The sequence below is a fragment of the Macrotis lagotis genome, chromosome 1, assembly GCF_037893015.1.
Source record: "Macrotis lagotis isolate mMagLag1 chromosome 1, bilby.v1.9.chrom.fasta, whole genome shotgun sequence".
In the NCBI taxonomy this organism is placed as follows: Eukaryota; Metazoa; Chordata; class Mammalia; order Peramelemorphia; family Peramelidae; genus Macrotis; species Macrotis lagotis.
This window is the reverse complement of record NC_133658.1, coordinates 431,510,552-431,582,640: the sequence shown is the minus strand read 5'-3', so window position 1 is coordinate 431,582,640 and position 72,089 is coordinate 431,510,552. Positions and strand designations below refer to the sequence as shown.

The 72,089-nt window shown below is 37.4% G+C and overlaps 2 protein-coding genes across 10 annotated transcripts; one reads left to right on the top strand and one right to left on the bottom strand.

Moving 5' to 3' along the window:
* Positions 1 to 15,517: 15,517 nt before the first annotated feature.
* Positions 15,518 to 44,347, bottom strand: COA8 (cytochrome c oxidase assembly factor 8). Its single transcript, XM_074213186.1, has 5 exons — positions 43,955 to 44,347; positions 33,681 to 33,878; positions 32,288 to 32,351; positions 23,350 to 23,440; positions 15,518 to 19,135 (listed from the first exon to the last, which is right to left on the bottom strand). The coding sequence occupies exons 1-5, from the start codon at positions 44,096 to 44,098 to the stop codon at positions 19,033 to 19,035; spliced, it is 600 nt and encodes a 199-aa protein (XP_074069287.1). The 5' UTR covers positions 44,099 to 44,347; the 3' UTR covers positions 15,518 to 19,032.
* Positions 43,856 to 58,972, top strand: BAG5 (BAG cochaperone 5). Of its 9 annotated transcripts, XR_012473875.1 has the most exons (7): positions 43,856 to 44,354; positions 44,488 to 44,577; positions 47,249 to 48,630; positions 52,465 to 52,830; positions 53,994 to 54,266; positions 57,869 to 57,990; positions 58,304 to 58,972. XR_012473875.1 is itself a non-coding variant. In XM_074213181.1 (4 exons), the coding sequence occupies exons 1-3, from the start codon at positions 44,152 to 44,154 to the stop codon at positions 48,618 to 48,620; spliced, it is 1,665 nt and encodes a 554-aa protein (XP_074069282.1). In that variant the 5' UTR covers positions 43,856 to 44,151; the 3' UTR covers positions 48,621 to 48,630; positions 52,465 to 53,979. The 9 variants fall into 9 exon arrangements, 6 of the variants coding, with proteins under 6 accessions (XP_074069282.1, XP_074069281.1, XP_074069283.1 ...); XR_012473877.1 differs by lacking the exon at positions 57,869 to 57,990 and having other exon boundaries at positions 58,304 to 58,965; XR_012473876.1 differs by lacking the exon at positions 52,465 to 52,830 and having other exon boundaries at positions 58,304 to 58,959.
* The last annotated feature ends 13,117 nt before the right edge of the window (positions 58,973 to 72,089 follow it).

Genomic DNA, 72,089 nt, shown 5'->3' with positions numbered 1-72,089 from the left:
ACAGTATAAGCTGCTGGTCTAAAGCTACTTGTCACCAAACTGATTTCTAGCTTTTTCCCCAGGAGCTCTTATCAAATAGAGTTATTCACTATGTAATTTATGTTCTTAAGTTTATCAAACACTGGATTATTAAGTTTCTGATTTTGCTTATCCAGTTCTCTTCCATTCCACATGCTTTTCTATTTTAAATCTCTACTAAATGATTTTGAGACAGCTAAGTGGCTCAGGGGTAGCACACTGGGCTTGAAATCAGGAAGACCTGAATTCAAATCTTCCCTAGCTGTGTAAACTTGAGCATATCACTTAAACTCTGTTTGCCTTAATCCACTGAAGGAGGAAATGGCAAACCACTCCAGTATGGGGGGCAGGAAATGTAATTAGGGGGCACATCTTACTGTTATGGTGAGCATGTATAAAACTGTATTAGGTAATAGCGAGGAAAGGAGACATCTTTGCTTTCCATAACTATATTTACTAGGTATGCTTCTCATATTTCCCCACTGAAAATAATACTTTTAGGTGGAGCCAAGATGGCGGCATGAAGGTAGCATTTCCCAAGAATTCCAACTCCCCAAACCCTGCCAAAAAACAAAGGATGGCTCTAGCCAAAATTTAGAGGGGCAGAACCCACAGAAAGACTGAGTGATACATTGGATAACTTAGAAGTTCCTAGGGAAAGGTGTGTTTCACCAGGACTAGGGTTTGGATAAAAAGCTGCAGAGCAGCCCAGCGCAGCCCAGAGATCACTAGCAACAGCTTGAAGGGGCAGTGAGAGAACTCTGCTGCACCTGGGTGAGTGTGGAGTGAGAAGCAACGGCCGCAGAATCTGCAGTGAGAATCGGGAGAAAGCAGCTTGTACCCCCACAGATGTAAGGGAAGTCTGCAGAGATTTCTCTGCTCTCCCTGTGGTAGGACTATGCTGTTTGCCTACACTTACATATTGCAGTTTGGGCTCCCATACTAAATAACCAACCTAGATCTCTCCTTATAGCCCTAGGGCAGAAGGTAGTGCTGTGGTCATCTACATATCAAAGCACAGGCTAGAGAGCATAAGACCTTGGAGGAATAAAGGTCTCAGTGGGGTATCCCCCCCAAAAAAACCAACCCCAAAGCCTTGGAAGTGCTGTAAATTTAGTCTTGGGCCGAGGAAATGAATAAACAACAGAAAAAGAAGAATCTGACCATAGAGAATTACTTTAGTCCCAGGGAATATCAAAACACATACTCAGATGATGACAAAACCAAAGATTCTGTATCCAAAACCTCCAAGAGAAATAGAAAATAGGCTCAGACTATGGATGAGCTCAAAAAAAGACTTGGAAAAGCAATTAAGGGAGATGGAGGAAAAATTGGGAGGAGAAATGAGAGTAATGCAGAAAAATCATGAAAACCAAATCAAAAGCTTGGTGAAAGGTATACAAAAAATACTGAAGAAAATAATGTGTTGGGGGGTGGCTAGGCGGCACAGTGGATAGAACACTGGCCCTGGAGTCAGGAGTACCTGAGTTCAAATCCGGCCTCAAACACTTAATAATTATCTAGCTGTGTGGCCTTGGGCAAGCCACTTAACCCCACTGCCTTGCAAAAATCTGAAAAAAAAAAAGAAAATAATATGTTAAAGACCAGTTTAGGCCTAATGGAAAAAGCAAAACAAAAAGCAAATGAGGAGAAGAATGCCTTAAAAAGCAGAACTGACCAGCTGAAAAAGGAGATAAAAAAGCTCTCTGAAGAAAATAACTCCTTCAAATGCAAAATGGAACTAAAGCTGATGACTTTGCAAAAAAAATAAGGAAGAAATAAAACTCTGCCAAAAAAGCCAAAAAATTAGAAGAAAATGTGAAAGTTCTCATTGGAAAAACAACCGACCTCAAAAACATATCCAAAAGAAATAATTTAAAAATTCTTGGGCTATCTGAAAGCCACAACCAGAACAGCCTAGACTTCATTTTTCAAGAAATAATACTGTAAAATTGCCCAGTGATCCTAGAAGCTGAGGGTGAGATAGAAATTGAGAGAATTCACCAGTCACCCCCTGAAAGGGATCCCAAAAGAAAAATTTCCAGGAAAATTATAGCCAAATTCCAAAACTCCCAAATCAAAGAGAAAATTCTAAAACTTGCCAGAAACAAACAATTCAACTTCCAAGGTTCCATAGTCAAGATTACACAGGATCTAGCAGCATCTAGCATTAATCTACATCATAGGGATTGGAATATGATATTCTGGAAGGCAAAAGATCTTGGTTTACAACTGAGAATCAACTACCCAGTAAAACTGAACATCCTTTTTCAGGGGAAAAGATGGACTTTCAATGAAACAGGGGACTTGCAAACTTCCCTATTGAGTCAACCAGAGCTGAACAGAAAGTTTGCCAAGTACAAGACTCTGGTGAACCATAGAGGTAGTGGAACAGAAGGACTAACTACAAGGAACTTCATGATGTTGAACTGTTTGTATTCCGGCATGGGAAGAAGATATTGATAACTCATATAAACTTTCTCATTTATAAGAGCTGTTAGGAGCATATATTGATAGGACATAGGAAGGAGCAGAATATAAAGGTATGATGTGGTAAAGGAATGGAGTCAATGGGTGAAGGGGGAAAGTACTGGGAGGAAGGAAAAGGAGATGAAGAAGAAGCTGAGAGATTTCACATAAGAGTCAAGAAAAAAGCTTTTTCAATGGAGTGGGGGGGCAAGGGGAATGAGTGAACCTTCATTCTCATCAGAAATGGCGCAGGGAGAAAATGACATGCACACTTAATAGGGTGAGAAAATCTATCTTATCCTGGAGAAGGATGGGAGGAAAGGGAGGGATGAGGGGGAATTGGGGGGGAGGGAAGGGGGAATAGGTGATAGAAGAGAGGGAAGAACAGGGGAGAGGGTACTCAGGTGCAACACACTTTTGGACTGGGCCAGGATGAAAGGAGAGAGAGAATAGAATAAATGAGAGTGGGGAGAAATAGAGTGGAGGTACAGCTAGTAATAGCAACTGAGGGAAAAATATTGAAGCAACTTCTCTGGTGGACTTATGATAAAGAAAGCAGCTCACCCCAGAGACAGAGCAACTGGAATCTGAACACAGACTGAAGTACAATTTTTTTCCTCTCTCTCTCTCTCTTTCTCTCTCTCTCTCTCTCTCTCTCTCTCTCTCTCTCTCTCTCTCTCTCTATATATATATATATATATATATATATATATATATATTTGAGGTTTCTCATCTTCTTGGGAGGAGGGGGTTTATGTTTATTCTTATGTTTACTCTTATAACATTCAATTTACATCAATGTATGGCATGGAAACAATGTAGAGACTGTCAGACAGCCTTCTGTGGTGGGGAGGGAAGGGTGGAGGGAAGGAAAATTGTAGGATTCAGAGCCATGAAGAAAATGATGTGTATATATTACTATTGTATATAATTAGAAAACAAATAAAATGTTAAAATGAGAAAAAAAGAAAAAATAATACTTTTAATTTTAGACATATTTTCATTATATCAAAAAATGATTCCTTTTTGATTATACTTTTTATGTGTTTTAACATGTATTAGAGTTGTACTTTGCTAATTCAAGAGTTCAGTTTCTTTTTTATTATCTCTATGCTTCTCAAGAAGTAGAACTTCTAGAGGACCCACTCTGAACTCCTCCTTCTATTCTATTTCTAGATCACTACCTGATAAATACTTAACAATCAGTTTACTGGGGCCAGGGCCAGGGCCAGGGTCAGGACCGGGGTGGGGGGGGGGAGGAGAAAACGTTTCCTTGACACACTTTTAGTTTAGTCTACGTTATTCACATTTTTCTCTATCACTTTCTTACATCTAAACAATTTATAAAAATGATTTTGCTGAATTTTTTTGGGGGGGTGTGAATGCTGCCACTAAAAATGTAATAAGCAAGCTCTCTCAAGCTAATCTAAGTCTAGCTTTACTACCTATTATCTCTTTTGCTGATAAGCATTTTTAGAAATATCATTTCATGATGGAAGCAATGCTGAAAAGAAGTGTCCTGGGATGGGTATAGCTCTGAGTCCTACCTCCAATCTTTCACAGGATCAACCTCTCTTCCTAAGGTCAGGTTTCCTACATTATGCCTGGTTCCCTATATTCACTACCCTTGTAGGTATTGGCTTACCTTGTAGACTCATATCTTCTCTCCAGGGGTGGAATTTTTTCCTTGGAGGTACAACTCTTTGAGAAGATGGTCTTCTAACATGTAAATTCCTATCATCTCCCTCCCAGCTCATAATAAGACCTAATGTTTCTTTTTTTAAAATTATTCATTTTAGTTAAAGGTTTTGAACAGGCAGTTTTCAGATGAAGAAATTAAAACTATCTATAATCATATGAAAAAATGCTCCAAATAATTATTGATTTGAGAAATGCAAATTAAAACAACTTTGAAATATCCTCTTACACCTATCAGATTGGCTAATATGACAAAAAGGGAAAATGATCAATGTTGGAGAGGATGTGGGAAAACTGGGACACTAATGCACTATTAGTGGAATTGTGAAGTGATTCAACTTTTCAAAAGAGCCATTTAGAACTAACAAAGAACAATAACTGCATACCATTTGATCTAGCAATACCACTATTAAATCTATATCCCAAAGAGAACACAAAAAGGGAAAAAGGCCCACATGTGCAAAAATATTTATAGAGTTAATTTGTAGTGGCAAAAAAAATGGAAAGTAAGGGGATATCTATCAATTGGAAATAGCTGAACAAGTTATGGTGTATGAATGGAATCCTATTCTCTAAGAAATCATGAGTGGCTAGGCTTCAGAAAAGCCAGGAAATACTTGCATGTTAAGTGAAGTGAGAAGAACAAGGAGAACATGGTACACATTAATAGCAACATTGTGAGATGGATCAATTAGGATGGATGCAACCCCTCTAAGCAATTCAGTGATCAAAGCAATCCTGAAAGATGTTATGGAAAATTACATCTTTACAAAACCTCCATTTGTGCTATCTCTCCTATAAAAGATATCCATTCGCTTATGAGGGATCATGGGATTTAGTTCATAGGATACTAATCCATCTCTTCTTCAATCCCTTCTCCTGATTATGTTCTTAAATCTTTAAGGTCTTATTAGGTCTCAGTTTTCAGTTAGTTGAAGGGCAAATGTATGTTTTATCAATTAGTTCCACTATAGTCCAGTGCTTTAATCTGAGTTTACTGCCATTTCAAAGTTTTCTTAATTTAATCATAGCAATTGAACATCTGTAAATAGAAACACTCATACCCTTGGAAAATTTAACTGGGCAGATAGAAGGTGGAGAGGACAGTCCACCCAGGTCAATGCAGTCATAATTGGAGAGGCAATGGCTCATTTCCCAGAAATTCCAATGAAAGTCTTCATGGACGTAAAGTCATGAAAATCTTTGAAACTTCAACTATATTTACGATATTCAGGCTATTTGGAATCTTCTAAGTAGACTTGTTAGTATATAATTATGCTTCCATGATCCTATTTGTTATGGATATGGATTTCCTTGTTCATGTGCATATACATATATATCTGCATTTGTTGGCTTATGACAAAAGTTGTTGTGAAGGAATTGACCTAGAAAATAATGAAATCTATATCCATAACAATAGGATCATAGAAACATAATTACATAATAACAAGCCCACCAAGAAGACTGAGTTATACTTTCATGGTGATAATATTACATTGATTTCCCCAGATTGATTCTCACTAGGATATTTCCAGAAACTGAGTGCTCTAATTGTATTTTTGACAATGTAACTATAACTGATTTCAAGTAAGATTTCTGAATTCTGAAAAGTTATATGGTTTCTCAAAGTATGTTTTTAGTATTCTAGCAATTGTATCGATCCAACATAAATTGGAGCTGTCTAGGAGAACTTGTTACAAAGCCATTCTATAAGTATTTTTAATTTAGGTTTCTAGGTAGTTGTTGACTCATTTCAGTCATATCTGACTCTTCATAACCTCATTTGGAGTATTTTTGACAAAATTATTAGAATGGTTTGCTATGTCCTTCTACTGCTCATTTTACAGATGAGCAAACAGGAAAAAAAGGGTCACACGAAATTGCCAAGGGCCACACAACTAGTATTTGAGGCTAGATTTTAACTCTCCCTGACTTCAGTTCCTGGCACTCTATCCACTGTGCTAACTCCTTAACTTCTTGAGCAACTGTAAATTGGAAATAATAAGACCCACTTTAGAGAACCAAATGACATAATAAATGAAAAGAGTTTTGCAAACCTAAAAACTATTATTATTAACCTATTTGGAAGGTTCTTGCAGTATGTCCATTCTCTTCCAAAGGTTATTGTTCTTATCTTGTTCTTTGATTCTGGAGATTTTGCTTCAAGTTTTTAGTATTGCTTATATTGGGCCTCTTTTCCTTATTCATTTCCTCAAGTTTTTCTCTTTTTTACCTGGGTGAGTTTTCCTGTGAGGTTTTCTTTCCTTTTCCTCTTTCTTGGTGGTTATTCTTTTACTTCATTTGGTACATTTATTATTTTTTTGAGAGGTCCAAGGCAGCTGGTACTTCCTTTCCAAGCCATTTTTAACTAAAATAAACATCTCGAAGACTGAAGGGTAAGGTCCAGTGTTACCAGGAAATAAAGAATTCTTCGAACACAAGCCCTACCCACTCAGTATAAGTAACCTAGATTAGCCATTTTAGGATGACAAAATTGAGAAAAAAGATTCATTTAGATATTCTCTTGAGTATATACAAGATTAAAATAGACCTAAATATTTCAAAGAATTCGTAATTTCATCACTGTCAGTGCTCTCCAATGTTATGGATCACAACCAAAGCTACAATATGAACACATAATAGCCTATATATGGGTTTCTTTGTATGTACAAAGAATGTACAAAGCTTTATATATATATATATATGTATATATATATATATATACATATATATATATATATTAGAAGGTTTCTTTTAAACCACAGATTTTTTTTTAAATTATTTATTTTGAATTTTACAATTTTTCCCCTAATCTTGCTTCCCCCTCCACAAACCCACAGAAGGCAGTTTGCTAGTCTTTATAGTGTTTCCATAGTATATATTGATCTAAGTTGAATGTGATGTGAGAGAGAAATCATATCCTTAAGGAAAAAATATACAGTATGAGAGAAAAATTACATAACATAATTTTTTTTTAAATTAAAGGTAATAGTCTTTGGTCTTTGTTCAAACTCCATAATTCTTTCTCTGGATACAGATGGTATTCTCCATCACAGATATTCCAAAATTATGCCTGATTGTTGCACTGATGGAATGAGCCAAGTACATTAAGGTTGATCATCACCCCCATGTTGCTGTTAGGGTGTACAATATTCTTTCAGTTCTGCTCATCTGACTCAGCATCAGTTCATGAAAATTCTTCCAGGCTTCCCTGAATTCCCATGCCTCTTGGTTTCTAATAGAACAATAGTGTTCCATTACATACATATCCCACAGTTTGCTAAGCCATTCCCCAACTGAAGGACATTTACTTGATTTCCAATTCTTTGCCACCACAAACAGGGCTGCTATGAATATTTTTGTACAAGTGATGTTTTTACCCTTTTTCATAATCTCTTCAGGGTATAGACCTAGTAGTGGTATTGCTGGATCAAAGGGCATGCACATTTTGGTTGCCCTTTAGGCTTAATTCCAAATTGCTCTCTAGAAAGGTTGGATGAGTTCAGAGCTCCTACAACAACATATTACTATCTCAGATTTCCCACATCCCTTCCAACATTGACCATTGTCTTTTCTGGTCATATTAGCCAGCCTCAGAGGTGCTTTAATTTGCATTTCTCTAATAATGATAGTGATTTAGAGCAATTTTTCATATGACTATATTCCTCATCTGTAAATTGCCTTTACATATCCTTTGACCATTTGTTAATTGGAGAATGGCTTGTTTTTAAAAAAAAATATGACTCAGTTTTCTGTATATTTTAGGAATGAGCCCTTTGTCAGAATCATTAGTTGTAAAAATTGTTTCCCAATTTACTATATTTCTTTTGATCTTGGTCCCAGTGGTTTTGTCTGTGCAAAAGCTTTTTAATTTAATGTAGTCAAAATTATCTAGTTTGTTTTTAATGATGCTCTCTATCTCTTCCTTGGTCATAAACTCCTTCCCTTTCCATAGGTAAACTATTCCTTGATCTCCTAGTTTGCTTATATTGTTTTTTATGTCTAGATCCTGTATCCATTTTGATCTTATCTTGGTATAGGGTGTGAAGTGTTGGTCTAATCCAAGTTTCTGTCATACTAACTTCCAATTTTCCCAACAGTTTTTATTGGAGAGTCTTTATCCCAATAGCTGGACTCTTTGGGTTTATCAAACAGCAGATTGCTATAATCATCTCCTGCTTTAGCACCTAGTCTATTCCACTAGTACACCACTCTATTTCTTAGCCAATACCAAACAGTTTTGATGATTGATACTTTACAATATAATTTACTATAATCATTTCCTGCCATTGTACCTAGTCTATTCTACTGACCCACCACTATATTTCATAGCCAATACCAGATAGTTTTGATGACTGATACTTTATAATATAATTTTAGATCTAATAAGGCTAAGCACCTTCTTTTGCACTTTTTTTCATTAAATCCCTGGAAATTCTTGACTTTTTATTTCTCCATATGAATTACTTACAATTTTTCTAACTCATTAAAGTAATGTTGGAATTTTGATTGGTAGGGTACAAAATAAGTAGTTCAATTTTGGTAGAATTGTCATTTTTATTATATTAGTTCGACCTATCCATGAGCAGTTGATATTTTCCCAGTCATTTAAATCTGATTTTATTTGTGTGAGAAGTGTTTTGTAATTGTTTTCAAAACGTTTCTGAGTCTTCCTTGGAAGGTAGACTCCCAAGTATTTTATATTGTCTGAAGTTATTTTGAATGGGATTTCTCTTTCAAGCTCTTTCTGTTACATCTTGCTAGTCATATATAGAAATGTTGAGGACTTATGAGGGTTTATTTTATATCCTGCAACTTTGCTAAAGTTGCTAATTATTTCTAGTAGTTTATTAGATGATTTCTTGGGATTCGCTAGGGATACTATCATGTCATCTGCAGAGTGAGAGTTTTGTCTCTTCCTTCCCAATTCTAATTCCTTCAATTTATTTTTCTTCTCTTATTGCTGAGGCTAACATTTCTAATATGATATTGAATAGTAGTGGTGATAATGGGCATCCTTGTTTCAACCCTGATCTTATTGGGAATGCCTCTAGACTATCTCCATTGCATATAATGCTCGTTGATGGTGTCAGATAGATACCACTTATTATTCTAAGGAACAGTCCATTTATTCCTACTCTAATGTTTTTAGTAGGAAGGAGTGTTGTATTTTGACAAAAGCTTTTTCAGCATCTATTGATATAATCATATGATTTTGATAGGTTTGTTATTGATATAATTAATTATACTGACAGTTTTCCTAATATTGAACCAATCCTGCATTCCTGTATTATTGTATTATCCTAGTGATAACTTGTAATCGTTTTGCTAAGATTTTATTTAAGATTTTTGCATCAGGGAGATAGGTCTATGATTTTCTTTCTCTGTTTTAACTTTTCCTGGTTTAGCTATCAGCGCCATTTTAGTATCATAAAAAGAGTTAGGCATAATTCTGTCTTCACCTATTTTTCCAAAGAGTTTATATAGAATTGGAACCAATTGCTCCTTAAATGTTGTATAGAATTCACTTGTGAATCCAACTGATCCTGGAGATTTTTGCTTAGGGAGTTCAATAGTAGCTTGTTGAATTTCTTTTTCTGAGATAATGGTTATTTAGGTATTTAATTACCTCTTCATTCAACCTGGGGAACTTATATTTTTGTAAATATTTGTCCATTTCACTTAGATTGTCAAATTATTGGCACAGAGTTGGGCAAAATAATTCTGAATTATTACTTTGATTTCCTCCTCATTGGTGGTGAGTTCATTATGATACTTCCAATTTGGTTTTCTTCTTTCTTATTTTTAATAAATTGACCAGGGGTTTATTGATTTTATTGGATTTTCATAAAACCAACTCTTGGTTTTATTTATTAGTTCAATAGTTTTCTTACTTTTGATTTTACTAATTTCTCCTTTAATTTTTAGAATTTCTAATTTGGTATTTAATTGAGGGTTTTTAATTTGTTCTTTCTCTAATTTTTTTAGTTGCATGTTTAGTTCATTGATTTCCACTTAAACTACAGACTTTTTGCAATAGTGTATTGGAGGGGGGCAGCTAAGTGGTGCAATGGATAGAGAACTGGCCTTAGAGTCTGGAGGACCTGAGTTCAAATGAGGCCTTAGTTACTTAATACTTAGCTATGTGATCTTGGGCAAGCCACTTAATCAAACCCATTGTCTTGCAAAAAACAAACAAAAAAAAAAGAGTGTATTGGAGACTCATAGTTTGATTACTTTATGGCATTTGAAGAATTAACAAATACCAAAAACTGTTGTCTAAATGTTTCATATAAATGTAACATGAAAAACATTAATGACAAAATAATAAATGATAAAACCCAAATAAATTTAAAGCAAAGTAGTTAACAGAGTTCCACCACTGATGTCTGGTTTGAGTGCCCGCTTCAGTGAGGTGCTGAAACAACCCTGGGGGTTTGAAGGATAGTAAAGCCAAGCTGCAAAGATTTTGAGTGTGGGACTAGCCACATGCTACATGTTAGTGAACAATGAGGAGTAACCTAGCCAAAATGGGATAGGTTTATAACCAGAGAAATGGTCAGAAAGGAGTGATTTGGCAGGGCCATATCAAAACTAAGATTTAGAGTAATTGCAATTTGAAGTTCTGGTATCATAGATCTTTTCAAGCACTGAAAATATTGAGTATAAGGAGCTACTGTTGCTGTATTTGTGTCTTAATGTAATGTATCTCAATATGAGACTCAGACCATTTTTAAAGCTTTTGGAATCTTTTAGTGAAATTGTGAATTTTAAAAAAAATCTCAATGTGAATGACAATTTGCAGCACTCCTTTTGAGCTAAATTACTCATTATTTCTAAAACAGGGGCTCTACACACACACACACACACACACACACACACACACACACACACAATTACACAAAACAAAAAACTAATTTTGTGAAGAGACTGAAATAAGATGACTTTGTGCTGTAAGAATAATTCTGTTACCTTCCTGTGTAAGGGAAGGCAAGTCCCTCAAACCCTCTAGGTCTTCAAAATAAGTGAGTTTGATTAGATGATTTATAAGACAGTATATACAATATTTGGCCTGGAGTCAGGAAGACCAGATTTAAAATCCAGCCTCAGATGATTCCTAGTAGTGTGACCCTGTGCAAGTCATTAAAAACTTGTTTGCCTCAGTTTCTTCAACTTTAAATGAGGATAATAAGAACACCTAGGATCAAACGAGATAAAATATAAAGTGCTTGGTACCTATTAGGCACTTATACTTATTCCCTTCCTCTCTTTTGTAGTTCTAAATCTTGGGTTCCTAAAATTAGGACAATCACTGAACTTCAGGGGGAATCACCTGGGGTAGAGAGAGACAGGCTTGAAAAGGAATCAAATTTCCTTTTTTTTTTTTTAGGTTTTTGCAAGGCAATGGGATTAAGTGACTTGCCCAAGGCCACACAGCTAGGTAATTATTAAGTGTCTGAGGCTGGATTTGAACTCAGGTACTCCTGACTCCAGGGCCAGTGCTTTATCCACTGAGCCACCTAGCTGCCCCCAGAATCAAAGTTTCTAAGGAAAGATAAGGGCAGAAACAGAAGTTGGAAACCAGAAGCTTAAGAGAGGAATCCAAGTCAAAGTCTATAAAGAGATCCAAGAAACAGAATAAAGGAAGTTGGTGAAATGACACTGTCTGAGAGTCCACCCAGGCCAAAGAAAGATCCAGGAGCACATTGACAATCATTAGGAATTCGTTACATCATCTTCAAAATGAGGGGTTTGAATGAGATCATCCCTGAGGTTCCTTTCAGCTTTAGTTCTAAAATCCTATGATCCTGATCAGCTTATAAACTGAGGTGGTGAGGTAATGGAAAGCTTGCTTAGGGGTCCAAAACAGTTGAATCAAATTCCTTTAGAAATATATAAGGAAAACAGGACTGTTATGAAGGTCCAAACCCACAGAGGTAAAGTTGCTAAAACCTATCACATTTTTGTGAGAAACTAACTAACTGTTGTCAAGTGATGGAATATTTTCTTCTACAAGGAAATCCCCCAGATGGAAAGGGTAGGGTGATATATAGATCCTCCAAAATTTGGCACAGTGCTCTTCACACAGTAAGCACTTGTATGCTGAATGGAAGGTTATCGGTTGCATATCTGATGATATCTATCATGATACAAGGATCCAGATAAGGATTTTTCATTGGAAGAAGTCCCTAGGACATTATAAATATGACCATATGTCCATGACATAGGGTAATTGCATCATAAGGAATAGACCATTACTGGTATGAGATTTCTGAGGAGGGGGAAATCACATGAAGAGATATTATAATAGCAGTATCTGGGAGATCTGTTAAGTTTCTGAGACCCATGAAGCAAGAAGAAATAGCTACTGAGAGAGGAGTTGAGTCAGAGATAACTGATGTCAGGAGACACAGTCTTTAAGCAAGAATGCCTACACTGAAGGCATTTATTCCACTCTGATTCCTGAGAGAGGGAGAAATATCTATTCTCTTAATACTAATGGGGACACTGATTCCCATCCTGGAGGAATTTGGGAATGAATTTGTATTCATTGGGAGTGGGTGTTAAGGTATAATTTCACATTTTCCTTTGCAATTATTTTAGTCCTGATTAAATATTTTCCTTTAATATGTATATTCATGACTGGTATAAACTAAAGGTCTCCAAATAAATTGAGATAAAAAATCAAGTCAACTGAAGGATACATCTTCTAACATATTTCAAATAGAAGCCTGTGGTTCTTGGGAGTCCAGGTCGAGTGGAGCAAAAACAGTATTGGTGAGACAGTGAAGTACAGTGCATTTGTAAATAAGACTTGGATTGAAATCCTGATTCTGCTTTATTACCTGTATGACCTTGGACAAATTCCTTCACGTCTCTGGCCATCATCAGTATAATGGGGAAGAGGGTGAAAAGAACATTCATCTTAAAGTTCCTTCCAGTTCTTAATTTTGTGATCCTAACTCTAATACATTGTTGGTGGAGTTGTGAACTCATTCAACCTTTCTGGAGAGCAATTTGGAACTATGCCCAAAGGGTAACAAAAATGTGCATACCCTTTGACCCAGAAATACCACTACTGGGTCTATACCCTGAAGAGATGATGAAGGGTAAAGACATCAGTTGTACAAAAATATTCATAGCAGCCCTGTTTGTGGTGGCAAAGAATTGGAAATCAAATAAATGTCCTTCAATTGGGGAATGGCTTAGCAATGTGGTTTTTGTATGTCATGGAACACTATTGTTCTATTAGAAACCAGGAGGGATGGGAATTCAGGGAAGCCTGGAGGGATTTGCATGAACTGATGCTGAGTGAGATGAGCAGAACCAGAAAAACACTGTACACCCTAACAGCAACATGGGGGTGACGATCAACCTTGATGAACTCACTCATTCCATCAGTGCAACAATCAGGGACAATTTGGGGCTGTCTGCAATGGAGAATACCATCTGTATCCAGAGAAAGAACTGTGGAGTTTGAACAAAGACCAAGGACTATTAATTTTAATTCAGGAAAAGAAAATTGATATCTTATTATCTGATCATGTTATCTCTTATACTTTGTTTCTTCCTTAAGGATATGATTTCTGTCCTATCACATTCAATTTGGATCAATGTATACCATGGAAACAATGTAAAGACTGGCAAATTGCCTTCTGTGGGGGGGTGGGAGGGAAGTAAGATTAGGGGGAAAATTGTAAAAGTCAAAATAAATAAAATCTTTATAATTCAAAAGAAAATTTGTGATCCTAAGAAGCATATGTAAAGTGCTGTGGAAACTTTAAATGCATTGTATAAAGGTGAACTATCATTGTACACAGATCCTAATTGAATCCAACTGTGTGCCTTCCATTGGATTGGACCCTTGAGAAGAGTCATCAAAATATATTTTTTTTAGGTTTTTTTTTTGCAAGGAAAATGGGGTTAAGTGGCTTTCCCAAGGCCACACAGCTAGGTAATTATTAAGTGTCTGAGACCGGATTTGAACCCAGGTACTCCTGACTCCAAGGCTGGTGCCACCTAGCCACCCCATCAAAATATATTTAATATGAGGGTATATTCAGAAAGGTCCTTGTCCTTTGGGGTCATTAAAGAGAAAAGGAACAAGTGAAACCATCTTTAAATGAGCTTCTGTTGTCTCAGAATTTGCCAGAACATTACAGTATATAAATCACTGCCTTTTGCTGGGGTCTGGGAAACTAGCTTTCTACAGAACTCTACAGGGAATAGAATCATAACATTCTATGACTGTATCTTCTATAGGTGGATTTTTCCAACATGGTGCTCACTTGGATAAAAAAGAATTTAAATGGTCTAATTATTAGATTTTTGTTTTTGGAGATGGCTTGGATTGCCCAGAAGTAGTAAGTCACACTTTAGTTTTTGCTACTGTAATAACAGGCTCTGTAATAATTTCTGAGAATACAGAGCTTTGTCATTAACAAGGCCCTTCATGGTTTACAGAAGACTTTAAACAGAACTGTAGCTGGAGAAACAGTGGCCTGGAACACTGGAGATATATATTCTGCTCAGACTCTGCCACTAAACACTAGGTTTCCTAGACCAGGTGCCTTTTCCTCTCTCTCAGATTCTTTCCCACATCTGTCAAATGAAGGGTTGAAAACAGAGTATTAGATTACTTCACAAGGACATGTGACAAAAGGGGACAACTCATGTGTAGGTTCTTTCAGTGGACAGTCTATGACTTTCTGGGGAAGTTACAGTCCTTTTCAGCTTGATCCTCACTCAGGCACTAGAACTCTAAGGTCTCTTCAAGTTTCAACCTGCTGGGGGCAGCTAGGTGGTGTAGTGGATAAAGCACCAGCCCTGGAGTCAGGAGTACCTGGGTTCAAATCTGGTCTCAGACACTTAATAATTACCTAGCTGTGTGGCCTTGGGCAAGCCACTTAACCCCATAACCCTATCTGCCTTGCAAAAAACCTTAAAAAAAAAAAGTTTGAACCTGCTGGTTGCTGCGCCCCCCCCCCCCCAAACATTTGAGTTTTCACTCTAGGATTAAACTGTCATATTCACTATAGTTCAATACCTGCATTTCCTTGTTGTTACAAAAATGAAAGTGAAGTGAATACCTATTAAAAAATGCCAAAATTTTTTTTAAATGGAAAATACAGAATTTTTAATTTATTTTTTTAAAAGCCCAAATTATAGAACATTTCCATCAAATAGAAATATGTGGGAAAAGCCAAAATGGAAAATATAACATTTGTGACCACTAACAAATATTTAGAACTTCAAGTACTGATACAACCAAAGTAAAATCCAAAAATCTGAAGATGGTTACTTATGAAGCTACAAAAAATTGAGAGGAAGATTTAATTTTTTTATTTTTTATTTTTTTAGGTTTTTGCAAGGCAATGAGGTTAAGTGACTTGCCCAAGGCCACACAGCTAGGTAATTATTAAGTGTCTGAGGCCGGATTTGAACTCAGGTACTCCTGACTTCAGGGCTGGTACTTTATACACTGCTCCACCTAGCTGCCCATGGAAGATTTTTTTTTTAAGTGAAATGATACAATTTTTGGTGAACATATATAGACATCAGAGTCAATTTAAAATGACTGAAATTATTTGCTTCAGTTTCTCTGGGACATCAAGTGACATTAAAATGATTACTTAGCTTAAATATTTAAAATTCAGGAAAAGATCAAAACCCAAGTACCTCTTCATTTCCTATCAATTCCATCAGCACAGTAATAAACAGTATTGGCACTAACGAATCAAGTTAACATTTGACATTAAGATATAATCATTAATTTTTAAAAGATGATCTGATCAATTTTGATTTCAGTAATCATACTTATATATTCAATTACTAAAAGCATCCTGCCAACAAAAGCTCTATAAACTGAAAAAGATATTGGGAGAAGTATGCTGGAATATGGATCTTTTACCTAACATCTAGAAAGAAGTGACCTTCCCAAGGTCATACAAGAATAAAAAGTCACAGCCAGAATTAAAATTTTCCTAATTCTTAGTTTTCTGCTTTCTCCACTATATCGTACGGCTTTTCTTCAACACCAGATGTCCTCAACACTGATGACAAAGGCATATAAATTCAGCAGAAGTTAAGCCAAAGTTTAAAAGTGAATAGATCTGCAAGGAGCTCTCTGACAATAAAGTCTCCAGAATCCTTAGCCAGGATAGTCTTGATAGTTTAGTTTCAATCTATTGTGAAATTGTGGATATTTTTTTCTTTTGTGAATATAAGTCAGATGTCTTGAATTTTTGAACACATGTTCTATAATTCAATTTTCTTCTTGAGAGGAATACAATATTTTATATGAAAATTTTTGAGTCAGTTCCAGAGTACTGGAACTCTTCATTCTTACTTTCCAGGGGTCCATGCTAATAGCCCAATGACTCTTAATCAGTAGCAGTGCTTGTCAGTGTTGGTTCGTCCCCTCACCAAAGGAAGGGTTTAAGCCAATAGGATAAAATAAGATTCTTTTACTAGGTCAACATGCATATTGCTTACACAGCAGCATGGAGATCACAGGTTATTAAGCAAACGTAATGGATTTAAAGTGCCTCATTGAGGCATGCAGGTGACCCTGTCTTCAAATTTCAATATTAGTGAAAGAGAAGTCCTGACAGGTCTTAATAGGCTGGAATGGTTTCAACAAGAAGTAACAGATCTATTTGTCTACTTATAATTCAGAAAGGTTCATCAAACAGCAGTTGGATTAAATGACTATAAGGTAAAGAATTTTTCAGCCACACCAATTCTCCAATACCAAACTAAGGCATATAAAAGATTGTGATCTCCATTGCTGGGGGGGGGGGGGGGTGTCACATGACAAAATCACATATCCTTGAAATATTTAATGTAGAAGGGATTAAGACAAATAAAATCCCTAATGGGAAGCAGCAAAATCAAGATAGAAAAATAGAAAAATATTGGCTTATGCATCTGGATACTTGGTCATCCTGGCTGTACCACCTGGCTTGACCTTAAATTGGACTAGATCTCTAAGGTCCCTTTCAGCTCTGACACTCTAATGAATATAGATTGAACTAAAGCTTTTTTAAAAAAATGTGATTTAAAAGTAAAGTAACCATTTTTATTTTCTCTGCCTAAAAATATTTAACTCCTAAATTAAAAAATGCAAGTAAAACAAAAAGAACCCTCCCCAAAACCATTTCTTAGTCTTAAAATGTAAGCCTTAGCAGAAAACAAAAATCCAATGTCCTTACAACTCTCAAGATATGAATCATCTGTTAACCATTCTTTTCATATTTCCCCAGCTAAAAAACACTCCTTTTTCCACTGTCCTTCATATATATACCCTATTCCTTCATCCCTGTCAACCATTTGGAATTCAACAACTACTAATTCTTCAGTGCGAACAAATCTGTGTGTTCTAAAGGACTTCATGTCACCTCTTATATTTAACATTTACCTCAAAAATATCTTTCCTTTCTTAAAATTTACTTGTCCCTTTCTGGACCCTAGAGTAAAAAGACCAATGGGATATAATCACAGTGAGATGTCATTTACTAAAAGAGCTGGCAAATTCAAATACTCTGCTGGTTGGGCTACTTAAGGGACTTCAAAAGACCTGCAATTGCTATAGAATGGTGACAAGAATTATTGTAGTAAGAAAAGTTAAGATCCTCTGCAATGTGCTTATAATTCTGAAGAGAATGGGGCTGATTACTGTAGTCTTTTATTAGAAGGTTTAGTGCAAAGTGTAAATTTAAAGCAATGTAACTATTTTTAAATAACAGACCAGGATTTATATATCTGAATGTGTTGCCCCTTTTCAAAGTAATCATCCTTAGAGAGAGGCACACTCAAGGTTATAATTTTGCCCCTGTTCAAAACACAGAAGCTCAGAGTTGAAAGGGATTTTAAAAGGAATTTTAGAAACCTCTTATGGGTCACTTAGGGCGAATTTAACCAGCTCCAGAAGAAAACCACTCATTATTTTTAGAATCACAGTGTGTTTTGAACCCCAAACTGTACCAACCAGCAGTATCACCTACTTCATTTGCTCTCAATATTTTAAAAATTCCAATCCCTCTTTAAGAATAAAGATCTATTATAAATGAGAATGTTCAAAAGACTAGGAGGTTACCTTTAGATAAGAATTCCAGAAATATTTAAACAACAGTAATAATTTCATTTGGAAGTATACATTTTTGTACACTGTTAAAACAAAACCACAACTTTTTACTTACAGTATACTCATACTTCAAACCTTTGTTTCAAAGGATAACCATTTCAAAATAAGTACAAAATATTTCTCTAAAACTCTGACAACCAATATGATGTCTGATCAGCAAGTGGCTATATCTACATTGGGGACAGTTAATGTTAGGATGGTTTAATTACCTCAGATTATAAGTGATTACACAATAAAGGGAACCCCATCATTTGAAAAGTGTATCTTAGGCAAGTATGGCACAAAGAATTACAGAGTTGGAATCTTATCTTGGAACATGCAGACCAAAACTACCAATTCGGGAATTAATGTGACCATAATACTTAATTCCCTCAGGAAAAGACATGTGGAGCAAAAGCAAGCTAAGACCTGTGTGTTCTCTTGGCCACACCTTTGTCCTGAAATACTCTTCCAAAATGTGTTCAGTTCATGAAAATTACATTAACTACTCAGGTGATTGTGGGAGGGAAGACAAAAGTGACCTACAAACAGAAAAATTTCTGAAAGTTTTTTTGTTACTTTAAAAAAAAATTTTTTTTTATCATCCTCATAAATTGAGTTTGTCAGTCTCTTATGTTCGAGGTAAACAGGATGTCAGTTAGACCAGTGTCTGAATCTGATGGTCAATACAGGAGTTGGTGAAGGCAGATGGAGGTATACTTCTAGTTGTTCTTCAACTGTTTGAATCCAAGTTTCCTCCAAATCTTCTCTAAGGCCACTCTTCCCATGAACAAGGTGATAGTAAAATTGCGTTTGTACCAGTCTCTAGATTTCATCACAAGAAAAAGAACAAGAAACATTATATATTACATATAACAGTAATTTAGGATTAGTATTCTAAGCATTAGAGAAAAAACTCAGAACCAAAACTAAAAAGAACTCAGCTATCCTCTTTTGCTAATTACAATCTCCTTTTACTAAACTGCCCAAAACATTGAATATTTATTACAACTTAATAGGAGAAAGATAATAAAAAATATTTATCATTAATGAGGCCCTTTTTAATCATCTAACATTAGAAAAAATAATTATAGGGAATCACAGAATCTCATAGCTGGAAGTAGCTGCTCTAGAATCCCTAAAAGAATATCCAGCTTCACAGACAAAACCACTGTAACCAAGATCAAAAGAAATGCAGTAAATTGGGAAACAATCTTTATAACTAATGTTTCTGACAAAGGACTCATTTCTAAAATATACAGAGAACTGAGTCACATTTAAAAAAAAAGCCATTCCCCAACTGACAAATAGTCAAAGGATATGCAAAGGCAACTTACAGGTGAGATCAAAGCAGTCCACAGTCATATGAAAAATTGCTGCAAATCATTACTTATTAGAGAAATGCAAATTAAAGCATCTCTGAGATAACACCTCACACCTCTCAGACTGGCCAATATGACCAGAAGGAACATTGTTGAAAGGGATGTGGGAAATCTGGGACACTATTACATTGTTGGTGGAGCTGTGAACTCATTCAACCTTTCTGGAGAGAAATTTGGAACTACACCCAAAGGGCAACAAAAATGTGCATACCCTTTGATCCAGTCTATACCCTGAAGAGATCATGAGGGTAAACACATCACTTGCACAAAAATATTCATAGCAGCCCTGTTTGTGGTGGCAAAGAATTGGAAATCCAGTAAATATCCTTCAATTGGGGAATGACTTAGCAAACTGTGGTTTACGTTTGTCATGGAACACTCTTGTTTTATTAGAAACCAGGAGGGATGGGAAGTCAGGGAAGCCTGGAGGGATTTGCATGAACTGATGCTGAGTGAGATGAGCAGAACCAGAAAAACACTGTACACCCTAACAGCAACATGGGGATGATGATCAACCTTGATGGACTCGCTCATTCCATCAGTGCAACAACCAGGGACAATTTGGGGCTGTCTGCAATGGAGAATACCATCTGTATCCAGAGAAAGAACTGTGGAGTTTGAACAAAGACCAAGGACTATTAGCTTTAATTTAGGAAAAAAACTGATATCTTATTGTCTGATCTTGCTATCTCTTATACTTTATGTTTCTTCCTTAAGGATATGATTTCTCTCTCATCACATTCAATTTGGATCAATGTATACCATGGAAACAATGTAAAGACTGGCAAAATGCCTTCTGCGGGGGGTGGGGGAGAGAAGTAAAATTAGGGGGAAAATTGTAAAACTCAATAAATAAAATCTTTATCATTAAAAAAAAAGAATGTCCATTTCTAGGTGAACACCTCCAATAATGAGGGCTACTTGCGGGGACACTATTTCTTTTTTTTTCTTTTCTTTTTTTTTGGGGGGGGGGTTTTGCAAGGCAAATGGGGTTAAGTGGCTTGCCCAAGGCCACACAGCTAGGCAATTATTAAGTGTCTGAGACTGGATTTGAACCCAGGTACTCCTGACTCCAGGGCCGATGCTTTATCCACTAGGCCACCTAGCTACCCCTACACTATTTCTTACTATGAAGGAAAGATCTTTTAGCCTTTCTTGACTCAGATGCTATCCTGTTGACCATATGAAGTTTGCAGTGCATTAAAGACCCATAACTTTGTCCAATGAACTGTCTGTTTAGCTCTGTATTCTCCATCTTATGCTTCTGCAGTTGATTTTTAAAAAATCCACTTTTAGGGGTGACTAGGTGAACACAGTGGATAGTTAGTACACCAGCCCTGGAGTCAGGAGGACTTGAGTTCAAATCCAGCCTCAGACACTCAATAATTGCCTAGTTGTGTGACCTTGGGCAACTCATTTAACTCCATAACCATGAATAAATAAAAATTTTTAAAAAGCTATTTTTACATTTCATATTTTTCTAACTTTTGCATTTATCTTTATTAAATTTCATTTTATTAGACTTGGTCATTATTCTTCTGAAAACTTTATTAGCTTTCAAAATGAAGCAGGTCCAACAATCCTTGTTTATGCTGATGATGTAAGCTGCATTCCTGACTTGGGTTTCTAGGAAAAAAAGAAACATTGTGGCCCTCTGGAGAAATTCGATGGATTTTCTATACACTTTAGAAAGCTTTCTCAGGGGAAAAAAAGATTCTGGAAGATGAATGACAAGGGGTATGCTGAATAGGCAATGTAGTGCTTGGATAAGCTGGTTGGTGGGGTGGGGGCTGGGGGGCTGCACTATGTGCATCCATAATGCCTGATCCTGGCACCCTATTTACAGAAGCAGCACATTTCATGCTCAAAGGGAAAAAAGACAGGCTCTGCCTCCTCCCCAACAATGGTCAGAAAAGTAATTAAGATTCATTTACCACTGAGGCTGACCTGAGAAAGATTACAGAAATCCTCTGTTCTCATTTACTAGTTCTCAACTTTTTGAGTTCTTCTTTCATTTTAATTGTTTCCCTAAAAGTAATCTTTGAATTGCCTAAATACAAACACTACTAATTCAGTACAAGAACAATCATAGTCTTATTTGCTTAAATAAGACTCAGGAACATGGTGAAATTTGCATTTATCATTACTATAGTCAGTTTCCAGTTCAACTGGTAATGTTCATGCAAAATCCATAACACAAGGCAGGGGTCCCATATTCTGAAAGCTGAGCTACTCAGAGCCAGAATGCTAATAAGTATGTAGGTCATGCCATCACTTTCAGCCAAATGAGCTGATGAGTGAACACAAGACTTCTGTTCTGGAACAGCTTCAGAGTACTTTATCAGCACTTGGGACAGAAGGAGGAAATAATAAATAAGGGCTCAAATACAAAGCAAAGAGATGGTAAACAGATGATGTGATACAACACATTATAAAGCCTTTCATAGTTACTCTGAAAACTTCACAACCACCCATCACACATGGGAACAGTATTTAAATTTCTATCACTTCAGGGGAGGGCCTGGGAACCAACCACAACTTTTAACATTATTTCTATGGAAAAATGTGCTCTGAATTCTAAACAATTGATATGTAAACTTTTGGAATATGGAGTAGTGAAAAGAGCATGGGGTTGAGAAATTGGAAACTTGGGCTCTGCCAGTCACTTAACTATGTGACCCTGGGCAAGAAATTCTCTCTCTAGGGTTTCAATTTTTTCCTCTATAGAATGAAGGATTGGAGAACATGGACTCTAAGGATTCACTTGTTGTGATATTCTATGATCTAAGGTCCCTGCCAGTTTTAACATTCTGAAATTCTGTAAATTTATTTGTGTATGACCATACAAAGGAAAAGCAGTGATTTAATGAATATCAGAATGAAAAGACACTAAGAATTTTGTCTAGGTTTATTTGGAATAAGTCTATCACACATGAGACTATCGTATATGGACTTGTACATCATTTTCATCAGCAGATCTTAAAAAATATAAAATGTGAAATTTTGCAATTGTAGCTAAGACTCCATTGCTAATGTTCCCTCTCGCTTCATGTACATGAGTCATAAGTAGACAGCAGTACAACTTTATTAATAAACTACAGAGACTATGGCCCTGGAGTCAGGAGGACCTGAGTTCAAATCCGGTCTCAGACAATAATTACCTAGCTGCTACGGACTCAAATCAGAAGTTACAGATAGAAATTAAGTACAAAAGCTATCTGTGTGATTAAAAACCTAACCATTTAGAAACACATTTTTGGAATTTTGTATGGTAAAAAATTAAAATATTATTTTCAAGTGAAATCAGAAACAAATCCTGGCTTTGGTCAAGTCACTTCCCATGTAAGGGCCTCTATTTCCTTATTTAAAAGGAATACTCTTAAGATGTTTTCTCATATTTCTCAACCATTAAATAGATTATGAAGGCAAAAAAAAAAAGAAAAAAGAGAACATTAATTAAGAAAGTCAAAGTAAGAATGTTTAAACTGATCATTTCATTTAAAAATTCTAAGAAGTAGGTTGGCAATAGGAATACATGCCTTTTGCATAAAGATGAGATTATTAAGTATAAATAAATTTTAAAAATTATTTTAATTAATTATAAACCATTTGATTTAGTATTCCTCAGTTGCTTTAGAATAAAAAGCAAACACCTACCTGTTATAGTATAAATGCTTCTGAAAATTTTTACTTAAGAATTCCTTGTAAAAATCAGCCATTTCCTCTGCATTTAACGTTATTTTTTTACCTGAAAGTGAATTTAGACATAAAAAAAATAGTACAGATTTAGGGGAAAAAGAGATTTTGCTACTTAATCTGGTGTGTAGAGTTTAGTTTTGCTTTAAGTCATTTAAAGAAAATTGAGAAAAATGTATAACTTCTGATTTATATCTTTCACATAAACATTTTTATTTTTTAAAGACTATGAAATAAGAAATGCAATACCATTATGAGAAAGTAGAGTCACTAGATGAGACTCTTCCCTCCTAGTCTGAATTTGTACATATAATACAGGTTTTTTTTGTATTTTATTAGAAATAACTGATTTTGTCCAAGTACCTCATCAAAACAACGTTTTTTTGGGGGCAAGGCAATGGGGTTAAGTGACTTGCCCAAGGTCACACAGCTAGTTAATTATTAAGTGTCTAAGGACAGATTTGAACTCAGATCCTCCTGAATCCAGGCTGGTGCTCTGTCCACTGTATTACCTAGCTGCCCCAGTTTTTACATTTTTAACCAAAGTTTATTTTATTTAAAAATGCAAAAATCATTCTTAGTTCATGGGTCACAACAAGAGACAGATTTAGGTTGTAGTTTCCCAACCCCTTATCAAAACTCACATAAAAGGTTCTAAAGATAATAATTAAAATGACTATATACTTTTCTATCTTTGATATCTTTTTATTATATCTATCCTCTAGAACTTTACAGAGGCCAAGTGCTGTTGCTGGATAAGGACTTTATTGGTTTGTTTGTGAGGGAGTGGGGGGGGGAGAGAGAGAGAGAGAGAGAGAGAGAGAGAGAGAGAGAGAGAGAGAGAGAGTATATTGAGCTAGTATAGTGAGAAATGACAAGCATAATAAAACTTAAAAAATTACGCCTAGAAAAGTGAATTGGAATTACATCCTGTAAAGTCCAAAATAACAGACAACTTGCATTTTATCTTAAGAGAACATAGGGAGATTTGTTTGGGTTGATTACTTTGATAGGATTTACAGTCAAGATGGCTGCTGGAATGGACATACCTACTCCAGCAAAAACAAAAAAAAAACAACACAAAAAACCCCCCTAAAAATTGCACTAGATCAAATAACCAATGAGAAATTATAGCTTTCTATTCTAGAACTTTACAAAAAGTTGGCCAGTAGCCCATGAGCAACAGAAAGAAGGCTAGTGGCAAGTTGGCACCAGTTCCTACATAAGTAAACAAGTTAGGAATTTCCTAGTCAGATAAAGAGATTGTCCCAAAACACCTATAGATTTCATGGCCCTGTATCTTGAGATATCAAAAATAGAGCATTCTTCAGAGAAAGCTCCATGGAAATTGAAAACATTGTGGACCCTGACCACTTGGAATGTCTGTGACCTGGCAGTTTTCAGCTCAGGCCAGCCCAAGTGCAGGTGGTGAGAAGTCTCTAGTATTCTGTCCTACCAAAGGGCCCTAAAGATTCAGAGCTCTGAACAGAATCCAGGTGACCTAGGCTGACACCAAGCAGCAACCCAAACTGAATCAGGGATCTCTAAACAAAGCCTAATTTCAGAAACTTAGGCTGGAGAGATGAGTAACCTCAAGAAGATAAAGATCACTATACAGATATGACCTGTATGAAAATCCAGAAAAAGAGACTGAGGAGTGGTGAAAAAGACAGGAGAACCAGGAAAGAGCAATGTAACAAAAACCTAGAGAAAAGAGGTTACCAAGGGTAAAAGGATGACTGACAATGTTAAAGGTTGCAAAAACAGTCAAGAAAGAAGACTGGGAAAAGGCCAATAGATTTGGCAATTAAGAGATAACTTTGAAGAAAGCAGTTTCAGTTGAAAAATGAACTTAGAAGTCAGCCTGCAAAGAGCAAAAGAAGGAAGTAGAGGCATCGAGTGCAGATAATCTTTTCAAGGAATTTAGCCACAAAAGTGCGAAAAGATATGCGAAAACAGCTAGCAGTCGTGGACAGATGAAGTAATGGTGTTTTTGAATAAGGGAGAGAAGCATACATCTTTGTTGGAATTAGGGGAAAAAGCCTGAGAGAGAGACTGAAGAATGAAATCACCTATGCAGGCAGAGGGGTTAGCTGAGAGGACATGGGCCACCTCTTCCTGGGAGACAGATTTTTAAGGAAAAGACAGTGACCAAAGGCATCTGAATGATTTGAGATCTGGGGAGCAGTGAGAGCTCATGGTGAATGGTCTTATTTTTTCAGTGCAATATGACACAAAATTGTCAGCTGAGAGAGTAAGAGGAGGGGAAGCTAGGGATGAAAAGATTTAGAAAAGCTGTTGCAGTGAGTTCTTTGTCACTGACAACTTATAGGACCTAATGTATGAAATCACTAATAACAAGATGCAAACACAGCAATTCTGAAGTTTCATCTGATAGCCATCTGAGAAAGAAGTAAAAAGACAAAATGGTAAATGCTAGAGAAGCGGTGGGAAAACAGGAATAATAATGCATTTGAGGTAGTTATGAATTGGTTAAAACTGAAAAACAATTTGAAATTATATTGTTTATATAAACCCTTTGACCCAGCAATCTCACTCCTAAGAGGGAAAAGATCTCATGCACACAAAAAGATTTGTAGCAGTATTTTCTGTAGAGGTAAAGAAGTGGAACTCAAAGTAGATTTCTCTACCAATTGGGGAACAGCTGATCGAACTGTGGTAAATCATTGTGTAATAAATGACACATATAGGAAGAATTTGAAAAAACTTGGGAAGATAAAGATTGAAGAAGAATAAAGTAAGCAGAACCAACAAAATAATTTACATGACAACTAAAATAAAGGAAAATGACATCGAAAGACTTCAGAACTCTGATCAATGCAGCAGCCAATCATGACTTCAAAAATCTGATGATGAAGACTTTGGACTAGAGATGTAGAATGAGGCAACTATATTTAGCTATTTAACTTATATACTTAAAATGTATTTGGAGGAAATAGTGGGAAATGATAGTAACATTTAAAAAAAAGAGCACCAACAAAAAATAATTTTAAAAAAGCCAGAAAAACATCAGAACTCTCATCTATGTGGTACCCTTGCATTCAGAAGATTCAAATATGCTTATCTCCTATCAACAGAGGTGGTAACCTATACCAAGAGAAGATCAAAATGGATACAATATTTAGACATAAAAAACAATATTATAAGCAAATTAGGAGATCAAGGAATAGTTTAACCTGTCAGATCTATGGAAAGGGAAGCAGTTTATGATCAAAGTAGAGATGGAGAACATTATTAAAAACAAACTAGGAGGGGCAGAGCCAAGATGGCATCATGAAGGCAGCATTTCCCGGGAACTCCTTCCCCCCAACCTCCAAAAGAAGAAAGAATGGCTCTAACCAAAATTTAGAGGGGCAGAACCCACAGAAAGACTGAGTGATACACTCTCCCAGTCCAAAATAACTTTAGAAGTTCCACGGGAAAGGTGTGTTTCACCAGGACCGGGGGTTGGGGAAAAAACTGCAGCTGCAGTGCAGTGCAGCCCAGCCAGCCAGAGATTACTGGCAACAGTTTGAAGGGGCCGTGAGAGAACTCTGCTCCACCAGAATGAGTGTGGAGTGAGAAGCTGCAGAATCTGTAGCAAGAATCTGGTGTGCCCCCTATACCACCACAGATGGTAAGGGAAATTTGCAGAGATTTCTCTGCTCTCCCTGGGGTAGGACTCTGCTGTTTGCTTACACTCACATATTGCAGTGTGAGCTGCCATACTGAATAACCAAGCTGAATCTCTCCTTATAGCCCCAAGGCAGAGGGAAGTGGGGGGGGGCATCTACATATCAAAGAACAGGCAAGAGAGCATAAGGAGGAATAAAGGTTCCAGTGGGGTGTCCTCCCCACCAAAAAACAACCCCAAAACCTTGGAAGTGCTGTAAATTAGTCTTGGGCTGAAGAAACGAGTAAAAAATAGAAAAGGAATAATCTCATCATAGAGAATTCCTTTAGTCCCAGGCAAGATCAAAACACATACTCAGATGATGACAAAAGCAAAGCTTCCATATCCAAAACCTCCAAGGGAAATAGAAAATGGGCTCAGACTATGGATGAGCTCAAAAAAGACAATTAAGGGAGGTGGAGGAAAAAGTGGGAGGAGAAATGAGAGTGATGCAGAAAAACCATGAAAACCAAATCAAAAGCTTGGTGAAAGATATACAAAAAAAAAATATGTTAAAAACCAGTTTAAGCCTAATGGAAAAAAGCAAAACAAAAGGCAAATGAGAGAAGAATGCCTAAAGAGCAGAATTGGCCAGCTGGAAAAGGAGATAAAAAAGTTCTCTGAAGAAAATAACTGCTTCAAATGCAAAATGGAACTAAAGGAAGCTGATGACTTTATAAGAAATCAGGAAGAAATAAAACTTCCAAAAAAATAAAAAGCCAAAAGTTAGAAGAAAATGTGAAATATCTCATTGGAAAAATAACCGACCTCAAAAACAGATCCAGAAGAAATAATTTAAAAATTATTGGACTACCTGAAAGTCATGACCAGGAAAAGAGCCTAGACTTTATTTTTCAAGAAATAATATAGTGGCAGCTAGGTGGTGCAGACGATAGAGCACCAGCCCTGGAGTCAGGAGTACCTGAGTTCAAATCTGACCTCAGATACTTAATAATTACCTAGCTGTGTGGCCTTGGGCAAGCCACTTAACCCCATTTGCCTTTCAAATACCTAAAAAAAAAAAAAGAAAAAAGAAAAAAAAAGAATACAGCAAAATTGCCCTGAGAGCCTAGAAACAGAGGGTAAAATAGAAATCAAGAGAATTCACCAGTCACCTCCTGAAAGAGATCCCAAAAGAAAAACTTCCAGGAAAATTATAGCCAAATTCCAAAACTCTCAAATCAAAGAAAAAATTCTAAAAACTGCCAGGAAACAAACAATTGAACTTCCAAGGCTCCCTAGTCAGGATTACACAGGATCTGGCAGCATCTACTTTAAGGGCTCACAGGGATTGGACTATGATATTCCGAAAGACAAAAGATCATGGTTTACAACTGAGAATCAACTACCCAGCAAAACTACCCTCTTTCAGGGAAAAAAAATGGACTTTCAATGAAACAGGGGACTTTCAAACTTTCCTACTGAAACAACCAGAACTGAAAAGAAAGTTTGATCTCCAAGTACAGGACTCTGGTGAACCATAGAGGGAGTGGAAGAGAAGGACTAACTATGAGGAACTTGATGATGTTGAACTGTTTGTATTCCTGCATGGGAAGAAGATATTGATAACTCATAAGAACTTTCTCACTTATAAGAGCTGTTAGAAGGAGCATATATTGATAGGACATAGGAAGGAGCAGAATATAATGGTATGATGTGGTAAAGAGATGGAGTCAATGGGTGATAAAAGAAAGTACTGGGAGTAAGGAAAAGGAAATGAAGAAGCAGCTAAGAAATTTCATAAGAGTCAAGAAAGAGAGTCAAGAAGAGCCAAGGAAAAAGCTTTTTCAATGGAGTGGAAAGGAGGAAGGCAAGGGGGAATGAGTGACCCTTCATTCTCATCAGAAATGGCTCAGGGAGGAAATGACATACACACTTAATCGGGTGAGGAAATATATCTTGCCCTGGAGAAGGATGGGAGGAAAGGGGCACGATGAGGGGGAATAGGGGGAGGGAAAGGGGGAATAGGTGACAGAGGAGAGGAAAGATTGAGGGAGAGGGTACTCAAGATTCAACACACTTTTGGACAGGGCCAGGATGAAAGGAGAGAGAGAGAATAGAATAAATGAGAGTGGGGAGAAATAGAGTGGAGGTACAGCTAGTAAAAGCAACTGTGGGAAAAATATTGAAGCAACTTCTCTGGTGGACTTATGATAAAGAAAGCAATTCACCCCAGAGACAGAGCCATTGGAATATGAACACAGACTGAAGTACAATTTTCTCTCTCTCTCTCTCTCTCTCTCTCTATTCTTGAGGTTTCGCATCTTCTTGGGGGGGGTTATGTTTATTCTTATGTTTAGTCATACAACACATTCAATTTAAATCAATGTATAGCATGGAAACAATGTACAGGCTATCAGACAGCATTCGGGGGGGGAGGGAGGGGGGAAATTGGAGAATTTAGAACCTTGCAAAAAATGATGGGTATATATTACTATTGTATATAATTGGAAAACAAAAAAAAGTTAAAATATTAAAAAAAACACTAGATAATTTCAATTACATTAAATTAAAAACCTTTTGCACAGTCAAAACCACTATAATCAAGACCAAAAGAAATATAGTAAATTGGGAAACAATTTTTACAACTAATACTCCTGACAAAGGACTCATTTCTAAAATATACAGCAAACTGAGTCAAATTTTTAAAAAAGCAAGCCATTCCAACTGACAAATGGTCAAAGGATATGCAAAGGCAATTTACAGCTGAGGAAATCAAAGTAATCCATAGTTATATGAAAAATTGCTCCAAATCACTTACTTATTAGAGAAATGCAAATTAAATGCAAGAGGTACCACCTGGCCAATATGACCAGAAAGGACAATGAACAATGTTAGAAAGGATGTGGGAAAGCTGGGATACTAATACATTGTTGGTGGAGCTGTGAACTCATCCAACCTTTCTGGAGAGCAATTTGGAATTACTCTCAAAGGGCAACAAAAATGTGCATACCCTTTGATCCAGCACACTACTGGGTCTATACCCTGAAGAGATGATGAAAAAGGGTAAAAACATCTTTTGTACAAAAATATTCATAGCAGTCCTGTTTGTGGTGGCAAAGAATTGGAAACTGAGTGAATGTCCATCAATTGGGGAAGGGCTTAATAAACTGTGGTATATATATGTGATGGACCACTATTGTTCTATTATTAGAAACCAGGAGGGATGGGAATTCAGGGAAGCCTGGAAGGATATGCATGAACTGCATCAGTTCATGAGCAGATGATCAGTTCATTGGTTCATGAGTGAGATGAGCAGAACTAGAAGAACATTGTATACCCTACCAGCAACATGGGGGTGATGATCAACCTTGATGGACTCGCTCATTCCACCAGGGCAAAAATCAGATACAATTTTGGGGTGTCTGTGATAGAGAATACCATCTGTATCCAGAGAAAGAATTGTGGAGTTTAAACAAAGACTATTACCTTGACAAAGATTATTACCTTTAATTTAAAAAAAAACCATTATCTTATTATGTAATTTTGCTATCTCTTATACTTTTTTTTCTTAAGGACATGTTTTCTCTTTCATCACATTCAACTTAGATCAATGTATACCATGGAAATAATGTAAAGACTAACACTGCCTTCTGAGGGGGTGGGGGGAGGGAAGCAAGATTAGGGGGAAAAAATGTAAAATTCATAATAAATAAATAAATTTAAAAAAAAACAAGCTGAGGTGGTGGATTTCCAGGGCCGAATGAGACATATGTTGGTTTGTTTTGCTTAGTTGGTATGTTTTGCTCAGTTGTACTTCATTGATCATGGCTGAGAAACAGGGAGTATCAATGAAAATTTACAGCGATGTCTATTAAGGTATCATTAAACATTAAAAATAAAAAATAAAATAAAGGGTATAGCACTTTCAACAGAAAAACTTTGAGCAAGGGGGCAACTAGGTGATGCAGCAAATACAGTACTGGTCGTCAGGAGGACCTGAGTTCAAATCTAACCTCAGTCACATACTAATTACCTAGCTGTGTGACCCTGGGCAAGTCACTTAATCCCATTGCCTTGCAAAAGCCTAAAAAAAAACCCCCAACACTTTGGGCAAGTCACACTGACTTCAGTCTCTTCAGCTGTAAAAAATGTGGGTGTTAGATTAATTGGTCTTTGAAGTGCTTTTTGATTCCAAATCTATGAGCATCACAATTATGTTTATGTGACTGTGAATTGTGAAAGACCCTTGTCTCAGGTTTCAAGACTGTGGATGATCTAACAATCTAACAGTTTAGACCTATGAAAATGCCTATTACTTTTAATCAAAGTTGACCTGAATACATGAAATGACCTAAAAGAGTTTAGTTAGGCAATATGTGATCAGAAAACATCATGTATTGAGAGAAAAGAATAGCCTATTGCTCTAACATCACCATAATGTTAAAATAACTTTAAGAAAGACCTCCAGGAATATCATCTGTATCCAGAGAAAGAGCTGTGGAGTTTGAACAAAGACCAAGGACTATTAACTTTAATTTAGGGAAAAAACCTGATATCTTATTGTCTGATCTTGTTATCTCTTATACTTTATGTTTCTTCCTTAAGTATGATTTCTCTCTCATCACATACAATTTGCATCAATGTATACCATGGAAACTATGTAAAGAATGGCAAATTACCTTCTGTAGGGGGGTGGGGGAGGGAAGTAAGATTAGGGGAAAAATTGTAAAACTCAAAATAAATAAAATCTTCATAACTGAAAAAAAAGATTCCTTCCAAGAGAAAGAAAGAAAGAAAGAAAGAAAGAAAGAAAGAAAGACAGACAGACAGACAGACAGACAGACAGACAGACAGACAAAAAGACCTCCAGGATGTTGAGTTTATGGGAAGACAATGTCAAAAGTTACACAGAAAATTTGGATAGATTACATTCTGAATCATCTGAAGGAAAGGCATAGAAATTTTTAAGCATCCTTGTAAGCATCCTAAAAGTGCCCTCCTAAAAATGGAAATCACAAATAAATTGCATATTAGTACTATTTTGAACTTGGGAGTTAGGAAAATCTGCATTTAAATCTTACCTCATTTACTAACTGGGGGACCCTGGGCAAGTCAATTGACTTCTTGAGGCCTTAGTAAATTAGAAATAATAGCTATAGCACTTAGCTAAGAGGACTGTTTTAAGGATCCCGGTGTGTTGTTAAGAGGTTTTGCAAACTTTAAAACAAAATACATTATTATTAAAATGACATCCTTAGAATAGAAAAAAGACTGTGAACTAACCTGTTTCATCTTTCAATCCCAGACCTCTAGCTTTTAATCTTGAGTGAATAAATTCTTCTTTTTCCTAAAAGATGATGATCGTCATTTTTTGAAATTGTAGGACATTTGTCTTGAAAAAATCATTTTAATACTAACTCTAATTTTTCTTTCTAGACATACTTCCCTCTACTTACTTTTATGCACTGTTACTGGGTCAGGTGTGCCAGCACCTGAGGGTCATACTCCAGGTGGGCCTAGAGTTAAAACCAGAATGGATGACTAATCATTCTCCTCTGTTCTCCTATTCTCACCTACCTCACACCATTGAACAAATCATCCCTCATACTAAAGGTCCTTCCTCCTTATCTCCTCCTGGTGAAATCCTACTCTTTTACCTCAAGATGCTGCTTGGATACAACTCTATTATCTTGAAAAAAGGAATTCTTTCCTTCCCAATCTCTCTCTGGTTCTTCTGTCCCATGCATTTATCACATTCTAACTTACAGTATAATTACTGATGTATATGTCCTATTCTTTTACTATATACTTTTAAGATCTTTAATATCAGATTTCAGTTTTTTCATTTTTTTTTGTATCCAGAGTGTTTAACATAGGGTAAATGTCTATGAACAGCATGACACCAGCCCAAAGCTAAGTCTGTATCTGGCAGTATCATTCACTACCTTCTATTTTCATAATTGCATTTCTTGTATAAATATTAATTTGTACTTGGTAATATGATGTAGATATTTGGAAATCTTCAAATAATTACCATACTGGGTTGCTAATTACTGGTTATTACTCATGTCATCCTGTCCTAATTCTTTTTCCCCCATCTTTTCATTCTTTGTTTCATTTTTCATGCCCCCAAAGAGAATATAGCACTCAGAAATCTAAGAATTTCCTGTTTATCTCCTTTTATATTACTAAAACTCATTCAGTTTCATAAGCATTTATTAATAGGGATAGGGAACACGGGAAATTCTAAAATGAACTTCTGTTGTATAAAACTTATAAACTCACAGAATAGGATAAAAAAATACATATTTTAACAGTTCACCAGAATGGATACAAATATCACACACACACACACACACACACACACACACACACACACACACACACACCACAAGTTTAAATATGAAAATTTATATTTCTTTTTAATTGTGTATAAAATGTTTTGGTAAGAAATTTAAAATATTAGAAATGGATTCATTTACACTAAAACAATATATATAATGTGTGCATACAATTTCAAGACTATAATACAGTAATAATGCCACTTTTCAAACTTTTTACACAGTGAAATGAGATTTTAAAAATGTAATCTACCAGTAATCAAAGAAACAAAAGTATATTTAGCACCACCAAGTGGTCAACGACCTAACTTTATTTTGTTAAAATTTAGGCTCACCTTACTAAACATCTGATTCTGGTTTGCCCAATATTGTTGGTTCCATTCTTGTGTTTCTTGTCTTAATTTCCTAAGCTGCTGTTCCAAAGGAGATTCATTTTCAGGGATGTAAAATTTGATTGGTCGAAGGTTTGAATATCTATCTGGGGGTCCAATCCAATCATTGCAAGATTTTCTGGGTGGACAGAATCGTGACACCTTTAAGAAAAAGAAAAAGAAAATTAATACACAACTATAGTATATCAACAATGATTTAAGTTTAACAAACAAACTGGGTTCATCAAACTCCCTCATTAATTTTCTTCTTCAGCCTTAGTGGACATAAGCAAGGTGCAGAATACTACTTATAACTGTCTATAGGCAAGGAGTGGCATAAAAGATATTATTTAGAACATATATGACTATAAAAAGGAACAAATTGGTCATATACAAGGTCATATAAGAAGATGAGGATCTGAAATGGTACACAGTTACTCACTAAATATTAAAAGAGCAAAAGGAAGTTATTCAGAACACTGGGTAAATCCTCTATGAAAGTACAGATAAGAACTGCACAAAGTGGGGCAGCTAGGTGGCACAGTAGATAAAGCACCAGCCCTAGAGTCAGGAGTACCTGAGTGCAAATCCAGTCTCAGACACTTAGTAATTACCTAGCTGTGTGGCCTTGGGCAAGCCACTTAACCCCATTACCTTGCAAAAACTTAAAAAAAAAAGAATTGCATAAAGAAAAGACATAAGGAATACACACACAAATGAAATTATGAAGCTGAATTTTATTTTAAAGCATAGATAAGAGCTGCATAGAATGAGATGACATGGTAGAAGTAGAACTAACATGAAGAAATAATCATCACTGTCATTATCATCATAACTTTTATATAACATCTGCTTTGTGCTTTACAATCATTATCTCATTTGATCAAGACAGCTCCGGGAGTTAAGTACCATTTCTCTTCCCATTTTAGAGTTGAGGAAACTGAGGCTGATAAGAGATTAAATGACTTGCTCAGCATCACACAGATAGGAAGTATGTAAAACTGGATTTGAACTCAATTTTTCCAGCCTCCATGCAAGGCACTCCATTCACTCTGCCATCTAGTGGCCCTGGATGAAATTGCTGATTCATCAAACTACCAATTAGGAGAAAAAGTAGAGCAACAGAGAAAAAGTAAGCATGTATGAGACAACTCCCTCTTGGTTTCTCAACTATTCAATCAATTTCCAAATTTTCCTTGTTTTTTCCCCCTCGACAGCACCTCTCTCATCTGACAGATTCTCCATATCGACACAACTACCCTAGTTTGTCACTTAACACTTCTAACAAGTTATGGTATCTTGAATAGCTGCTCCAAGTTCCTTTACATTCCAATCAATCTCTCACAAAACTGTCTTTATCACCATCACTTCCAAATCTTCAATAATTTCCACTGGCTTTTATAATCTCTATACACAAATATGGACAAAAGTTATAGAGAAGCTCATTTTTCTCCAACAAAGATAAACAACAATAAAGAGTGTCTAAGGGAAGAATTCTTTAAAAGGCAGCTGACTAAAGAATAGGAGGGGAAGGTAGCAAGCAGGAATAGAATAGAGGAATGAGGAGGGGTTGTTTCAGAATATGAGTGAAAAGATATACATAAACCAAATATATATATATATATATATATATATATATATATATATATATATATATATAGACACACACACACACACACACACATACATACACACACACATATATATGAATGTTTGTATCTTATATCTAGGTGGGATTACATGCAGAGACATATAAAATCTCTATGGGTGTGTATGTGAATATATATGTATAAATGTACATATATGTCTATGTATCTGTGTGTCTATATGTGGCTGGTTGGTTGATTCTTGTCCTTCATTATCAAAAAAAGACCAAAAATGACATCATTATGTTTAAGACAAATTGCAGTGAGTCTGACTGTGGGTGATCAGACCAATCCAAGCTCGGAATGCTCTACTACAGGTTGGGCACAAATGGTCCATGTGAACACCTGGGGTGGGTCCTCTAAATTTATGGATATCACGTTTCCTTTGAGCTTCTTCAATTCTGCTTTCCTCATAGAGTGCAGCCCCCTCACTGATGAGGGCATGCCATGCTGGGTTGGTCCTGTGCCAGTGTCTACCATGCTGTACAATCAATTCTAAAGTTCTTCAATGAGGCCTTCAGGGTGTCTTAATATCACTTCTTCTGACCCTCTTGTAAGTGCTTGCCCTGTGTGAGCTCTCCATAAAATAGGGTGTTTTTTTTGGCAAGCATACATTTGGCATTCTAACAATGTATGCAGCCCATTGTAGTTGCACTCTCTGTAGTAATGTGGGAATGTTGAGGCAGTTTAGCTCAAGAAAGGACTTCAGTGTCTGTTATCTTCTCCCGCCAGGTGATCTTCAGAATCTTCCTAAGTCAATTTAAATGGAAGACATTCAATTTCCAGACATGGTACTGGTAGACTGTCCAGGTTTCACAGGCATATAGCAGTGAGATCAGCACAAGGGCTCTGAAGACCTTCAGTTTGACAGTCTAATATCTCTTCTAATACTTTTGAAGTCTCCCAAATACTGAGCTATCTCTGTCAATTCCTGTGTCAACCTTGTTGTTGATGTTGGAAAGGACACTGTCAAGGTAAGTGAACTTGTCCACAGTCCTCAAAACTTCATTTGCAATAATTGATGGTTAAACACACGATGTTGAGGGGCTGGATGATAGAGCCCTGTGTTTTCTTGTATTCTTTGTTAAATAAAATTGGCACAAGCAGCAGAGAAATGATCCATATTTTGTTGCATCTCAGCTTCTGATGCTGCATTGAGGGCACATTCATCTGCAAACAGAAGATCATGCACCAACACTCTCTCTACTTTGGGTTTGGCTTGAAGCCTTTTCAAGTTGAAGAATTTGCCATCAGTGCTGTAGCTGACCTTGAGGTCATGTTCATCCTCAGTGAAGGCATTTGATAACTTGACTGAAAACATGCTAAAAACATGGGAGCAAGGACACACCCTTGTTTTACTCCATTGGTGACTGGGAAATCTTGAGAGCACCGTCCACCATCCAGAACCTGGGCATGCATGCTATCATGGAACTGACGTATAATACTAATGAACTTCAGGCAACCAAATTTTGACATAATTTTCCATAAATCCTCACGACTGACAGTATCAAAGGCCTTGGTCATATCTACAATGTTGTATACAGACCTCTGCTCTGTTCCTAGCATTTTTCCTGGAGTTGTTGGGCAGCAAACACCATATTCACTATTCCTTGACTCTTTCTGAAGCCACACTGGCTCTCAGGGAGGTGACCATCTTCTAGGTGAAGGATCAGCTTATTGAGCATTCTGCTGGTCATTACCAGCAATGTCCTGTGATTATCACAGGACAATCTATTCCCTTTATCTTTATAGAGATGGACAATGGAGGCATCCTTGAATTCTTGGGAGATTCTTCATGCCATAGAAGCTGGGAAATTTCAGTCAGTTTTTAGATGAGCAATGGATCTCCCACTTTGTAGATCTCAACTGGAATGGAATCAGTACCAGGTGCTTTGCCACTTGAAAGGAACCTAATGGCGTTCAAAACCTCTTCTTCAGTTAGAACTTCAGCTAGGAACAGAATGACTTCAACTTGAATTAAGTGATCAATGACCTCTGTATTGATGGTCTGTTAAAAATACCATGGATGGGGTGGCTAGGTGGCACAGTAGATAGAGCACCGGCCCTGCTTGCAAAAAACAAACAAACAAACCACCAAGGAAGCCTTCAGCCTTGTCTCTCTAAGATCATGTCCCTATTGTTAATCAATGTGGATCCATCAGCACTGAGGAGTTGAGATATGTCTTTGGCCCAGGAGCAGTCTTCGGGGCATCATAAAAGCATTTTTGTCTGTTATTGTCTGCATAAAACTGATTTTCATCTGCCTATATATGTATAAATATTTATACACACACACACACATCTATGGATGTGTGTGTCTCTCTATATATTTATGTCTTTGTATATATCCATACTTCATTGAAGCTGTCCTGTGGGAAGTGGGAGAGAAAAAAAGTGCACAGTAGAGAACAGAAGAAAACTTACAAAGAAGCAAAGAAAGGATGAACAATTTTGAAGACAGTACAGTATTATGTTTCCTTGAAATTGAAATTTACTGTTTTATATTATGAATCCTGTCATGTTTTGTAGTGCACACATCAATTTTTATTTTGAAAAATAAAAATTGGTTTTAAAAAAACAACATTAAAGTTATTTCATCAAGCCTAGGGTGACACAAAAAAGATATCCAAAAATCTGTGAGTATTCAGTGAGATTTCACCAGGGGAACCAAAATAAGCACTGGTAAAGGATGGAAAAGCTTCCAGCTCTTATAAAAAAGGTTCCAGCTCTTATAAAAAAAGCAAGTGGGTCTGAGCAAACTAGCTAATAGAAAAAGCAAACCGCCATTACGGTTGACTACTGGATCATAATTTTTTTTAATCATGGCAATCTATGAAATAAAGATAAATGGTACTCTATTGCTTCTACAATGACAGTCAAGAAAAGGGGCAGAGGGTGCTAAATGAATCAAGCCCCCATAATTTATTGGGTAGGTTTATAGCACAGATTGCTTTTATATATATATATATATATATATATATATATATATATATATATGTTATTAGATGGTCTCCCAATTTTCAAAATCTGTAGCTCTGTTACAGAAAGCTTCCATATGTGCAAAATATCTATAGCATCAGTTTTTTGCTGTAGTTAACATGAGAAGCAAAGTAGGTGCCTACCAACTGGGAAACTGCAAAATAAATTGTGATATATGAATATAATGAAATAATATTTTACTGTAAGAAAGGTCAAATATGATGAATTCAGCAAAATTTTATAAGACTTATATGAACTTATAAAGTTACCCTAAGCAGAACCAGGAGGATAATTTATATGTTAAGCACAATAATAAAAAGGAAACAACACTGAGGGCTTCAGAACATTGTGTCCAATCTTGATTTCATAGAAAAGTATGCCTCCTGCTTCCTGCAGACAGATGGTCAACTACAGATGCAGAGTGATACATACAATTTATTGACATAGCTAATGAGTTAATGGGCTTTGGTAGAGTACTTCTGTATTACAAGTAAGCATTCTATGGAGAGGGAAAAGTCACTGAAAAGTGTTACTTTTTTAAAAAGAGAGAAAATCAATAAAATATCTAAAGGGAGTATGAATGGTAGAATAGGAATAACTCTACCCTCCCATTTTCAAATTGATCATCTGCCCACTATTATTTAGTAACCTAAAGAGGGATTACTCTTTCACCTGAGAAATAACCCTTCAAATATTTGTAGAATACCCTCATTTATTCTCCCCCCCCTCTTTATTACTCAAGTCAATTCCTCATCAAAAAAAAAAATCCTACCAGTTTCTAGATCATTTTCTTTACTTTTCCAAGGAATAAAGTTCTTGGGTCAATTTTTTTCTGTTTCACAACAACTATACCATATGAAAATTATATATATATATATATATATACATATATATATATATATATATACACACACATATACATATATATATATATATATGTTAATGGGCCTGCAAACATTCTATCAATGCAACAATGTCTCCAAAGAATTAAAAAATGAGTATTATACAAAGATGTGGAGTGGTGCTTGATGGAAAGGGCAGGAATACAGAAAGATAGGTGAAAAGATATTAAGAAAATGCATGATAAGAAGACATATTGGTAACATGGTGAGAAATGATAGGTGGATCACTAGAGCACTTCACTTTTACCTTTACAATGTCAGGGAAAATGAAGGCTTCTTTTATAAACTCAGTGGATCAAAAAAATAAATAAAATAATAAATTGAGTGGATCTACTTTGGCAAAATTATGGAAGAACCCAGGGAATGTTCACAAATTAAGAAGATAACAGATTCATTTAAACATCTGAGTCTGTGAGCTGAAAAATATTACTATGACCATTGGCTTCATTTTAAAAGGCAGTATCAAGAAAATGAAAAATAATTTGCACTGGTCAGATTACATCCAGAATATTGTATTCTAGATGTTATATTTTAGAAAAGACAGGGGCGGCTAGGTAGCATAGAGGATAGAACACGGGCCCTGGAGTCAGGAGTACCTGGGTTCAAATCCGGCCTCAGACACTTAAATAATTACCTAGCAGTGTGGCCTTGGGCAAGCCACTGAACCCCATTGCCTAGAAAAATCTCAAAAAAAAAAAAAAAAAGACAGTTAAGCCATTGAAAGCCTGTGTGACCTTGGGCACTTACTCTCTCCTGGCTTCTCTATTTCCTTATCTGTAAAATAAGGAGATATGGCTAGGTGACTTCAAGGTCCTTTCCAACTCTGAAAGAGGAGACAATTAAGATCATGGAATTAGGAGTTGGTTAGTCTGGAGGAGAGATGTCTTGGGGGTGGGGTGGAGGGAAGAATAAAGGGTTATTTCTCTCAGGTAGAAGAAGGATTGGAATTGTTGTGTCTGGTCCAGGAGGGCAGAATGAGAGGCAATTTAGGTGCAGGAAGCAGACAGATGGGAAATGGCTGAAATAGTTACAAGTATGATGGAGAAGCAAACTGTTGGGAAGAGGGCTAGGAGAATATACGATCATGAGAAAACAAAGAATATCAAGCAAATAGTATTGAATAATACTATCAAAACCTGAAGAGAGATCAAGGAGGATGGGGACTTTGAAATGACCACAAGATTTAGAAGTTCAGAAATCACCAATAAACTTTTAAAATAACAGTTTCAGTAGATTGCTGAGATTAGAAATCAGATTATTAAGTTTTAGAGTGGGTGGTGAGATAATAGTGGCATTAAGCATAGATATTTTTGCTTTTCTGCCATAGCATGAAAGTAAATTAGAAAAATGAATCTTCAAATATGTGGCCCAAAAAAAGCCACTGTATCTGCCTACCTCCCTCACCACATAATTGCAAATGTCTGAAAAGTAATATTCCAAATAAAAATAATACTGCATAGCCTGTTTTATTCAGAGATTCCAAAATTTCATTAATATCAATTGAACAATAAGTTATGCCACTTTAACATGCAGTTACACAGCTGGGAGGAAATATAAATAGCATTCTTTAGTTAGCATTTCAATGCTGAAAATTGAAATGGTATAGTTATATAAGGCCATATCTACATTATACCGAGACAATAAAATGGGAGTTGAGGGAGCAGTGGACAGTAAATTTGTGAACTTATTTTCTTTTTTGCAAGGCAATGGGGTTAAGTGGTTTGCCCAAGGCCACAGGGCTAGGTAATTATTAAGTGTCTGAGGTCGGATTTGAATTCAGGTACTCCTGACTCCAGGGCTGGTGCTCTATCCACTGTACCACCTAGCCACCCCTGAACTTATTTTCAATAGTGAAATTCTTCCCCTTATGTAACAAGCATGATTCCTTCAGGAAACTGATAAGTTATACTCTTACAGACTAATGTTTCTAAAGGCTATTCAGTTACTTTGTAATTAAGAGTTCTTGCTCTGAAGAGGTCCAAGTTTGAAAGAGGACTAGTGTAATCAGTAGAGATCTATCACACCATAAACTAGAATTATAATGCAAGGTAAACAATCTTTTAAAGATTGTTTATAACATTAGGATGTTAATTAGCTATAACATTAGGATGTAATAAGAGAGATGATTATTGGTTGAAGAGGCTAATATTCCCATCTGCTTCATAAACTATTTAGTCCTCCAAGTTTTTCAGGAAGCATAATACAATGTTTTAAAAGCATCCCTGGATAAAGGATATGAACAAGTAAAGAAATGCCAACTACTAATAACTATAAGAAAAACATTCTAAATTATTAATGAGGAATACACATTAAATCAACTCGAGATTTCACCTTATTTCATCAAATTGGTAAAGCTGATAAAATCAAGTATTTATTATACACTCGTTGAGCTAAATACTAGGGATTCAAAGTCCAAAAAAAAATCTCTATTCTCAAGATACAGTCAGTAATGGAAATGCTACCAGAAGCAAATTAAATATACTTGGAGTTGAGACCAAGAGCAACTGTTCTGGAAATCAATTTGAAATTTTTTGAGAAAAAAATCGAAATTTTTTGAGAAAAGTTAATCATATGCTTTAACTCAAATATCTCACCATAAACACCATAGACAGTAAAGTATTTATAGCAGCACTTTTTTGAGGTAGTAAAAAATGAAAATACAGTATGTGTATATTACTTGGGGAATAACTGAAGTATATGAATGTAATGGAATGAGTCTTCCTGATTCCAGGCCTGATATTCCATCCATATGGTTACCTAGTTGTCCAGAGCACTTAGAGGTTTAAGTGACTTGACCAGGGGTCTTAGCCAATGTGTAAAAGATCTTCCTGGTTTTAAGGTCAGATCTTTGTCTGTATTGCTTTATTATATTGCATTTCTATACTTGAAATATACTGTCTTTGACAGTATCAGCGAGCTAATATTTTCACATGGTATCAAAAATGAACATCAATCTAACCTTTCTGGAGAGCAATCTATAATTATGCCTAAAAGACAACAAAAATGTGAATACCCTTTGATCTAGTAATACCACTACTGTGTCTATACCCTGAAGAGATTATGAAAAAGGGTAAAAACATCACCTGTACAAAAATGTTCATGAAAGCTCTGTTTGTGGTAGCAAAGAAATGGAAACTGAGGGAATGTCCATCAATTGGGGAATGACTTAAACTGTGGTACATGTATGTGATGGAACACTATTGTTCTATTAGAAACCAGGAGGGATGGGAATTCAGGGAAGCCTGGATGGATTTGCATGAACTGATGCTGAGTGAGATGAGCAGAACCAGAAGAACATTGTACAACCTAACAGCAACATGGGGTGATATTCAACCTTGATGGACTTGCTCATTCCATTGGTGCAACAATCAGGGACAATTTTGGGATATCTGTGATGGAGAATATCATCTGTATCCTGAGACTGAATTGTGGAGTTTGAACAAAGACCAAAGACTTTTTATGTACCTTATTTAATTTTTTTTTAAAAACTCTCTTATTATGTAATTCTGTTACATCTCATACTATATTTCTTCCTTAAGGATATGATTTCTCTCTCATCACATTCACCTTAGCAATGCATACTATGGGAATGATATAAAAACTAATAAATGGCCTTCTGTGGGGGGTGGGGGAGAGAAGCAAGATTGGGGGAAAAATTGAAAAGCTCAAAATAAACAAAATGTCATTTAAAAAATAAATAAAAGAAAATTGATGAGTAAAAAAAGAAAAATAAACATCAACACAAGTCTGAGTTGACAGATAAAATGAGAGATGGGGGACTGTTGAGGCTACCAGCCATATCTGAAGGGTTGAAGATTTCAAAACACAACAGTAGATATCATAGTATACTCAAATCAATTCTTTTACAGAAACATTTCGTGTATCCTGATTTTTCCCCCTCAAATAGAGAGACCTGGAAATAAATTACCACAGAGATCCAAATTTCTGCCTAAACAATAGAAGCTCTTGGGTATAAACTTTTCATCTGATATAAATTCCATAAAACAGCACAAGAAAGTAAGGGACTAAAGAGACAGCCCTAGGATAAAATTAACTTTTTAGAGTGTGATGTAATCAGGGGAAAAGGGTCTGGAAGAGAGTTGAGATCTGCCAAAAGAATAAAACCAAAAAAAACCCCATTTCCCCCTTTCTTCCTCCCAAAAAGGTTTGGGAGATTCAGCTCTCCCTCTGGATGGGCTCCACACACAAGCAGAGAAAACACAGTGACAAGCTGATCCTTCATCCTGTCCTCTTCCCCCGGTCCAGAAGCACCGGCGCCCTGGGAGTGTGTAGGGGTCGGGGCGGTAATGAACGTGAAGTCTGGGGACACGGCGCAAGCTCCGAGCTCCCCCTGCCCTCCCTCACCCGGGGGGGGGGGCACAGCTGGGCCTTCCAAGGAGCTCCCCCCAAGGCCGCCACGTGCCGTGACCGTGCACGTGACCCACCACCTTCCCCCCCCCCCGGGCGCGGGGCGTGACCCGCCGCCCCTCCCCCCCGGGCGCAGGCCGTGACCCGCCGTGACCCGCCGCCCCTCCCCCCGGGCGCAGGCCGTGACCCGCCGTGACCCGCCGCCCCTCCCCCGGCGCCAGGCTGTGACACCCGCGCACGGACACAGACACGCACACGGGCGGAGGCTCGTGGCCGCCCTCCCTCCCGGCCGAGGCGCGGTGGCCCCGGCGTCCTTCCGCGGGCCCAGCTTCCGGCTCCCCACCTCGCGGGCCGGCGGCCCGGTGACCCGGCTCTGCGCGCAGTCCCCGGGCTCCAGTCCTCCCTGCGGCCCAGGCGGGCGGCCGTGCAGAGCGAAGCCGCGGCGGGGCGGGCGCAGGGGCCTCCGCCCGCAGGCCGCGGCCGCCATTCGCGCCCCCTCCCCGCCCCGCGGCCCGCGCCGCTTTACGGCAGCCTCGTAAAATGGCGGCGGCGGCGGAGGAGGAGCCGGAGAGGGAGCCGGAGCCCGAGGGCCGCGGCGCGGCCGTGTTCTCGCCCGGGGAGGGGCGGGCGCCGGAGGCGGGGAGGCACAGCCCGCCGTGGCCGGCCGAGCCGCCCCCGCCCGCCGAGGCGGCGCAGGCCCGGCGCGAGGAGTCGGGGCGGAGCTGCATGGCGGCGGGCCCGGGGTGTGTGGGCGCCCTTCCGGGCGTGGGGGCGGGGCGGCGGAGGCGGGGCGGGCGGCGGCGGGGCATGGCGGCGGGGCGGGCGCGGGGCGGCGGGCGCGGGGCGGGGGCACCACACGGGCCGCTCTCCTTCCAGAGCCCGGCTTGAGGCGACGGGAGCCAAAGCGAAGGAGCCCCGCGAGGAGGCGGACGGCCCCCCGCAGCGCCCCCCGGACGGGCCCGGGAGGTAGGTGCCCCCGCCGGGCCAGAGCCCCTCCCTTGGCTCCTCCGCGCCCCCCCACGCGAGGATGCGCCCCGTTTCTGCCGTGCTGCCCTTTGCCCCGTAGTTCTCAGGAAACTAAACCTGCATCGCCTCCCCTCCTCCCCCTGGAGCGTGGCCCCCGGCTTTGCGGGGCCCAGATGGGGTGCCCCCGTGTCCTCGCGGCCACGCCTGCCCCCCGGCTTTGCGGGGCCCAGATGGGGGTGCCCCCGTGTCCTCGCGGCCACGCCTGCCCCCCCCGGCTTTGCGGGGCCCAGATGGGGTGCCCCCGTGTCCTCGCGGCCACGCCTGCCCCCCGTATTTGCTTGGGACTTGGGGACACGGATGTTCACCGCGCCCTCCGGCAGTCCAGACTTGGAGCCCCGTGGGCTCCCCTCCCCCCCCCCCGTGGCTTGACCCTATTGTGAGGTCAAGGCCAAGTCAAGGACTGCGATTTCCTGGAACCAGGCAGCCCTGCGCGGGACGCCGGGCACGGAAGGTGGCCCCGATGGCTAGTCCCTGCGCCCTGGGCTCCCTCCAGAACTGGGGCAGGGCGACTCAGGATGTGACTGAGCCTTGGCACCCAAGCCCCAAAGGGGCTCATCCTTGATAACATAACTTCATAACTTCTGCAAGCAAGCACAGGGTCTGGCCAGTTCTACACTGCTCAGCCATTTAACATTAATTCTTTCCTTCTGGGTAACTCTGAGAAACTATTGATGTAATGACACCAGTAGAATTTAAGGTGGGAGGGGGCACCTGGTCCAAATACTCATTTGTCTCTGCGTCCCTAAAGTTTTGTGCTGTTTTTTTTCCCAATATCTATATATGTATATTTATATGTATATGTATATGCATATATAGCCCTGCTATATGTAAAACCAAAAGGACGTTTGAAATTGGCATTTGTGAGTAAAGGTCTTTATCAATTGGCAAAACGGAGGAATACCACCACAAAACTGTCTTTAAACCATTCTGGACTCTTGGCAGTGGAGGGATGTTTAGTTTGAGTAGCAGGACTCTATCCCATGTGGATCTGATTTGCAGATAGAAGGGAAATGGCTAAGTATCACGGGAGGGGCTTTAAAAATAGATTGTCTAGTCTGTCTTCTCTCCCTTGCATTTTATAGATGAGGAAATTGAAAGAAGATAAATGATCTTTCTCATCACATTCAACTTAGATCAATGTATAGGAACACTGCTTTCTGTGGGGGTGGAGTGGGGAGAGAAATGAAATTGGAAAATTGTAAAATTCAAAATAATTAATTTTAAAAATAAAATAAATGGGTATCAAAAATGAAAGAAAGAAGGGAAATGAGGTAATTGACCCAGTGTCCAGAAGTAGGTAATAAAGTAGTAGAACTTAGGATCCAATCCAGCCCTTCTAACTTCAAATATCACCTGCCTTTACACTAGTGCTGAATGTCTCATGTGTTCCAGTGACACTCCTTGTGGAGAGCTTGCCAGATCTTTAAAGTAGAGATTGTTGAGGAAAATAGAAAATCTGTAGATCAGGTAATGAAGATTTAACAGAAATCTGTTGTATTTGATTTTTGTTTGGGGAGATGGAGAGAAGGGTAAGACTTTCTCTGTATTCTTGCTTAACTAGCTTAGTATTTATTGTTAGATTTCCTTTCTTAAAAAAAAGAAGGGTGAGGGTGCTTAGATCAAAATAGGAAAAAAGAATTTTACTTATCCTCTATTTTCAATAAATTTTTATTAAACTTTAATATTGTGTAAAGCAAAAAAAGATTAATTTGATGGCTTTTAAAAAAACTTAACAAACTAAAAGACTAATTTGTGACTTACTTTTCAAATGTGTGTCTTGCTTATTTTATTGCAGTTGAAGATATTTGAAATACATAGGCACAGCAAATCAAAATAGGAAAAAAGAATTTTACTTATCCTCTATTTTCAATAAATTTTTATTAAACTTTAATATTGTGTAAAGTAAAAAAAGATTAATTTGATGGCTTTTAAAAAAAACTTAAAAGAACAGAAACTAAAAGACTAATTTGTGACTTACTTTTCAAATGTGGTGTGTCTTGCTTATTTTATTGCAGTTGAAGATATTTGAGATACATAGGCACAGCACCACAGAGCAAACAAGTGGTAAAGAATCCAAGTCTTCTTTGTTTCTAGTCCTGGGCTCAGAGCACATAATAAAGTATAGAACTATTTTTTCTGCTGTTATTTGGTTAGTTTTGATAGGTCTTCATCTATTCTCCTCATGACATAAAAATTTCAAATGGCAAAGAAAAATTTCATTGGCAGGGTATGCCAAGCACGAATGGCTTCAAATACATGTCTAGTAACAAACACTCTACTTGTTAGCTGAGAAACATTATTAAGTTCAGGTTGGCCTGGGGGAGTAATGATTTTTGAGTCTTCAGCTACTCTTGAAGATTTTTCTACTTAGTCATTGAAAGATTACTGAATGTTGAAAGAATGTCAAAGTTTCGGATTCTTGAAATGTACTCTTGTGAAATGTAGCCAAAGACTTAAGCAACATTTGAAATAGAAAGCTAACGTAATTCCACCATGTAAAGAAAAATATGGAAGAAATGAAATGGTTTGAAAAGGAATTAATAATACTTGCTTGACAACTGTTTTGTAAAGACATTATGCTAAAATAAAATCTTTTTTTTTTTTTTTTTAGCTCTTGTGAAATTGAACCAGATAAAAGTATGGATATGGGGAATCAACATCCTTCTATCACTAGGCTTCAGGAAATACAAAAGGAAGTCAAGAGTATTGAACAACAAGTAATTGGCTTCAGTGGTCTCTCAGGTGACAAGAACTATAAGAAGCTGGAGAGGATTCTGACTAAACAGCTTTTTGAAATTGACTCTGTAGATACTGAAGGAAAGGGGGATATTCAGCAAGCCAGGAAAAGAGCTGCTCAAGACACAGAGCGACTTCTCAAAGAACTGGAGCAGAACGCAAATCACCCGCACCGGATAGAAATAGACAATATTTTTAAGGAAGCTCAGACACTTGTCAAGGAAGAGATTGCTCCACTCTGTAGTGGAGATAACCAGGTAACTGATGAATTTGAAGATGCCATCCAGGATATTATACTGAGACTGACACATGTAAAAACTGGAGGGAAAATCTCTTTGCGGAAAGCAAGATATCACACATTGACTAGAATATGTGTCGTTCAAGAAATTATTGAAGATTCCATGAAGAGACAGCCTTGCTTGCCACTTTCTGAAGATACACATCCTTCTGTCTCCAAAATAAATTCTGTTATGTGTGACGTGAACAAAGCCAGAGGGACTCTTATTGCTCTTTTAATGGGAGTAAACAACAGTGAGACTTTCAAGCACTTGTCCTGTGTTCTCTCGGGATTTATGGCTGATCTGGATGCTTTAGATGTTTGTGGACGTACAGAAATAAGAAATTATAGGAAGGAAGTAGTAGAAGCTATCAACAAATTATTGAAATATTTGGAGTTAGAAGAAGAAGCAGATTCTACTTATGCATTTGACTTGGGACAGAATCAATCCATTTTAAAAATAGAAGGGATCCTCAAAAAAACGAGAGAAGTGAAGAGTGAGCTTCTTAAAGCACAAAATCCTTCTGATTTATACCAGGGATCAAAGACAGAATTGCAGGGTTTAATCGGACAGTTGGATGAAGTGAACCTTGGAAAGAACCCTTGTATCAGAGAAGCAAGAAGAAGAGCTGTAATAGAAGTACAAACAGTTATCACTTTTATTGACTTGAAGGAAGCTCTTGAGAAAAGAAAGCAGGGAATTGCTGAGGAACACCCATCTCACAAATCCATCTGGAATGTTCTTGGAAGCTTGTCTGACATCCAGCGAGAAGTTCTGTCATTTGATGGAAATAGAACTGATAAGAACTATATACGACTGGAGGAGCTCCTCACAAAGCAACTGCTAGCCCTAGATGCTGTGGATCCTCAAGGAGAAGAGGAGTGCAAAGCTGCTAGAAAACAAGCTGTGAAGCTTGCACAGAACATTCTCAGCTTTCTCGACTTGAAATCAGATGAATGGGAATACTAAGATACCAGAGGTCACACATTTGATATTGCTTGTTTTGCACTTTATGTAGATTTCTATATGTTTATAGAGAGCTTTTTCAGTCTACTGAGGCATGTATGATTTAAACATGCATATTTTAATACCAGTATTTGTTTATGACCCCTGACTTAAGCAGATCATCTACCATTTTTCACAGTGCAAACAAAGATGTATTTACAGCCTATTAGCATTTCCATTTGGGTTGTATTATCTGTATGATATATATTTTCATTCTTCTGAAAAAAATGAGTTTTCTTAGAAGCAGAGTTTACAGTAATTGATCTATTTTTAAAAATGGATAGTGCAAAAGTAAAAAATGCAGATGGTCTGAAATCTAGATCGCCGCCTTACACAGTATGGGAAATAATTATGAAAATGAGAAATCAGTTATTTGCCTGATAAGATTAAGATCCAGACACTAGAGCAGCACAAAATTTTTTTAATATGCTAAATAAAAGCAAAAAGGAAAACCAATTTTTAAAATTTAGAAATGCTTATTTGTTTTTCCATTTTTACTATTTTTGTTGTTTGAACCACTTCTTTGGTAAGAACTCCTTTTTTGTTATAAAATTATGAAAACTAATAGCAAAAAGGGGAGAATCTTAGATTGTATTGAAGGAGGAACAGAAGTACTCCATACTTTCAAAGACAAAGTTTTTGTCTTTTTTTTTAGGTTGTATGTTAAATCTGGGTTGAACTCTAGTAATGGATTTGGATTGATAATTTTTTTTTTTTGGTTCAGTTTTTTATATTTGGGGGAAATGGAAAACTTAAGGAGACTAGAAATGAGTAACTTGTTATCAATGGCAGGTTATGCTAAGAGTAAGAAAACATATATATATATATATATATAAATATATATATATATATAAAATGCTTTTATTCCATCTGGCAAGCTTGTTAAATAAACACAATGTTATTTCACAACAGATTATTGTAAAACACAGCCACCGAAATATTTTCTGTGACTTGTCATTATAAGAAATTAATTGCCACTGGAAAAGACATGCCAGCATTTTAAGCATCAAACTAAAAGGAAAAAGGCATTGAAATAGTGATGCTAGGTAGATTAGATTCCTGAGGGTAATTTTATTCATATGTAGAAGCTTTTTTTATTCAGAAATAGGCATTGAAACATAGTAGCAATGTATGAAAATTTTCATAAAATTCCATAAGCATTTTTCTAAATTTGATTATCTGCTAGCCCAAACAAAAGAATTTCTGTGAAGCTCTTAAGTGCCTTTTTAGTATCTTAAAAGTAGTTCCATCTTTATAGATTCCTATATTCTAATATGGGGCATCCAGACATTTCTATAAATTATCCCTCAGAAAATATTAAAACCTATTAGACTATATAGGTTGAACCATATATTAATATTTACTTTCAGATATTTTTGTTGTTTGAATTAGAAAAATTCTTGGTAAAGGAAAAATTTTAATAGATAAAAGTATTACTTTAAACAAGTGGTAAGCTTTTTAGCTTTTGTTTTTGTTTTTACTTAATTACCTTCATGCTTTTGTCAACATTATATAATAGAAGCCTGGAAGCCAGAAGCATAAGCAATTTATTATGTATGATGGCTTTTTTGCCCTGTATTCCCTAGACCATCATAGTATACCATTTAGTTTATATTTTTACTTTTTTCCTAAACTCTTGAATATTGTTGCTTCACTGACTTTTTTTAATGATCACTTTAAACTCTAAAGTGACTATGGTCCTTGAGTCATAATATTGTCTGTTAATTGAATGTGCCATTTTCAACCTCTTGAGAGCTAAGGTGTGACATAATGATACATTTGACACCACCCCAGTTTTATTTTCTTTATTTTGTATTGTGTCATAAAATGGAGGGATTATTCAAAATTAAATTATATCCACTAACCTTTAGAGTACAACATTTTTTCGTGCAATTTTTTCCAAAGTATTTCCAATGACTTATTAAAAGAAGATATCATTTAAAGCTGCTTAGTATTAGTCACTGTCTGTATGTGGTGCTAAATTTGCCAGTTGATTTTAATTAATCACAGGGTTAATTTGTCCATCAAAACTGCCAGATCAGTCTTGAAAGATCTAATAGATTGACTGTCTTGATGGTTGGAGAAAAATTTTAAATGATCTGTTTAGTCAAAATGTTCAAGCATGCCTTTTGTTTCTTTAATCTATTTCTTATTGCCAAGGATCCATTCCTGTTATTCTTACTGGTATAATGAACTCCAGGAATGCACAGGTTAGTTTTTCTATTTTACTTATTAGGAACTGGTTTGAGTTACAATGTAATTTACAAGTTGGCTCATTATACTGTATTTTAATAATTTTTGCATGAAGAAATATTATAAGGACAACATACAAAAAAAAGTATGACCTGTACTTGTGTTACTGAATAATCATAAAACATTTATCTGAAATATGTACTCTATGTTCATAATTAGAGTGACCAGAGGAGGTGTTTGTTTTCTTTAGCTTTTGTAGATCTTTTATTCAATTAAGGTAAAATGGACCAGACCATAATGAAGTAGTTATTAGAAATAAATATTCCTACCAAATAGAATTTAAATAAAATACTTTAATTTTGTTAAAGTGATGGTATAATATATTTGCAGTAGTGGCAATACAGCATACATTTTGTGTAGTTTTGAGAAAAATGTGAAATTATTTGTGGGGGGGTTGTCATTTGTCATACTGCTTTTCTGAAATTTTATGCAGATTTGTAATTGTCTTAAGTTTATTCTGCAAGTTCAGGATTTTCTTAGTTATTTAAGCATTCAGATGACCAGTTCTTTCTTTTTTTTCTTTAAAAAAAATTCTTTGGGAAATACTTGCCATTGTTAAAATGTATAACTACACATAAGTATTTGTGAGTGTTTATTTCCTACCCCTCCTGATTGTATTAAAAAAAGTAATAGTGTGTCAAGATAGTTTAAAATTGTTTTGAATTATATATTCATATATACTTAATTACTAACGAAATAAAATCTCAGCTTTGGTATGGAGGAAGGGCATAAGCTAATCTAAGAAGTGTGGTTTTTTTTTTGTTTTAATGACTAATTGTGTTTAGTAATTTTCAGTAAAATTGATTCAAATTGGGGAGGAATTGGGAGAAGTCTCTTTTCCTAGGGCACCAGTGACCACAAAGGATGTAATGGTGCAAGCCTGTTGTAACTGAACTTCATTCCTTGGAGTTGGAGATCTGTCCTTGGCCAAAGTCATGTTTTTTTGTCTTGGATGGGGTTTGGAGGCAGGGTGTCATTCTAAGAGAAAAGTAGGTATATATGGCAAAAAGCTGCCACTATCTTTACATCAAAGAAGGGAAGGGAGGGAAGTTATGTCCTAGTTTTATATAATTTTATGATTCATAGATTCTACTACTGGGTTGTTTTGGTTTTTTTTGCAAGGCAAATGGGGTTAAGTGGCTTGCCCAAGGCCACAAAGCTAGGTAATTATTAAGTGTCTGAGACTGGATTTGAACCCAGGTACTCCTGACTCCAGGGCTGGTGCTTTATCCACTACGCCACCTAGCCGCCCTGATTCTACTACTGTTAATCAAGTTTCTGACATTAAAAGTATCATTGAAAGGCATCCTCTTACATAAATATCCTTGCAAGTTCCTTCTCTTGGTTATATTTGAGATTCTTTGTATTTAGGGTTTTTGAACTATCCAAGTGTGGTACTTAACAATCTAAGGTATTTAAAATTGAAGGGATGGATGCATGTTTGCAGTAACTGTATTATTTGCAGATAATTGCATCTATTATACAGCACTTTTATTACTATCTTTAAGTGATTTCCTGGTGGTTGTTTTTTTTTCCCCTCTTCTCTGTTTTCCAGGTGATTCAGACCAGAAAAACAAGGGCAGCTTGTTCAGCCATGCAAATTTAGAGTGGGCCCAGGAACCAAAAGAAACTAGTACAGGTGGAAAGGAAATCACACTTTGTGAAGAGTTAAGAATTTTAATAAAAATGGAAAATTTTACTCTTCCTAACCCCTATGCTGCTTTGAAGCTATTGAGACTTATGACCTAATTTAGTTTAGATCATAGCATGTAGAGTTAGAAGGAATCTAGAAATCTTTTTTTCATACCCTCACTGTGATGTTGGTCAATTCACCACGAGTACTTAATTTGTGCATGGTTTGGGAGTCCAAAGAATAACACCTCAAGGAATATAGACAGAAAAGCTGTACATAAGCAAACAGGTAAATAATTCAAAGGAAGAGATTGTCTTAGAGTAGTTCTAGATTGCTTTTTAATCTTTATTCTCTGTCATTCTTTAAGCCCACAATTTTTTATTCTTTTTTTGTGGCATAGACCCTTTTGACAGTTCAGTGAAACCTATTGAGTCCCTTTCTCAGAATGACTACTGCTTCTAGTCCTTTGTTTTTATGGCTCTCATTTCAAATACTCTTTCCTTTCAAGTTAGAGAGTCCGTTAGGATTATAACATCAATAAGAGTCTCAAAATACTTAAGTGACATCTGGATGGAGGAAGCATAAGAGAACAAAAAGCAGTAGTACTCAAATACAATTATGTTAAAAAGATCACACTTTAAAATATCTTAGAATAAAAGTCCACTAAAAAAATCTTACAATCTTTATCATAGTGGAGAAGTAACTTTGAATCCTTCCAACTCACAAATTCTATCAAACTGCTAAACTGAATATAAAAATATCTGAACTCTACTAAACAACAACCAGCTTATTCCAAAGGCTCAACATCAGAGTATGAATCTTTTGGCTGCAAATAATTAAGCATAGATGGGATTGTAAGTAATCAGGCAGCTGAAATTATAGTCTTTAAGCATACTAGAAAAATATAGATTGTTATTAAAATTATTAAAATTTTAAATTGCACTAGGAGATCGAGAATACCAAATTTGAACCCCAAAGAGTTACCATGTGTTTGTTTGCAATCCTTTGCCCATAAAAAATTAGAATGTAATTTTCATTGTATTTTAGGGGTCTCCAAAAGCCTTTACTTTTTCTCCCCAGGCTTTTTGTAGCTTCTGGAGGGTCTGGCCAAGTTGTTCAAATGATACTGATATATTAAAGACATCATTGTCTCATCTGTATAGAGTGATTGGCTTTAGCTCCTAACTACTAGTCTGTCTTTGTCTTGAACGTGAAATGGATAAATGTGATTCGATATCGTATGATGAATTTTTCACACCTTTGTAAACATGTTAGTTTTGGTCTATGAGCACAAGATTTATCTGCTTTATGATTTTGAACCACTGATGTTCTGCTATGACAGTAGCCTATAACTAGAAGATTTAACGTGATATTTACCTCATGTTCATACAGCACTTTAAGCATTCTTTACTCAACATCACTCTGGTACAAAGGTTATCTCCATTTTACAGATGATGAAACGAACACTGGAGTTGGGACTCAGCGTTGTTCACACAGCTGGTAAGAGCTGTGATGCAAACCTAGGACTCTTCACTTCATATTCAACATTCTGCTATACCCCATTGCATCTCTCATGTGATATAGGACACAATCTCAAAGTTGAAAAGACTTCAGAGGCCATTTAGTACAACCCATACTTGAATAGGAATACCCATTCATCTAGCCTCAGCTGCAAGACCTCTAGCAATGGAAATTCTACTCTTAACAAGAGCTGTTCAAAAGTGGTAAGGCTGCCAAAGTGGTAATGTGTTTTATTATATTGAGCTTAAATCTGCTTCCCTGTAACTACTGTTCTCCATCTATAAACAGGATTGTGACCAGGAAAAAAAAATTATAGCAGTTAAAGATTAGAGTTAAGATACTTCACTTTCTCTTTCAAGGCCTTAGTTTTCCTGAACTGTAAAACTAGGTGGGAAGGGTAGATTCAGTGATCTCTAAGGTCTCTCTTCAGTTCTAGTATCATATGATTGTCTCGTTTTATTGGGATTGATTTAGACCCAAAGAACTAAACCCCCTCCCCCACCCTCAGTTTTATAGCTGAGGAAAACCAAAGCCCCTGAGGAAGACCCACGGTATCTCAGCTTTAACCCTGAGCTGCTGCTATGCAGGCATTTTGTTTTGTGGTCAGAATCATTTAAGAGAGATTAAAAAGATTTAAAAACATGCATTTATTAAGCAGATTTCTGTCCCTAATAATGGAACTTCCAGTAAGAGAATGAGGCATAAACATAGGTGATTGATCCATAACATTACATGATTTTAAGTGCTACATAGCTCATCTGAGGAAAAATCATTGTGTATCACAAGATTTGTGTAATACTTTATGGAAAAGCCTTGAAAGCTGCCTTCTGTTTGCTAGTGAGCCAAGTTATTAAGTATTATGCCTCACTTTCCTCTATCAAATTTAATTAAACAGCCATTGAATAAATGTCAACTTTGTGCAAGGTGTACTATATTGACAAATGATGATAACAAATGTATCATACAAGCCTGGCTTTAAAGTATAAACTATGGTAGTAGGGAGAAGTACAGAGATGTCTAGGCAAGATGGCAATGAGAAATTTGAGGTGAGAGATCACCTGCCCAGAAAGCTAGAAGGATTCAGGAAGGAGATTATTTCTTAAATGTTTAGGCTTAAAGAAAGGATCTTCAGCAGAAGGCAAAGTAAGAAGAGAGGTCTATCTAGGTATGCACTATGGTTAATAAAGACAGAGGGAAGAGCAGGACAGAGTGGGACAAAGGACCTCAAGAGTAGACCAATAAGCTGGAATTCACAGAATCTGAAGGGAAATAAATAGTGTGTGATAACTGAACAGGTGAGTAGAGCCAGATTATTGACAATCTTGAATACTAGAGTTGGGTTTATAGTGTATAATGGATAATTACTGAAGGTTTTTAAGATGATGGCTAGATCAGAACTGCATTATTAGGAAGATTATTTAGGCAATTAGTCATAGGATGGAGAGTCTTGAGGCAGGAAAATCACCTACAGAGCCTATTGCAGTGATCTAGGAGAGAAGTAATGGGGCTCTGAATTAAGAGATGAATGAAGAGCCAAAGAGAAAGTTAGGAGATTGTGACTGTATGTTGGGAGTAAGGAGACAGGGAGGCATCATAGGACAAACTTCCTAGCTTTGACATCAGGGAGGATGGATAGGGCAGGTTGAAGACATTGTACTTAATTGTCTTTACATTTCTTCCAACCTTAATGTCCTGAGACTCAAAGAAGTGTAGGTCTGATTTTTTGGTAGAGTGTGCTGGGATAGTTGGGGATGAGATCCTTTGTTACAGCTCTGATCTGTAACTAGGGTGATATAAAATGCAAACTTGTGTTCCCCTTTGATAAGAGTGATAAGATTTGGAGTAAGAAGACCCAGGAACAGATGATCCCTAAACTGCTGAGGTTTACAAAGTGTAAACTGGATTGTAGGGAATACTCGTTTTTAGACCAGGTCTAAGCATACTAAGCAGACTACATTTCAAGCCCTTAAACATGGACTACATTCTCCCAAGTAGTGATCATCTATCTGTGGGAAAATAAATCAATCATTGAACTGCTTCTTCAGCTCCAGGTCCTTTTCTATCATGAATTAGATATTAGGGATAATATTAATAGTCCCATACATCATAAAGAGACTATCTGATTGTGGCATCCTTTCCAAAAGATAAGCATTCATGGAATGTAGGTAGAAAACTGGTGTAACTGGCAACAGTGACCTCAATTTTACATAGTTTTTTGCACATTAAAAAAGAAAATCTTTGTCTAAATTTTAAATTGTTGCCTGTAGATAGGGAATAAGCATTTATTAAATGATTACTTTGTGCCAGTTACTGAAGTGCCAGATACTGTAATATTGTCTTTTGTGTTATCATGATTTACGTTTTAAGGCTGAGGAAACTGAGGCAGACATGTTAAGTGACTTGTCTAGGGTCACACAGGAAGTATCTGAGGCAATTCATTAGATTTGAATGCAGTTCTTCCTGACACAAAGTCCAGCACTAACTTAATATTGATAGCTTTTGTTTGTATAACACTTTCATTTCCAAAGAACTCACCCCACTTCCCTACACTGTGAAGTGATTAAAAGAAGATCTTTAGGGTTTATCAAGTACTTTACCTAACAGAAACCCTATGGTATAGAATATATAAGTATTGCTATTCTGTAGCATGATGGAAAGAACATTGGGAGACTTTGGTCTGAAGCCATAGCAAGGGGCTATGCAGGTAGCAACTCAGTCCAGAGCTTTTGTCCTTTTGCTGACTCTGCTTCCATATCTCCTTCACCAAGTACTTCATGAACTAGCATTGCCATTGATGTCTCCCAAACTCTGTGGTGGCCTCCATCAAGAGTGAAGCTGCTGCTGCAGATGCAACTTGCAAGGAAACATTACTAATTAGTAGTACAAAGGCAAAGTATAATCAGTATTCTAAAGGGACAAGAAGAGGTGCTTTCCTTCTGATAGGGTTAACTTTTCAAATGTCTGCTTTAAAGGTTAAAAACAAGCAGACATTTGTGGGAGGAGTAGACAAGTGTAAGCTGTGTAAGCTGTTTGGAAGGTATTTTGCCAGTAATCTTACCTCTGCTAGTACAGCTGGAGTCATTTGTTTTGTCTACCCATTGGATTTTGCCAGAACCTTCTTGGTAGCTGCTGTTAAGAAAGCTGGTGCTAGGAAAGAATTCAAAGCTAGAAAGCTACCTTTTGAAAAAAATCACCAAATCTGATAGAATCTGGGAATCAATGTTTCAGTGCCTCTATTATGTATAGAGCAACCTATTAGAATCTATGACAGAGCAAAAGGCATGTTCCCAGATCCTAAGAAAGTGATTGTATCACACCTAGGGGAGGTGTGGTCTCCTATCCCTTTTGTGGGGATGATCAGTTCTTTCATTTCATAGATGAAGAGTCTGATACCCAGACAGATTGCCCTTAACTTGTCCAGTGTCACACCACAAGTAGAACAACTGAGATCCAAGTGGTCTTAGTCCCTTAGATGACGAATGTATTCTGTGTGCAAAGGAACTGATATCATGTACAATAGGACAATTGGTTTCTGGATTAATAGTGAAAGATGAAGGTGGTGAAACTTTCTTGAAGGGTGCCTGGTGCATTGTTCTTAGAGACATGGGCAGAGCTTTCATGCACAATTGGCCTAGATAATGAATTGAAGAAAATATTTGAGATATATCCTAACTAAAAATGGAAACTGAAAAATGTACCAGACCAAGTTTGGATTAGGCTATCCAAGGGAAAAAAAACCATAGTGAAGTACTTTTCCAATCCAGGTCATCATATGGTAGAGAGTTCTATGGGTGTTATGTTCTAGGTTCTGGGTCTAGTAAAGAGGCTGAGTGGAATATTCCAGCAAAACTGAAAAGCAGTGTTCCAGAGCAAGAAGGCCCAGATTGGGATCATGGAAACTGACACTGTGCAAGAAGCAGTAATAAGGTACATTAGGAAACTGCATCCTCTGGGTAGACTAAAGTGAGAACCTGTACTTGCTGTGGGCCAGGTACTGGGCTAAGCACTGGGGACCTCAGTAGGCCAGACTGTTTACTGCATATAAGAGGAGATGTTATTTGTAAAGCACAGTGCCTGGCACAAAGGAAGCACTTGTGCCCTTCCTTTCCCTTCCCAAGATATGATCTTGAATCCCACCTCTTCCCCTGATTGTCCTTGAGCAAATTATTTTACCTCCCTGAGACTATTAGTTCTTTTGGTTCAAAGCTCCTCCTAATCTGACTTCCCTCTGCCTTTCCAGTTTTCCTACACAGCAGCACATTCTCTTCAATACAGTGACATTGGCATAGTCGACCTCACTTTCTCAGACAAGTCGCTCCATCGAGAGGTCTGTAGGCATCTTCGCTGGCTGTCCCCCTTGTATGGAATGATCTCCCTTCCCATCTCCATCTCTTGGTTACCTTGTCTTCAAGTCCCTGCTAAAATCCTACCTTCCGCTGGAAGGCTTTCCAGATTCCTTTCAATTCCAGTGCCTTCCCTCTGATTATTTATCATCTCCCTTCTTTAGATTGTGAGCTCCTTGAGGGCATGGATTGTCTTTTAAGTTTCTTTGTATACCCAGTGCTTAACCCATTGCCTGGAACAAAGTGGATGCTTAATAAATGTATTTTAACTGACTGTACTGATCAAGAAGCAAGTTCAGAAACAAGCACCATCTGTTGTCACTATAAGCCCCAAAGTGCAATAGAATCTCAGATCCAGCCTCCAGTCCATGAAGCCTGCAGCAGAATAACCAGGTCAAGAAACCCACAAGGAAGCCCACAGTTCTGTCACACTGAACCTGCAGAACTTTCCAGACTGGGTTGTGTTTGAGTCTAGCAGCAGTCTACTCTTGCTCAAATTCAAACTCAAGAACTTGGCAGAACTTTGATTGGGAGGGCAGTGCCCAGACTTTGCCCTGCTCAAATCACTGATACACCACTGAAAATTTGAACATTCTCAGCTTGAATATGAGATCCTGGAATAATATTCAGTACTTTGAGAAAAGAGCAATAGGATCCAAGAGAAAACAAAACCAAACAAGCATAGCCCAGTCATTACCTCCAGAAGTACAGAGAGCCTGTATCTAACATAAGTCTGAAGTCTGGAAGTATGGCTGGGGAAATGAATAAACAAAAATAATCTGGGTGGAGCTAAGATGGCAAATTAAAGGTAGCCAACCAGGCCAATTCTTCCAACTTTAACAACTCCAAACAACTTTAAAATAACACTTCAAATCAAGGTGTCAGGATGAGACATTTTTCTAGCCTAAGAAAACTTAAAATTTGATAGAAGTCTATGACACTACAGTAGAGGTCTGTCCAAAAGCCTACAGACATGGCTGAGGCAACAGTGGCTAGTGAAGAACTCTTAGCCTAGAGATGAGAGATCAGATAACTGGTCAGAAAGAGATTATAGGGAATCCTTTGCTGGCACTGGTTACAACTGGTACTAAGTGGCAACTTAGCCTGGAACTCAGTTCCCGCTCATAGTTACAGGTCAGAGAGGGGCACTAATGATAAAAGGGAGCAGGGACCCTGGTTACAATTCCAAGCTAAAAAAGATTGCTGTATGGGCAGCTATTGGTTATCAGGTACCCTTCCTTGGGTAAATACTCCCTGCATGCCAGGGAGATAAGTGATGATCTCTCTCTCCCAGGATCACACTGCCTTGGAAGCATAAAAAAACAGATCTTCAGGACTAGCTCTGAAAACAGTATAAAAAGTCTGAAACTTGGAATGGTTCCTCCCAGGTGAACAGAGCCCAACTTTAACATGAAATTTAAAGTCAAGCAGGCTTGAAAAAATGAACCACAAAAAATTTGTCTATAATAGTTATTGAAAAACTTAGTAACTCAAATGCTAAGCGCAACAAGAATTCCTGGAAGAGTTAAAATAGAGATAAAATTAGCAACCTGGAAAAAATGCACAAAAATTCACTGAAGAAAATTCCTTAAAAATCAGAATTGGGCAAGTGGAAGCTAATGATTTCATGAGACATCAAGAAACAAAAGTCAAACAAATTGGAGAGTAAATGGAGGATGATAGGCAGTGCTTGAATCTCATCAAAGAGGGAGGAATATACACAGTTGTGTATAGAAATGTAACTTGCCTAATATGGAAGTAAGGGAAAAGAGTAAGAGGAAGGGGTCTGTGATTAGAGGGAGGGTGGGACTAAGGCAGGCAGTGGTGAGAAGTAAAATAGACAAGAAGGGGCCTCATGAAAAGGGGTGAAAAATAAAAATGGAAGAAAATGGGATGGAGGAAATATACAGTAAATTCTGAATGTGAATGGGATGAGCGCACCTCTGAAATGGAATCAGCAGAATGGATTAGAAACTAAATCTGTGCTGTTTATAAGAGACATACTTGAAACAAAGGACAGGAGCAGGATCTGGTAGATTTTTGTGAAGTGAAAGTTATGTAAGGATAACAATCATGATCCTCAGATAAAGTAAAAGCAAAAATATTTAAAAGATAATCAGAGCAACTACAGTTTACTAAAAGGGTACCACAGACAAGAAGTATCAGAATTTTTTATGGCAAACTTTGTTTTCACTGAACCTGCCTGTGCAAAGCATCTCCAGAAACTAAATTATCATTAAATTACACATATTAATCTATAAAAATCAATTCTCTTGAAAATAGGAATCAAGTCAAACATAAAAGTAATTATGAATAATTCATAAGAGACTAAAGGATAAACTTTCTAATGTGGAGAGAAGTTACATGTATCCCCTTGGAACCCTGTCATCAAGGAAAATCTAATCAGATGGAGTCCTGGGAGTGGTTGGGTTTTTTTTATGTACTTGAAAGGAAAGCTCTCTTGGGGAGGTGGGGAAAAGGAAAAAAAGAATTGGAGAAATTATTGCACATATTTTGGGTGTGCAAATAGAAGACCACAAGTGAGGAAGGACTTGGGAGGGAGGAAACAATGCAAACCTCTCATCTGAACTAATCAAGGGAAGGAAAAATACAGACACACATAGTTGGCTACAGAAATGCCTTTCACTCATCAGGGAAACAGGAGGGAGGAGGGAGAAGAAGAATAATGGTAAATTAGTAGAGGGATTAGTCCTAAGTAAAACAAATTTACCTTTGGGGGTGGATCTAGAAGAGGAGTTCAAAAGAAAAAGTAACTAGTGGATAGAGAGACAAGAGTGGAAGCAGATCTCATCAAACCCAAAGCCCAGTTGCTAAGCATTCTCTTTATAGAGTAGTAGTGGTCTATTGCTCAGATTTAAACTCAAGCCCTTGCAGAGCTTTGATTGGGAGGCCAGTGATCAGACTGTTCTCTTTATAAAGACTTTACTGCAATGACCAGATTCCAGAGGACCCATGAGATACTTCCTTCCCATCATCTGACATAGAGGTGATAATTTCAGGGTACAAATTGGCACACTTTCCCTATATATTAATGTTTTTCCAAATGTAATGGGTAATCAAACATTTTTTAAATGTCTATGACTCACCAGGCACTAAGCTGGAGATTCAAAAAGAGGCAAAAGACATTTCTTGGGGCAGCTAGGTGGTGCAGTGGATAGGGCATGGTCATGGAGTCAGGAGGACCTGAGTTCAAATCCGATCTCAGACACTCAGTTGTATAACCTTGAGCAAGTCACTTAACCCCATTGCTTTGCAAAAATTACTTTCTTTACCCTCAAACTTACAGATTAATGGCAGAGGAAATATATACAAATATATAGAAAGTGTTTTATATATATACATTATAGATATAGGATAAATAGGAAATAAAACAAGGAAGGTACTAGAAGTGGGATTGAGGAAGTAAAAGATGGGATTTTAGTTGGGACTTGAAGTCACAAGTCAGTAGGCTCAATGTTCCAGACATAGCCAACAGTAGCCAAAGAAAATGCCCAAGTTGAGAGATTGACTATGCATATTTGTATAAGGGTTTTATTTTTATGTCAGTGGGAAGAGTAGGGGGAGAGGGAGGAGTTAAGAGAAGGTAAATTTTCATTAATTGAAAAAAAGCTATATAATGTGTATACACACACACACACACACATTTAGGTTTGGATTCAGGAGACCTAGGTTCAAATTTTGAGTTCCTTCTCTAAAATGAGAAGGGAGGGAGCAGCTCAATAACTATTGTCCTTTCTAGCTCTGAATCTATAACTGCTAACTATTACCTCTGAGATTGTCTCCAGGTGCCCTTCTAATTCCAAGTTCCTCTAGAGATGCTTTCTCAAGGTCATCTAGATAACTAACATCAGAGGGACCACACCCAGGTCTCTTGACTGGGCAGCAGATGGGATGGGTGGGGATTGTTGTTCTACTTTCTGATAATAATAGACTGCTGCCTGCTTTAGCAGTACATTTTTGATGTGTTTTATTTTCAGAACACTTGACCTGAAATTTAAAGACTTACTACATCTTGTATCCAATTCATCCTCCCCTCCTTCCCTTGTTAAGGAGTAGAGACAAGTGTGACTTTCCAGGTTGGGTGAGATCCCTTTTGTTTTTGTCATTCCCTAGAATAACTTTGGGCAGCTCAGTGACACTGAATATAGAATACTAGACCCAAAGTCAGAAATACCTGAGATCTAATCTAGTCACAGACTTTTACTAACTGTATGACCATGGGCAAATCATTCAACTCTGAGACAAACAGGGTTAAATACAAAATGAGCTGGAGAAGGAAAAGTTATACTTCAAAACCTTTGCCAAGAAAATCTCAAATGGGGTCATAAAGTCTGAAATGACTAGACTACAAGCATAACCTTTATATTTATTTAATTTTTTAGTTTGTGCAAGGCAGTGGGGTTGAGTGACTTGCCCAAGGCTACACAGCTAGGTAATTATTATGTGTCTGAGATAGGATTTGAATTCAGGTCCTCCTGACTCCAGGGCCAGTGCTCTCTCCACTGTGCCACCTAGCTGCCCTATGTTAAATACTTTGTACATCTATCATCTCATTTGATCCTCAAGACAAACCCATTTTACAATTGAGAAAACTTCACTTTAAGGGAAACACTTAAGTGACTTGCCTTGGGTTATACAGCTAGTTAAGTGTCTGAGGCAGAATTTGAACTCAGGTCTTCCCAACTCTAGGCTAGCACAGTCTACTTTGCCACCTGTTGCCAATAATAATATCTCTGATAATACCTGTACTATTTAATTCACAGGGTGGTTGTGAGTAAACTGCTTCATAAACCTTAAATATGACTTGTCTTCCTGTGACAAAGTATGACTCAGTAATGACTCAGCTGGAAGAGTCCACTGAAACAGTTACTCCATAATATATATATCCTATTTACCTAGTGCAGGTGTTAAGGATTTGAGTGGGCCATAGGCAGGATTGTGTTGGTATAAGAACAGAGGATTCCCCTCATTTGACAGGTGGTGGTGATGTGGTCCAGACAACCAGTTCTTTTGTTGTTCAGTCATCCTTCAATCAATTCAGATACTTTCTGAATTTGGGGTTTTCTTGGCAAAGATACTTGCCATTTATTTCCTCAGTTCATTTCATAGATGAAGAGTTAAGTGACTTGTTCAGGGTCACATAGCTAGTTTAAGCTCAAATTTGAACTCAGGTCCTCTTAGCTCCAGGTCTAGCACACTATTTATTCACTGCATTACCTAGCTGTCCTGTTGACCTCATAAATTCTCTGATAAATCCACTTGCTTTTTCAAAGTATTAGTATGTAGAACCCCCAAGGACAAACCCCAAGACTTAGAGAAAGAGTAGAAACTGAGAAGTACTGAAGAAACAATTATTCTGTTTAGAGTCCTTTATGGATATGGAGAATGAATAAGTTTACAGCCACACTTCCTCTTGCCTTCCCTCACTCAGAGCCACTTTTAACACCCCACTTACCCCAGATTCTTTCATTTCAATTAATATCAGTACTGTTTGCCTTGAGCAATAAATCATCATAGAAAATAATTCAATAATAATAATAATTATCCATACACGTATTATTCACATGGAGAGAAGTCACTTGAGAGATAGATCAGTAATTAGCTCTCCTTAAGAAGGAAACTGAGTCTCAATGAGTCTCTGCCTTAATTGTCTAAAATACATACACTGGTTTATGCACAGAATAAGATGCTGTGAAATCTTCCAGAAGATTCTAGCTACCTGTACAAATTGTTAATATCTGCATCTGTTAAATAGATCTAGACTGTGTGGCAGATATCTTTATAGTATCTTCCAGAAGTTAACAGGTTTCTCAACCAAATAGTTCACTTTTTCTTCGTTAGTCAAAAAGAGAAACAGCTCAATATAAGGTTTATGAAGTATTTTATTCACAATCACCTATCAATTAAGAAGTACGAAGATTACTATGTCCATTCTATAAATGAGGAAACTAAAGTGGGAGGGTCACACAATTAGTAAATGTAATTTGAGTACAAGTCTCTCCCAGCTCCCAAGTCTAACCTCCATTTTACTCTGCCATATTATTTCTCAGGGTTGGATCAAATTTCTTAGAGCTACCCCTTTGCCTAGACCTTTGCTTTCATTTATTTCATCCTTTCTCGTGTAATATTTATCTAATTGACCTTCCTATCCTGGGTTTCTTGAATCCCAGTCTTAGGTTCTGTCTAACTTTGTATCTTAATTGCACAGTACCTGGTACATAGTAGATACTTTTAAAATGTGCATTAATGTATTGAGAAAATTGAATTGATTGTTATATTGAGGGCTGTCTTCTGATCACATCTGGAACATTCTGTTCAGTTCCAGGAACCACATTTTAGAATGGATATTGACAAACTGGAGTTCGTCCAGGGATGGTGCCCCAGAGTTGAAGAAACATTTCCATACAAGGATTGATTGAAGGAACTGGAGGTGTTTACCCTGGAGGAGAGAAGACTTCCGAGGAATATGACAGGTTTCTTCAAGTATTTGAAGGATTGTCATATGAAAGAGGAACTGGATTTGTTATGCAAGAATTGGTGGGTGGAAGCTGTAGAGGATGGATTGGGGTTTAAGTTGGAAGGGAAAACTTCCTAACAATTGAAGCTGTCCAAAAGTGAAATGAGATTCCTTGGGCTCTCTAACCCTGGAGTTTCTAGTGGAGGTTGAATGACCACTAGTCATGGATTTTTACAGAATAGTAGAAATTTGGAAGGGACTTTAAGAGGTTATCTAATCTGATGACCTTGTTTGATGGGTGAGAAAACTGATTTTATGAAGGCAATTCCTGTGCAGATGCAGTTTGAACTAAATGGCTTCTATTGTCCCTTCCATTCCCAATCTCTGAGATCCTGGGATTCTGTGGGTGCTTGGTGAATGCTTTCACACCCTTGAGGACTCAAACTATTTGACACGTCACCAGGGCTGATGAACAAAATATAGCTTGGCTCCTGGTGATAAGCTGCAAACAACTAGGTTTCTGAGTCTTGAGAGGCAATTATCTGTAATGAGTTCCCCACTCATCTCTCCTCCTCAGCTATCCTACAGGGAGAGGCTGCAGGTGGTTGACACTCAAAACAGACCCTGTGGGACGCCCACTGGGTGTATGTAGAGCCAATCTATTGTTGAAGAAACTTTTCTGAAGGAAGAAATCAGGTGTTTGTGAGAATTTAAGCATGGGACTGGAAAAATCAATCAACTAGTTTTAGGATTATGGGAGTCAGAACTACAAAGAAACCTTCAAGATTATCCATTCAGAACTTGGGTCATGGGATTTAGAGTTGGAAGGGACCTTGAAGTTCATCTCATCTAACTCACTCATTTTATAGATGAGGAAACTGAAACCCAGAGAGAATATGATTGCCCTCCCAAGTTGGTCACACAGGTAGTAGACAGAAGAAATGGAATTTAAACACAGGCCATTTGACTCCAAATCCACCTTTGTCATTGCCACACTGCAAGGTCCATCAGTTGAATTCCTCTTCATTGAACAATGACTGGTTTTAGGTGCTATAGGGGTGACAGGGAAAGATAAAGCCTCTGCTCTTCATAAGACAGCTGTGTCTGAATCAAAGAAATCTTTTTTCGGAGAGGAAATGTATAGGTCTAGAGATTCAGGATTCTCTGAGGTCTCCAATATTTATGATGTACCTGAGCTAACCCACTGGTTTAATTGTGGATCAATATGGTCTGAATGAGTAATCTTTTACATTTCTGTAGTCCTCTACTGTGTATTTATCTTTTTCTTATTTCACATGCTTACACTTTATCTCATTCAATCATCTGCTTATAAGTGAGGCAGAGCAGAAATTATGATGCCCATCTTATAGTTGGAGAAAGTATAGTCACAGATCTAACATGAGATAGTCACCAGGAATCTAATTCAATTCCTTTGACTTAGTATAGTTCTTTATCCACTATACCAAAATGTCTTCTGGGATCATCAGATTATTACTACAGATTCTTAACCTGGAGTCTATGAACCATTGTTGTTTCTTCAAAAATAGGATGTCCCCAAAGTCTTGGTGCACTTTTAAGTTTTGGTATTCCAAAAGTCAAAACAATTTTAAGCTATGCTTAAAATTACACTAAATCTTTTTCTTTTCTTTTCTTTTTTTTTTTTTTTTAGGTTTTTGCAAGGCAAATGGGGTTAAGTGGCTTGTCCAAGGCCACACAGCTAGGTAATTATTAAGTGTCTGAGACCAGATTTGAGCCCAGGTACTCCTGACTCCAAGGCCGGTGTTTTATCCACTTATCCACTAAGCCACCTAGCTGCCCCACACTAAATCTTTTGAGACACTCTGTATTTGATATAGTTGTTTTTCAGTATAATTGGTTTCCTCTTAATCCTGTGCATTTCATGTATTTAAAAATGTGCTTCTGAGAAGTCCTTGGGATCTACCAGACTATCAAAGGAATTCATGATCCATAAAAGATTAGGAATCCCCAATCTGATCCAACTTCTAATTTTATATATGAAAAATGTAGTGGGCTAGGGTAATGTTTGGAAGTAACCCTCTAAGCCAGAGAGTAGCAAAAGCTACAGGTTTTCAAAAGAGATGATATCGTCTTACTAGTTTTTTTTTAATATAATCAGAAGAAATGAGAAAGCATTGTAAAAAGGGAGAATTTGGGGGAAAATAAACAAAACAAAATCTGTAGCCTTCTGTAGTGATTGAGACTTTGCCAATCTAATTGTGTGTTTCCAAGAGACTCAAAGAAAGATCTGAGATCAAATCTTTATTCTGGATGATTGTAAGAATGGTCAAATTTCCATTGGTTGAAACCAAATTTCCATTGGTTGAAATAGGAAAAGAAGGTTTTCAGTAAGTAAAGGGAACTTTGATTATTTGATGATGAACAAGAGAAGCTAAATCTCTCAAGTGACCTGTGGAGTGACCCAAAATCAAACACATCAGCATTGGAAAGGAGTTCACTTTAGTTCAACCTATCCCTGAATAGAAATTCTGCCTACAAAAACTCCAGTAAGTACGCATCCAAAATATGATTGAACACTTCCGGGGATTGAAAAGTCACTATCTCCAAAAGTACACCATTACACTTTTGAATAGCTCTGATTGCAAGGATTTTTTTTTTCTAAAAAAAAGAACCTAACTTTGTCGCTCTGAAAGTTTTTTGCTCTTTTGTGTCCTCTGGAGCCAAGAAAAATTAAAAATAAAAACAAAAAAGGCAAAACCAAAAAATCTAATACCTCTTTCACATGTCAGATACACAAATACTGATTAACTCTAAAGTCAGTGACTCCCATATAACACAAAGATCCCAAGTATACATACATTAGAGACTCAATTCTCTGACTTTCTGCTTCCACCCAGGGGCAACCTGGGAACTACTGTAACTGGCCATTCCCTTTCCTTCCCCTCCCCTTAGAAGCATTCAAAATCATGAGACCTCAAAATATAGGACAGCTTTATCTGTCTAATAAAGGACTCTCATCCAGGCTTAAAAGAGTAAAGAGACCTCTCCTATTTAGTGAACAGCTAACTCCCCTTGTGGCCTTTTCCCACACTATCTCAAAGTGGACCCTAGCAAAGGTAAAGGGTCTAAATATAATCAAGCCCTATGAGCCTCTGTAATTTGTAATACAACACTAGGTGGGACACCAGCAAGGGAAGAACTTAGGATCCTCAAAAGTAGTTCCTCATCTTGTGGCTTCCTTCAAATTTCAGTGAAAATCCCTCCTCCAAAAAGACTTTTCCAGTCCTCCTTGATTCTAGTGCTTTCCTGTTATTATCTCCAATTTATCCTGTCTATGGCTTGCTTGTACATAATTGTTCATGACTTAGATTGAGCTCCTTGAGAGTATGGATCATCTTTTGCCTTTCTTTGTATTGTGAGCATTTAGTACATAGTAGCTGCTCAATAAATATGTGACTGATTGATTAATTTGTGTTCTTTGCCATATTGCTCCTCTACTGGAATCTCCTCAGACACTTTGACCCTGTCTCACATTCCTCTTTGACAGGTCTCTCCTCCATAACTATATCCTGGAAATTGTTCTTTTACCAGCTTCCATCTTGATTCTCAGATAAGTTGCTCTTCTGATCTCCATCCACCAGAAGCTGCATCTGACTCTCAAGCAGAGAGAAAAGCTCTGTGTAATGATCACCAATAGCAGTTTTTACAAATCTTTATCCTTCCAGGGCCAGATTAACTCCAGGTTAACCTTTTGCCATTTACCATCCTCCAAATGAAAAGTGTCTGTGAAAATGCCTCACTCCTGGGAAGACTCAACAAGTTTCTCAACCTCCTACTCCGAAATGGCTTAAAGTAAATTCATTGGTATTTATCTTTCCCCCAGTCATCAGAAGATGAACCTACAATTTATTCTCATCTTCCCTTTTCCTCCCCAAATGCTGAAGGTTGTGTAAATTGCCTTGGACTACTTCTGTGAATTTCTCTGAAAAGGAAGAGGGAATATGAAGGGAGAGGAGGAAAATGGAAATAGGAACCTGTGGCTTCGAGTAACTACTCTCATCAAATTGTCTATGATCAAGAGAGGAGAGGGGCAGGACCTACTTCACTTGAAGATATTGATCATTTGTTTCCTAAGCTTCTTCTTAAACAGAGACATCATCAGATCCTTTTATTGCTCTTCACAGTCTCCAGGGCCTTTCCCATCTTGGCTATCCTCCCTTAAATACACTCTGGTTTATCAAACTAACTTTCTTTTTAAAATTTATTTTCACATTATTGTAATAGTCTTGTTGTAAAATCAAACATAATCCCTCTCCCCCCTCAAGAAAAATAAAGTGAGAGAAAAAAATTGTACTTTAGTCTGTATTAAGATACCATCAGCTCTGTCTCTGGGATGGATCATATTATCATAATTCCATCAGAAAAATTGCTTCAATATTTTTTCCCACAGCTGCTATTGCTAGCTATATTTCTCTACATCCTATTCTTCCCCACCCCCATTTATTCTGTTCTCTCTCTCCTTTCACTATGTCCCTTCTCAAAAATGTGTTTTATCTGATTACCCTCACCCATGATCTTCCCTCTCTTCTCTATACCGCCCCCCTCCTGTCCTCTTTCTCCTATCCCTTTTCTCTCCATTTTCCTCTATGGTAAGATAATTTTTTACACCCTATTGAGTGTGTATGTTATTTCTTCTCTAAGCCACTTCCAGTGAAAATGAAGTTTCACTCTTCCACCCCCCCATTCCCCCCCTTCCACTCCATTGCAAAAGTTTTTTTTCCTCTTTTATGTGAAATATTTTAGCCCATTCTACCTCTCCTTTCCCTTTCTCCCAGTTTATTCATTTCTTATCCATTAACTCCATCTTTATAATATATTATACTTTCATATTTAGCTCCCACCTGTGCTTTATCTATATCTGCTCCTTCTAATTGCTCTAATGAGAAGGTTCATGTGAGTTTTCAGTATCATCTTCCAATGCAGGAAGATAAGCGGTTCATCATTAAATCCCTCATAACTTGCCCTTCCCATCCACCCTCTCTATGTTTACCTGAGTCCTGAACTTGAAGATCAAGTTTTCTGTTCAACTCCAGTCATTTCAATAGGAAAGTTAGAAAGTCCCCTATTTCATTGAATGTCCATCTTTTCCCTTGAAAGAGCATGTTCAGGGGCAGATAGGTGGCACAGTGGATAGAGCACCAGTCCTGGAGTCAGGAGGACCTGAATTCAAATCTGGCCTCAGACACTCAATAATTGCCTAGCTCTGTGACCTTGGATAAGTTATTTAACCCCATTGCCCTAAATAAATAAAATGTTAAAAAAAAGAAAGAATATGTTCAGCTTTGTTGGGTAGTTGAATCTTGGCTGTGATCTAAGCTCTTTTGCCTTCCAAAATATTATATTCCAAGCCCTGTGAACCCTTAATGTAGACACTACTAAATCCTGTATATTCCTGACTATAGTGCCATAAAATTTGAATTGTTTCTTTCTGACTGGTTGTAATATTTTTCTCCTTGGCTTGGGAGTTCTGGAATTTGGCTATAAGATTTCTGGGAGTATTTATTTTGGGATCTCTTTCAGGAGATGATTAGCAGATTCCCTCAATTTCTATTTTACCCTCTGCTTCTAGGATATCAGGACAATTTTCCTGGAGAATTTCTTGAAAAATGAAATTAAGGCTCTTTTTTTTTCTAGTCAGAAATTTTTTAAATCATCTCTCCTAAATCTGTTTTCCAAGTCAGTTGTTTTTCCAGTGAGATATTTCACATTCTCTTCTAGTTATTTTTTCTTTTGGTTTTGCTTTATTGTTTCTTGATTTCTTAGAAAGTCATCAGCTTCCTTTGGCTCCATTCTACATTTTCATCAGAGAGCATTTTTATGTCCTTTTCCATCTGTCTAGTTCTGCTTTTTTAAAGCATTCTTCTCCTCATTAACATTTTGGACTTTTCCATTTGACCTAAACTGGTTTTTGAGATGTTATTTTCTTCAGTATTTCTTTTTTTTGGTATTGCTTTCATCAAGCTGCTGACTTGGTTTCCATGATTTTCCTGCATAGCTCTCATTTCTCTTCCCAATTTTTCCTCCACCTTCCTTACTTGATTTTCAAAATCTTTGCTGAGCTCTTCCAAAGCCTGAGACCAATTCATATTTTTTTCTTGAAAGCTTTGGATACAGAAACTTTGACTTTGTCATCTTCCGAGTGTGCATTTTGATCCTCCATCTTCTGTTGTTTGCTCTTTTCTGTCCCCCATCTTCTGTTATTTGCTCATTTTCCCAGCTCATGACTTGATTTTAGTTCTTTGTTTAGGCAGAGCTCTGTTTCCAGAGTGGAGGAGATGCACTTTCCCAAGCTTTTGAGAGTTTTGGGACACCTCCCCTAAGTACCTCTTCTTCTATGAGAGGCTTGGACTACTCTCCTGGCCTGTACTCTGGTCTGTGGATAACCACAGGCACTCACTCCTCTCTGCCCTAAAGCTGTGAGGAGGGTCACTGCTCTGCTCTGAAAGTATGGGACCCCAGACTGCAAACTGGATGTGAGTATGGACAAAACAACAGAGTCATATCCTAGGGATAGTGGAGAGAACTCTGCAGTCTCCCCCAATCCCCTCACCTTGAAGATGATTTATCTTTTTTTTTCTTTTTTCTTTTATTTTAATTCTCATTTTGTACAAATTTTTTTTACATTAATAGAATATTCTTGTTTAAGAGTAAACAAAAGACCCCTCCCCCCATGAATATAGACTTGCTTGGGTGATAAAGTAAAGGGGAGAGAAAAAAATTAAAATAAAAAAAATAATAGTAATAATTGTAGGTATGGCCAGGTGGCGCAATGGACGAAGCACCAGCCCTGGAGCCACAAGCACCTGAGCCCACATCCAGCCCAGTAGACCCAACAATCACCCAACTGTGTGACATGCAAGCCACCCGATCCCCACTGCCCTGCAAAAACCAAAAAAGAAGAAAAAAAAAAAAGGACCCAAAATAAAATAAAATAGTAATAATAGTAGGGGTGGCTGGGTGGCAGACAGAGCATTGGCTCTTGAGCCAGGAGCACCCAGGTCCAAATCCAGCCTCAGACACCCAAAGATCACCCTGCTATGTGGCCCCCGGCAGGCCACCCAGCCCCATTTGCCTCGCACCCTCCCCCAAATAATAATAATAAAAAATGTGCTTCAGTCTTTGTTCCAATACCACCAACTCTGTCATGGGTGGATCGCATTCTTTAT

Bases quoted from the DNA above. Each gene is read 5' to 3' on its own strand.
- COA8 (XM_074213186.1), bottom strand. From the start codon at position 44,098: ATGGCGGCCGCGGCCTGCGGGCGGAGGCCCCTGCGCCCGCCCCGCCGC. The intron at 32,352-33,680 runs GTGAGCCTAAAT...ATCATCTTTTAG, and splicing joins AGAATCAGATGTTTAGTAAG to GAAAAAGAAGAATTTATTCA. The intron at 19,136-23,349 runs GTAGGTGTTTGC...GATGAAATCTAG, and splicing joins AAGCATTTATACTATAACAG to AGACTGGTACAAACGCAATT.
- BAG5 (XM_074213181.1), top strand. From the start codon at position 44,152: ATGGCGGCGGCGGCGGAGGAGGAGCCGGAGAGGGAGCCGGAGCCCGAG. The intron at 44,355-44,487 runs GTGTGTGGGCGC...CTCTCCTTCCAG, and splicing joins TGCATGGCGGCGGGCCCGGG to AGCCCGGCTTGAGGCGACGG. The intron at 44,578-47,248 runs GTAGGTGCCCCC...TTTTTTTTTTAG, and splicing joins CCCCCGGACGGGCCCGGGAG to CTCTTGTGAAATTGAACCAG.